The sequence below is a fragment of the Pelobates fuscus genome, chromosome 4 (genome assembly GCF_036172605.1).
Source record: "Pelobates fuscus isolate aPelFus1 chromosome 4, aPelFus1.pri, whole genome shotgun sequence".
NCBI lineage: Eukaryota > Metazoa > Chordata > Amphibia > Anura > Pelobatidae > Pelobates > Pelobates fuscus.
This window is the reverse complement of record NC_086320.1, coordinates 14961487-15033575: the sequence shown is the minus strand read 5'-3', so window position 1 is coordinate 15033575 and position 72089 is coordinate 14961487. Positions and strand designations below refer to the sequence as shown.

Here is a 72089-nt window from a genome sequence, read left to right as displayed (position 1 = left end):
AATGGCTAGTCAGTCAGTGCATGAAATTGTATACTATACACCATGCACATGACGAAAATCAGCCAATAAGAACCAAGGCAATTCCCAATGGAGAAGGAATCCTGAGGGAAATAGGAGATATGGAAACAGAAACAACCAATCTGCTTCCAATAACTCCCAACAGTCTCAGCCATCCCAGCCAAATTCTAATGGGCAAAGACAAAACGGCAATGGGGGAAATAATTTGAGTCGTCAGGTTGGTCAATTGACAGACCAGATGGGCAAATTAATGGAGGAAATAACAAAGATTAACCAAGTCTTTGCCAATAATCCTTTTTTAGGGACAGCTCCAATTGCAGAGCCACCTGTGCAACTGCAGCAGCAACAACAAGTGCCGGAGCAAATATAGCTACAGTGACTAAACAGGCTAGTTTATCAATAGATGTAATACCTAATCCTGTTTCCTTTCCAGGTACTAACAGTCAAATAAACGATAGTTGTGTTAGGAAACCTATTGCCTATCCCGTCACTTCACTTCCGGGTGAAGGAGGCGCAACGTGTTTGTTACGGTTGCCTCCAGGCTGGCTGGAAGTTGGACCGTAGAAATGATGCTCCTAGCGCTTACCAAAGGACCATCAGCACCGTAGCCACCATAAGCACTGCGAACTCCACGAACCACCGCTGCTGGGCTGGTATCTCGCCGTCTGCTCTGCGCCCTGGACCTACGACCAGGCTCCAGGTTCCAATAGGTGAACCTCTCCCTTCTGTAGAGCGAAGCAGGATCAGGAACAAGAGCTCTTACAAGAGCTCCGTAGCTAAGGGAGTATGAAGAGCATAGCAATCCCTGTAGTGATTATAGCTGTCCCCTACAGACATGAGTCACGGCTACAAGTTAGAGGGTCAGAAGAGGTCTGAGATGCTGGAACACCCAGCCTGGCTTTTATTGAGGTTACATGCAAATAGGACACTCCCAGGGCGAGGCATAAAATCACCAATCACACATCTGGTGCAGCCCACACATTCCCTCCCCTCAGATAAACAGTTAAACCAATTATTACATACAATAAAAATACAGTTTTTACACACACACTGTAACTTTAAAACCATACATTAAATTTCAATAAAATTTGCATATTCCGACTCAGCATACATCAAACATAAACACTTCCAAAAATCAGCCAAATCCCTCCAGTGGATCAAAAGTTAGCTGGAAGTCCTTTATGACCGAAAAACGACTAAGTCCCATTTCGAACGGGACTTAGTCTCTGGAGCTGCAAGTTCAGTATGGGAGAAGGTAAGGGTCAGCGGTGTTCGGCAAAATGTGTAGCCGATTTTAGTTCCACGGAATCTTTAGCATACACCGCTGACCGCATTCGAATGACTAAAATGGCCGCCGCCACGTGTTCGGCTGCCGAATGGCGGCCACCCAGCGCTCGGCAATTAACCTGCAGTAACCTCACAGCCTGGGAGGTAAATTGCCTGCACACTTTAACTTCTGGGTGGTCCGCCTGTGTGGTACTTGGTTCAGTAAGCCCTATTTACTGAACCAAGTGGGAGAAAGCCAGGGGCAAGTTATTTTACAGGTCTGGGGACATAGTCTTAAAGGGGCATTGTTCAGCAAAGTCACAATATGTCCCCAGACGGTTCTTAAAGGGCCATACACACCCAATAAAAGTTAATATATTTTCAGGGGCACAATCTTCCAGGGGCCATAGTCATGAGGCAGGAGGCTGGCAAATAGGCTTCTCCACAATCCAGGGAAGCAGGGCAATTTTCCATTTAAAGGGCCAGTTACAAATGGCCATTTGTAACAGTGTTCCTCTGTTTTTTCATTTCAGCCAAAGGCTAAAATAGCCCCAGCAGCCACTAGTTTCCAGAATCCAGACCTGAAAGGGTTAACTAATGAGATGCCGACCACTAGTTCCCGCTTGACAGTTCAAGATAATCCTAAAAAGGATGGGCCTGTGGGTAAGACTGAGCATTCCTTAGTACAGGTAGAAACTACTGCTGTGACCGGCAATGTATGGAAAATGAGTAATATGTCGACACATTCTAAATTCTTATGTGAATTAGAAGAACATGAAGGAAGGTACTACATGTCTGTAGAAATACAGGATTCGCTACCCCAGCCTTTCAAAGGGTTAATAGATACTGGTTCACAAGCTACTTATCTTATCCAATACCTACTTCCAGCAGGTAATGGACTTAGCAACGGATAAGCCGAAGCTAAGAGATTTCCCCAATGCTCTGTTGAGTGTAGGAGGAAATGCACTTCATGTTATTGGCAATACCTGGTTAAAGTTTAAAATAGGTAACAAAACCTTTAGACACCCGGTGATAGTGGTAGATCTCACCTATAACCGACTGATTCTGGGTATAGACATACTCAGAAGACTTAACACAATTATTGACTGTGTGAATGGAATTGTATGGTCACAAGCTAAGGTTCCTATAACCTATGAGAAATCACATGTACAATCTGATCGTAACTGCCATGTGATAGAAGAAATACCTGACTCGATAGAGGTACATTTTAGGAATAGTCAGTCACCTGACATGACTATCCTGCAGGTGAATGATGCAATCACACCTGCAGATGAGCATTCCGTAAGAATTGCTCCAGAGAGGATCCAGAATGTCTCTCTGGAAGGTGATGTTTTAACCATTTCTCTCCACAGGGACTATGTTGAATCTGTAGATCTGGCAGGTCATGCTCAATTCTTTGCCAGAATTGAAAGGGTTAATGACAACTTATTATTTCCTATTCAGATAAATGACTTAGGAAGAAGTAGGAATGCAAAGCTGGACTTAAAGAGTGAGAACAGCATATTAGCAGAAGTCTGTTAAAGCAGATCGCTAATCCTAAAATGCTCAGGTACGCTTCCCCACATGACAGGTGTCCTAGATGGCGAATCAGAGAGTCACAATGTGATAGCAAAATGTTTACTATCTATTTCCATCGGAAATAAGACAGTTAAACATTTATTCCTAGTGATAGACGAACCTCGCTATCAGGTTTACGTTGGCAATGATGTCATACATCGCTTTGCCATACACCTTGACCTGATTAATTGCAACTTGTGGACAACTACACAAGGAAAACGCCCTGAAATCAGGACAAATACTCCCATATGCGGTAAGTATCCAAGTACCTGATGACATAACCATTCCACAAGGGACAAGTAACTTTCTTTTACCCCTACAGGTCAAGGAGGGTCAGAGATTAGAAAACTCTGATGCCCTAATCTGTTTATCCAACAGGATACAACAATTAGGGATGGTGGTAACGCATACACCAATGGTAAGTATTGGTAAGACTCCCACCTGTATAATGGTCAACAATGTTACACCCAATAGTGTTACTTTACCAAAAGGAACATTATTAGGTCTAGCATTGGATGCTGAGTACTATACATTTGGTTTCCAAAACCAAATAATAGGCCTCATCCCTGAAGAATACTTAACTGAGGACGAAATTGTCGATCAAATATTCCATTCCTCCCCAGAAGGATTATTCACTATCCTATCTGTATATCCCTTCAACGTCGAAGAAGACTTGTGTAAAATCGAAGAAGCATCAATCACCTTCGATCATCTGCTCAATGAGCAGCAATCACAAGAGTATCTCGACCAAAGAGAAAAGGTAAGTCAACACCGAACTGACCTAACTTCTAGGCTTGAAGAAGCTTATGAGATAGGCCAGCCTGAAATCTTTCCAGGATTTCAGGAAAGGCTAGAAGAGCAAATATCTTTAGCTGACGGTTGCTCTAACGATGCTGAGCGACAACAGCTAAAGGAAATCCTTTTGGAATTCCAAGATATTTTTGCCAAAGATTCCTACGACTGTGGGTTGACTAACCTCCACGTAGCCAGAATACAAACTGATCCAAATTTACCACCTGTATTTATCAAACAATATAGACTCCCATTAGCATCATATGATGGTCTACAAGACATCATTCAGAAATTAAAGGAAAGGGGCATTATACGTCCGGTGCACAGTTCGTATAATAATCCGATCTTGGGGATTCTGAAACCTAATGGACAATGGCGTTTATGCGCTGACTTACGACAGCTAAATAAACGCGTCTATATGTCTGGTTGGCCAGTGCCATACATAGACCAATGTTTGGTACAAATGCAGGGATCCAAAATATTCACTGCCATTGACTGTGCGCAGGGATATTGGACTGTACCAGTCCATGATGAAGACCAGTACAAATTGGCCTTCACATTTGGAAAGCAGCAGTATACCTGGACCCGTATGCACTTCGGTTACATAAACTCTGGTCATGAATTCGCTGTGTTCATGCATAAAGCTATGCCTGACACACTCAAGAGCGGAACGTTATCATATGTCGACGATGTCTTGCTGAATAGCACTTCCTTTGATACGCCTATCATAGAGATTAGACATGTTCTCACTCAGAGAGGCAGGGATAAAACTGTCTTTACAGAAGGCGCAATGGTGTCGCACCCATGTCAATTTCCTCGGACATGAGGTAACTTCTGAAGGATTAAATCCCCAGAGGAAGAAGGTTGAAGCTGTAATTAAGGCTAAAACACCTTCAAACATCAGGGAATTAAGATCCTTCCTTGGTATGACTAACTACTCCCGTAAGTTTATAAATAACTATGCAGAAATAACGAAACCACTCTTACACCTGCTTAAAAAGGAAACTACCTGGAACTGGGGGGAGCCTCAGGACCAAGCGGTAAGTGAACTGAGGAGGAAGCTCACTCAGGCACCCTGTTTAGCATACCCAGAGGCAGGGGCGTATTAGCCGCGAGGCAAACAAGGCATTTGCCTTGGGCGGCATTTTCCAGGGGGCGGCAAAAAAGCCACCCCCCAAATGCCCAAGGCAAATGTCTTGTTAGCCTTGCGGCTAACAGACATGCTGGGCGGTCGGGCGGCGCTGGTGGGCGGCTGGCGAGGGAGCACTTCCTCTGAGCTGTCTGCTCAGCTCCCTCGCGCGCCGCACAGTGAGTCTGGGAGCCGGAATATGACGTCATATTCCGGCTCCGCCTCCCAGCCTCACTGTGCGGCGCGCGAGGGAGCTGAGCAGACAGCTCAGAGGAAGTGCTCCCTCGCCAGCCGCCCACCAGCGCCGCCCGACCGCCCAGCAGCCACTGGACCACCAGGGAAAAAAGATGACCCCCCCCCCAGCATTCCCAAAGGTAAGGAGGCTGGGGAGGTTAAAGTAAAAAAAAAAAAGTGTTAATGTGAGTGAGTGAGTGTGAGTGTCTGTTAGTGAGTGTGAGTGTGTGTGTCTGTTAGTGAGTGTGAGTGTGTGTGTCTGTTAGTGTGAGTGTGTGTCTGTTAGTGTGAGTGTGTGTCTGTTAGTGAGTGAGTGTGTGTCTGTTAGTGAGTGTGAGGGAGTGTGTGTCTGTTAGTGAGTGTGAGTGTGTGTCTGTTAGTGAGTGTATGTGTGTGTGTGTGTCTGTTAGTGAGTGTGAGTGTGTGTGTCTGTTAGTGAGTGTGAGTGTGTGTGTCTGTTAGTGAGTGTGTCTGTTAGTGTGTTTGCCTGTGAGTGTGTGTGTGTGTGTGTGTGTATGTTAGTGAGTGTGTGTGTCTGCTAGTTTGTGTCTGCTAGTGACTGAGTGTGTGTCTGTTAGTGTGTGTCTGTTAGTGAGTGTGTTTGTCTGTTACTGAGTGTGAGTGTGTCTGTTAGTGTGTGTGTTTCTGTTAGCGAGTGTGTGTTTCTGTTAGCTAGTGTATGCGTATCTGTCAGTGAATGTGTGTGTGTGTATTTATAATGCGGGGCGGGGTAAAGGTTGGGTGGGGGTGGCGCGGGGGGGGGTGGGGCACCTGAGTTTTGTCCTGCCTAGGGCAGCACAAAACCAGGATACACCACTGCCCAGAGGGGGGTAAACCCTTCTATCTGGAGACAGGATATACCGATTTAAGCATAAGTGCTGTTCTGTATCAGAAGCAGGACAGTTTAAACAAAGTTATTGCATATGCTAGCAAGACTTTGTCACCTGTTGAAGTTAAATTTAACACGTGTGAGAAGGCGTTATTGTCGACTGTCTGGGCACTACACATTTTCGTAGCTATATCCAAAGTGAGAAAATAATTGTAGAAACAGCTCACCAACCTCTACAGTATCTGCAGAGTGAAAGAATTAGAGACGGTAATCTCTCTAACAGTCGGATTACTGCATGGACTCTATCCTTACAGGGATGGCCGTTAGAAGTCCGTTATAAACACAATAAGAGAAGCCCAGTTGCCCAAGGTTTAGCAGAATTACATGACTGTACTGCTCCATCTCTGGATGATAATGACACCGGAGATGACTTCCTAGAAGAGCAATTGCTATCCCCTTATAAAGTTTATGACGAGGAATACTGTCAACCACTACCATGTGTATACATTGATGGTTGTTCATATCACCACGTCGCTGATGCTGAACGAAAGTTAGTTGCAGGTATCGGAATCGCCTGGATAGGTGATTATCCCAATGTATCTATAGGATATAATATTGGTCCCAAAAGCAGTCAGATAGCCGAACTCTGTGCAGTATATAAGACTATCCAAATGGCAATAGAATATGGTATCAAATAATTTGTTATCATAACTGATTCCAACTATGTTCGCAACAGTTTTGTCGAATATCTGCCTAGCTGGAAACGTAACCAAATGCTGAAAAGCAATAACAAACCTGTTAAACATGGGAAATTGTTTTGTAAAATCGATGAGTTGGTTAAGGAAAATGGTTTAACCATATATTGGAAGAAAACCAAAGGCCATTCTAAGATAGAAGGTATTGACAAGGATGGTAATGACTTAGCCGATTCACTGGCAAAACAAGCAGCCATCAATGGTGAAACCCTAAACATTGATGATCTTATGGGTTCAATTCACGTTGAAGCCATAACTAGATGACAGGCTAGAGATAATGCCGACTTAAATGTCGTGCAATGGAGTCAAGAAGCTCCTAGTGAGGACCTGATTACTAGTCAGAAGAACGATCCCGTCATAGGCATATTCTATAAACATATAGAAGACCCTACTGCCAATCCCATCACAGGTGAGGATTGCAAAGATAATGAAGATTTACGAATCTTGATGAGATATAAAGTCCAATTTAGTATCATGGATGGGTTGCTGGTCAGAACTTCTAAACATGGTATTCAACAATGGATAGTCCCAACTGTATACCGAGGGTTAATGCTCCAACACGCACATGATGCACCTACATCTGGGCATTGTGGTGATAAGATCACATATGAGATATTGCGTGATTATGCATATTGGCCACACATGTTAAGAGATGTGAAGACATACTGTCAGGGATGCCTGATTTGTCCGCAATATCAACTCCATGGTCCAACCCATTGAACACCACTTCAGAAGAGGGGGGTGTCATTATCCTGGTCTGATATTCAAATTGACTTTATAGGTCCTGTAACAAGATCTTCAAGAGGTAACAAATACATGTTAACCGTTACATGTATGTACACAAAGTGGATAGAGTGTTTGCCTTGAAAAGAGAACACGAGTACCGTGTGCGCCACTTTGTTGATTAACCATGTCTTTTCAAGGTTCGGTCTGCCTCAAAGAATTGAGTCAGACAAAGGTAGTCACTTTACCAGCGAAGTAATGGCTAAGATGTGGAAAATTCTAGGTGTTAAACGAAAGCTACATATTGCATACCGTGCTGCGTCTACAGGGGGGGTAGAGCGATATAACCAGTCTATCGTTATAATTCTGAAGAAGTATGCTAAGGAGTCTGGTAAAGACTGGGACATTAAATTGCCCCTAGTTTTAATGGAGATTAGAGCTACACCTAGCACTGCTACCAAATTGTCACCTTTTGAACTGATGACAGCAGTGGCGTACACACAACCCATGGGGCCCCGGTGCGAAAACTGATCCGTGGGCCCCCCCCCGCGCGCGCCTACTCTGCGCGGGCTGGGGCCGCAACACACATGGCGGCGGGCACCGGGTCGCAGGGCTGCGACCTGTGTGACCGTGGTATGTACGCCAGTGCATGCATAAACACATGCACTTAAAGGACCACTACAGACACCCAGATCACATCAGCTCAATGAAGTGGTCTGGGTGCCAGGTCTCTAGTTTTAACCCTGCAGCTGAAAACATAGCAGTTTCAGAGAAACTGCTATGTTTCACTGAGGGTTAATCCAGCCTCTAGTGGCTGTCTCATTGATAGCCGCTAGAGGATTTTCTGTGATTCTCACTGTGAAAATCACAGTGAGAAGACGCTGAACGTCCATAGGAAAGCATTGAGTAATGCTTTCCTATGGGCGGTTTGAATGCGCGCGTGGCTCTTGCCACGCATGCGCATTCGGAGCTGAGAGGCGGATCGGGGCGGAGAGATTCCCAGCGCCAAGGGAGTCCGGCGCTGGAGAAAGGTAAGTGCTTAAGACACACACACACACTCTCATGAACAGACACACACATTTACTGACAGACACACACTCAGTGACAGACATACATACACACTCACTAACAGATGCACACAAACATACTCAGTAACAGACACACACACTAACACACACACACACACTCACACATTAACACACACTAACACACACACACTCACACACACTAACATACACTCACACTCACAAACACACACTAACACACACACTCTAACACTAACACACACTCACACACACTAACATACACTCACACTCACAAACACACTAACATACACTAACACACACTCACACTCTAACTCACACTCACACACACTAACATACACTCACACACACTCACACACTAACATACACTCACACACTCTCACACACTCTCACACACTCTCACACACTCACACACACACTCACACACACTAACATACACTCACTAACATACACTCACTAACATACACTCACTAACACACACTCACACACACTCTAACACACACTCTAACACACTCACACACACTCTAACACACACTCTAACACACACTCTAACACACACTCTAACACACACACACTCTAACACACACACTCTAACACACACACTCTAACACCCACACTCTAACACACACTCACACACAGACTCACACACACACACTCACACACACTAACATACACTCACACTCACAAACACACACTAACACACTCACTAACACACACTCACACACACTAACATACACACTCACACTCACAAACACACACACTCTAACACTAACACACACTCACACACACTAACATACACTCACACTCACAAACACAAACTAACATACACTAACACACACTCACACTCTAACTCACACTCACACACACTAACATACACTCACACACACACTAACATACACTCACTAACACACACTCACTCTAACACACTCACACACACTCACACACTCTAACACACACTCTAACACACACTCTAACACACACACACTCTAACACACACTCACACGCACTAACATACACTCACACTAACAAACACACTAACATACTCACTAACACACACTCACACACACTAACATACACACTCACACTCACAAACACACACTCACACACACTCTAACACACATTCACACACACTCTCACACACACACACACACACACTAACATACACTCACACACACTAACATACACACACTAACATACACACTCACACTCACAAACACACACACACTCACACTCTAACACACACTCACAATCTAACACACACTCACACTCACACACTAACACACACTCACACACACTAACATACACTCACACTCACAAACACACACTCTAACACACACATACACTCACACTCTAACTCACACTCACAAACACTAACATACACTCACACACACTAACACTCTAACACACACTCACACTCTAAATCACACTCTAACTCACACTCACTCACACACACTAACATACACTCACACTCACAAACACACACTAACATACACTCACACACTCACAAACACTAACATACACTCACACTCACACACTAACATACACTCACACACTAACATACACTCACACACACAAACACTTTTTTTTTAAATCCCCCAGCCTCCTTACCTGTGGGCTGAGGGGATTCCCTGGGGTCCAGTGGTGTTGCTGGCCCTGCTGTCACCCGGCTGGCCGGTCCTGCGGGCGCGCGAGGGAGCACTGTCTCCTGAGTGCTTCCTCTTCAGCTCCCTCGCGCGCCGCGTACTGATGCCGGAGCCGGAAGATGACGTCATCTTCCGGTTCCGGTATCAGTGCGGTGCGCGAGGGAGCTGAAGAGGAAGCACCCAGGAGACAGTGCTCCCTCGCGCGCCCGCAGGACCGGCCAGCCGGGTGACAGCAGGGCCAGCCTCGGGGGGCCCGGAGGTGGCCGGCTCCTGGGCCTCCCAGGAGAAGAGGGTGACCCAGTGACATACATACCTGGGTCGCAGGGCGACCGGGCCCCCTGGTGGGCCGGGCCCGGTCGAAGCCGCGACCCCTGCGACCCCGGTATGTACGCCACTGGATGACAGGAAGAAAGATGGTTTTACAACAGCATTTACTATATCGTACTTCGATAACTTGATCAATGCTGCCATTACGCATCAGTATATTGAAGATTTGCGCAAGCATTTACAGCATGCGTTTTCTTTTGCCCAAAAGAATCTAGAAAAAGCAGCAACAGAGGTTAAGACCTATTACGATTTAAAAACCACAAAAAAGGAATATGAGATCACAGATCAAGTCTATCTGTATAACTTTGCGCGAAATCAAGTCAAGGAAAATAAATTTTTACCTTCTTGGAAAGGGCCATATGTCATCATTGACAAAATTTCCCCAGTAGCGTACAAAATAAAAATTCCTAAGGATGTTGATTTTATTGAAAAGTGGGTTCACATTAACTAGTTGCGTGCTTGTCATCCTAAATCTCAATTAAGGATTATAGGTGTGGATTCGGATGCAGAAGGGTGAATGACTAACCTGGATGAATGCTTGATTCACGTGGTATTGTATGATGTGAAATGTTGTGATGTGCCATGATCTCATGTACGTTCATGTCATTAACCATTTCCTTGCCATCCAATAACTAAATTTTCTAAGCAGATTACTAGCTTGTTTAACTGCTATAGGCATATTGCTGAGGAGTCAGTAATAAATGTAGTGAGGGATGAAGTTATAAAAATAGAATTAGAGAGAATACATATGTTGATGAATCGTAATAATGTGTTGTCCTAGGCCAAGTGATGACCTTGAATCATTAGTAGATAAGTCGGAAACGAGTTCCTGATCTGTGACTGTCGAAAGATGTCCAAGAAGGATGTGGCGTGTTTCTGGATCGTACTGCTCCTGTGCCAAGAGCCACCGGCCGACCCGATCGCAGAGATGGGACCATCCTCTGGCATCCTGATTCAAGAGACACCAGGGTTCATCTTGACAGAGAAGAGGATCCTGACCCGACGTGTGTTCGTCAGCTTGGACCCCAAGATTTCCATCATGAAGGCATACAACATTTCATAGATGCAGCTCCTGAGTTACAGACTTGGTACCAGATGCACCTCCAAAGAGCAGAGGACCGTGTGCGAAACATCTTGGAGCAAGCCCGGAAACCATTTGTATCCAGTTCTATTTCGATGAGCAACCGACCTAAAAGGTTCCTCACCGCTATAATTGTTGCATTAGTTTGTGCCACTGTCAGTGCAGTTGTCGCAACTGGAATGTCTGCAGCCAACTCTATTATCCACCAGGAAAAGTTAACTCTTTCCTGGATAGGAATGTTTAGTGGGACGAGACTGCCCTCTATAGACCAAATACTTAAATTGCTATCTGGAAGGTAACCACACCTCCAGTTTTTCTATTGGTCTATCACCTAGTGAATTTTTCCCTTTAAAAGTTAAGACAAAGGGAAGAGAGAGAAAGGCAGAGGAAGCAAAGGAGTGAGCAGTCGGGGAAAAAGTCAAAGAGTCAGAAGCAGGCTAAGAAAGAAAAGCAGAGTCATGTGGGGATATTTATGGGATAATAATAATAGTAAACAGTTGAGAATTACCCACTATTTTAATTCTCAGATCCCAACGATCGTTATCATTATAAGTGAAATGTATTCCATATAAAGAAATCACAATTTGTTATGAAAATAGATACAGTTTATTTTTATATTCAAATAATAATAATAAGTAACATGCGTGATAATAATCAATGGAAATTCAGTATAACATGAGTATGCAATACAATATGGTGATATAAAAACCTCTCCTAATGGTTAACGTAGTTTAGAATCTACACCATTAGCCGTCAAGACAAGATTTACGACTGTCTTCACAGAGAAAGAATGTGAAAGTTTCACAGAGAGAACAGAAAGCGTAAGGTCGTAAAAACTTAGCTGACAGAATAACCCTTTCAATGCTGGCTAGACCTCTTCTAGGCATTTAAGATCTATTCTTATGTAATTTTTAAAAAAATAACATTTAAACCATTCATTAACCATTTCCTGGATCCATCCAATGAGAAATCTACATGTTTTATAAGCAGAATTTTATTAATTTGCCTAAACAGATATTTAATCTTATTTTTATAGCAAATCAATACAGCTGGATAAATGTCACGATATGCTAACATGTGATATGTCACATTAATACATACTTATCCTAATTCCATCTGCAGCGTGGAATGGTTATAAATATATATTTCTTAGTTAATTAAGATTTCTGAATATCGAAATCTGATCGTGATTTATCCAGTCATATATCATGCTATTAGAAAATTTTAATTAATTTAAATTAATTAAATTAAGCCAGTATATTTACCAGTTAAATAGATATTCTCACCAGATGTTCTCAGGTAGCTAAGTGTCAAGGAATGTTTCTCTGTCTTTTCTTTCTTAGCCTGCTTCCGACTCTTTTGATTTCTGCATACCTCCTTGCATCTGCCTTGATCTCTGATTAATGATTAATGCCTCTCTCTTCCCTTTGTCTTAACTTTTAAAGGAACAGATTCTCTGTTCGTCAGTAGTTTATGAACCAATAGGAACACTGGGGTGTGGTTCCCTTCTAGATAACCATTTTAGTATTTGGACTATAGATGGCAGTCTCATCCCACTAAACATACCTATCCAGGAAAGATTTAACTTTTCCTGGTGGCTATTTTGACGTCATTTTCGTTATCTTTATAGTTGCTATAACTTAAGTTTACTCGTCAGATCAAACGGTTTCTTTAAGTTTTGTACAGACTATGTGTCTCCAAATTCAGCTGTAATTTCTAATATGACAGTTCTTAATACTAAAAATGACCCCTTCAATACAATGGGAATCTGTTAGATATAGAAAGTAAAATTAAATTATTTAATCTTCTCTGTCACCTATGTCTGGGTTTAGAATTTATTCTATTCCATTAGCAATTTAGACAGTCTCTTATCACTTGGTTTGTTTATACTATACATTCCTTTTAGCTCTGGCAAAGGTTTAGAGAAAGGATAGAAATGTTGTGTCTCTTTATTAACTTGAAAATAACAAAATGGATTCTGGTCTGTTCAGAGTGACTCCAGAATATACACTTTTAATTTCTATCATAGCACAAAATGTCTGCCGATATAAATACCCTGACAGTCAGAGCGAGAAAGACACTTGACACTTAGCTACCTGAGAATATCTGATGAGAATGTCTACTCAACTGGTAATTATACTGGTTTCATTTAATTAATCTTAATTAAAATTTTTCTAATAGCATGATATATGACTGGATAAATCACGATCAGATTTCGATATTAGAAATCTTAGTTACTAAAGAATATATAATTAAGCATTCTATTCTGCAGATAGAAAGGAATAATTATATATATTTATGTGATTTATCACATGTTAGCATATCGTGATATTTATCCAGGTGTATTGATTTGCTCTAAAATAAGATAAAATATCTGTTTAGGCAAGTTAAAATTCTGGTTATAGAACATGGTAGATTACTCTTATTGGATGGTTCCAGGAAATGACTAATGAGCTGGTTTAAATTTTATTTTATTTAGAATTACATGAGAATAGATATTAATTACCTAGGGTTATTCTAACTGTCAGCTAAAGTTTTATGGCCTTAAGCTGCAAGCTCTGTGTCTGTGTGTAAGTTTCACTTTCGTTTCACTGTGAAATACTATCATAAATCATTATTAGCCATTGGAGTGTATTGCCATTAATTGCATACCATGTTATACTGAATATTCATTGATTATTGTCACGCATGTTACTTATTATTATTATTATTTAAATTGTCACAATAAATTGTATCTATTTTTATAACAAATTGAAATAGTGGGCAATTCTCAACTGTTTACTATTATTATCCCATAAATATCCCCACACGGTACTCAACTCATTGAAGTCATCCACTTGGGGGATTAGCGCAAATGGAAGAGCGCTCTCTTAGCATGTGAAAAGTAGCAGGATCTCTTCTTTTTCTTTGAGCTAGTTGCTATAGCAATGCTGAGAAAATCTAATATGAACAACAAAGCTGACAATCTAGCACTTTGGCCCTTTTCTTTTTCCCCTCTGGTTATGCCACCGAGGTTGCAAAAACTGCATTCTCGCACTTAGACTTTTTCAAGGCATTTTTTCCCACTCTCTGGTTATATGCGCCCGAGGTGGCAAAAACTGCATAAAATGAGGGGCGTGGCCTAGACACGGTGGAAAATGGCAGCATAGAAGAGAAGCTCTGTCCCACTCAGCTAATCTTAGCATTAAAAGAGCGCAGAAAGGCATGATAATAAATGCCCTGAAGGCTCCCAGACCCCCAGGGGCCACCCCAGCAGCTCACAAGCTGGACCCATGGATGGCTTCCTTACCCCGTCGACGGGACCGCATCACGAGGCTGCGGGTACTAACATGGCGACTCACTCGCTCACCTCGGAGGCCGGCGGGCCCTCGCTAGCCGACATCAGCGCTGATATCAGAGCCCTGACTGCAGCAATGGTGCCAAGGAAGACCTCAGGACCCTCTCTGAGAACCTACACTCAGCAATCCGCGGAGGAAGTCACCGAGATCAAGGCAGACATTACAGCACACTCTGGCAGGTTACAGGCGGTTGAAACGTCCTCCCAGGCCCTGACAGCACTCAGTTTGGCGTCTTATAGCAAGTAGCATGTTACCTTGCCTGGCAAATCTCGCCATTGCTATCTCGCTACTTGCTATAAGACGCCAAACTGAGGACCTGGACAATAGGGAACGTAGGTCCAATAGAAGGGTGCGGGGCCTACCAGAGCCAGATAGGGATGAGAATGTGGAAGCCACACTGCTAGCACTGTTCCAGGAAATATTGGGGGCTGATGCACCGACGACCATAGAATTCGACAGAGCACACAGGGCCAATAGAGCTCGGGCGTTGGATAATTCACCTCGAGACATAATTTGCTGCCTACACACTTACAAGCTAAAAGAACAAATAATGAATAAAGCACGCTCGAGACCACCATGGAGATTCCGTGACGTAGAGGTGGCACTATATCAAGATTTATCCCCTCTAACTGTGGAAGCCCGCAGGGCCCTGTGACCCGTCACATCACTTCTTAGAGAAAGGGGTATCCCGTACAAATGGGGCTTCCCCTAATGCTACTAGCCAGGCAACACAACGAATGAACCCCCTTACGCTGGCCAGAAGAGGTACCTAGATTTCTACAGAGACTCGGCTTACCACCAACAGAGGTTGTCAATTGGATACTAGGCCCCGTCGATCAAAGACAGGGCCCACAGACACCGGGACAACAGAGGAGACGCAGAGGCGCCTGCAGATCCGCAGACAGCTCGCACAGATGGTTTGCTCACCCTACCGGACAAGAGCAAACCATCTGTGATCTGCACGCACCGACCCTGAGGAAGAACCAATTGAGAGACCAGAGTTTTCCGTCCTACAGGACTACCCAGATAAGTGCTGCTTACATTACACGAACAGGAAAGGGCACTGACCTGGGCACCCACACGAGGCTTCGGGGCACCCCTGTGGTGTAGCATGAGGTCAGACTGGACACGCTACCCTGATTTGGAAGGGGGTCCAGGTGGGTGGGGAGACCATCACAGATCATCATGTCCACAGCAAGACTGGGGAATAACACCAACACGACCAGGCGGGACACAATGCTTGGACACTGAACTCAACTGTGGCACACCTACGCATAGAGATATAGGCAGGGGGGTAAAAAATACTTTTGGAATAAGGGGACACGGATCCCGGGGGTGTACAATATCATAGCACACACAACTTGTCACATGGTGCATTGTCTTGGTCTCAGGTGGGGGGGAGGGGAACGGGGAGGTGGGAGAAGGGAGCCAGACACCAAAGCAATATTACATTGACGTAAAGGGCAACACAGATGGAACCAAAATACGAGACAGGGAACACTGGGGCCGGCAGGGGGATGGGAAGTCCGCGGAAGTGGGGCAGGAGACGAAGAGGGGAGGGGAGTGTATAATGGTGGGACAAGGCCGAACATAGACCAGTAGAAGGGGGCGATGTAGAGGAGGCTGCAAGGGCACCTTCTAGTTGAGAAAAGAGAGCAGAGAAATAACGAGGACAGCTAAAAATTTGATAGGTGCCCACACTGCACGTATCCTAGACACCGAGACCACGCATACTAAACATGGGGCACGCACACTGAGGTGAGGACTCAACATAGACATCTCCCGGAACACACAGTGCACTATACAGTAGATTCAGAGGAGGGCCAATCAAACCCTGATCGACCACACCCATAAGACGACAACTAGGCCCCACTGGGCGACATCCCCCCCACCCGTGGCCCCCGGTCCACCACGCCGCCCTGACATGTCCCAATAGATGACAAACTTATCAAAGAAATGACCACTGACCCATAGGTTTAATGTATGACGATAGCCCACCCCGATAGCGGAAGCACAGAGAACACAGCGTGACCTTCCAATAGCACCATAATAGCAACTAACAACAGAGATCAGCTCAGACAAAAGTGGGGTACGGGAATCCCACTAGGACTGCCAAACACAACATCACAAACACTAAACTCTATTCCCCTGCGACCTAGCAGGCAAAAGAAGAGTACACCGATTGTACTACCCCCCCCCCCCAGACCGGACCTGTGTATACCCGTCACTCCCGTGGCTGCCCTAGTTACTATTGGGAAGCGGTACGGGCCTGAACTCCACCCAGTTACACAGGACTCCCTCAAATTGAGGGACGCAACACCCAGGGAGCACACCTGGGAGTTCAGATAGCGGGAGACCTCTCGGGCCGGGCTAACACCAGACACAGCTTAAAACGCAAGCTCATCAGCCGCAACATCCATTGTAATAGGGAGCCACCACCTCCTAACACTACAACAAATGCACTACATTGTTCATCACCCCCCCATCCCCTTCTTCCTCCCCTCCTCCCCCCCTCACCCTTCCTCACCCAACCCCAGAGCACACCTGGGTACCGGGGGGAAAAGCACTTAAGAACAGGAAACCACCTGGACACTGCCAGAACACCCACGGTCCCAACATGGCATACACAACAGCACCCTTTCGTATTACAACACAGAACTGCAGAGGACTGAACACGCCAGAGAAACGCTCTCACCTCCTACGGGACCTTAAACACGGTCGGGTCTCCGTAGTCATGCTCCAAGAGACACACCTCAAAATGACAGGAAGCTACCCGACCAGCTTCCACAGCACACACCCCACTGCATGCAAAGTAGGAGTAGCGATACTCAGCTAACAGCGTCCAATTCACCCTAACAGACCAACTAGCCGACCCGAAAGGCAGATACCTCTTCATCAAGGGTACGATATCGCAGAAGACATACACATTTGCCACTTTATATGCCCCTAACGCGAAACAGTCGATGTTCCTTCGCAAGACGATCTCGAAACTTGATAACTTTACAGAAGGAGCGCTGGTCCTGGGTGGGGACTTTAATGCCCCCCTGGACCCTTTGTCCGACTCCTCAACGTGACATAACAGTATCCCCCATTCCGCAATAAGGATGATATGGAAGACCTTGAGAGACCTGAGACTGGTAGATACCTGGAGGACCTTGCATCCCTCCGATAGAGACTACATGCACTACTCGGCCATGTACTCGCACATAGACTACCTCCTGATCCAACAAGAGGGTCTTCAACGGCTGCAGAAGGTCAGAGATTGTCCCGTCACCATGGTCGGATCACAGCGCAGTACACATGTTTCTGGACTCTCCCCTTTATAGGCCCACACGAACGGCATGGTGGCTGAACGAATCGCTACTATCGGACCCAGACTTGAGAACACAACTGACAGAACATCTGCACAATTATTTCGCCAAAAACAATACGGAAGATACATCGAAGATGACACTTTGGGAAGCCCATAAAAGTGTACTCCTGGGACATTTCATAAGAATAGCATCACGCAAAAAGAAGGAAGAGCAATGAAACATAAAGGATCTCACTGACAAAATAGCGACACTAGAAACACTTCATAAGCAAACACAATTAGAGGCACAATACCGCACTCTACTAGACACCAGACGACAACTCATGGAACTGGTAGCCAGAAAACACCACAGAGACACCCAGAGATCCAAAGCCTTCTTCTACATACACGCCAACAAGGGAGGGAGACTGCTGACACGCATGATCAGAAACCAACAAGCTAGGGCTCAGGTACATGAACTGCGAACGACCAAGGGCACCCTCACACAACACCCAGAGGCAATAGCCAACGAATTCCGTGCATACTATCAAAAATTGTACAACATCGCTCCAGCAAACTCTGACATACATCGGGATGAACTCGCAGAGGCTACGACGCAATATCTACAAGGCTTCAGTCCCGACGCCCTATCGCCAGAGGAGGCAAACATGCTAGAGACCCCAATAAATGTAGATGAAATCCAAGCAGCGATCAAATCAGCAAAAAGGGGAAAAGAACCAGGACCAGATGGTCTACCTACAGGGTACTATAAAGAATTCAAAGAGATCCTAATCCCACATCTAATGACGGCCTTAAATCAACTCGAGGAAGGGAACAAATTTCATCAGGAAACTATAGCGGCCACTATCACGGTGATACCCAAACCAGGGAAAAACACGAAAGCTGTGGAAACTATAGGCCCATATCCCTCCTCAACACTGATGTGAAGCTCTTCTCTAAAATCCTAGCGACGAGAATACAACGATATATCCCACGGCTGGTCCACCCAGACCAAAGAGGCTTCATCCCAGGCAGGGAGGCCAGAGACAGTACCCTACAAGCATTCACCATTCAGGGACTGGCTCTCAAGGAGAAAACGGATCTACTCATGCTCTCCACGGACGCCGAAAAGGCGTTCGATAGGGTGACGTGGAGATTCATGATGACAACACTGACCAGGGTCGTCCTGGGGAGAGGCATGCTCTCGTGGATCAAGGCATTATACACTAACCCAAGGGCCAGAGTGAGGGTAAACGGTGCACTCACTGACAGCTTCCCCATACACAACGGCACCAGGCAAGGTTGTCCGCTATCGCCACTCCTATTCGTCCTGACACTAGAACCGTTCCTGGACAAGATACTAAGAACACCAGAAATCAGGGGTTATAGATAGTGATGTCGCGAACATGAAATTTGCCGTTGGCGAACGCGAACTTCCGCAAATGTTCGCGAACCCGGCGAACCGCCATAGACTTCAATAGGCAGGTGAATTTTAAAACCCAAAGGGACTCTTTCTCGCCACAATAGTGATGGGCACCCACCCACCTGAGCAGTGGGTGGGGGCCCTAAACAAGAATAAGGGGGGGGATCTAATGTCCTCCCCCTGGCCCCCACCCCGAGCGGTGCATGGGGGCCCTAAACAAGAATAAGGGGGGGACCTATTGTCCTCCCCCCGGCCCCCACCCCTGAGCGGCGGGTGGGGGCCCTGTGTCATTTTACACAGCGTGGGAAAGTTCTGTGGAATTTTCCCACGCTGTGCAATTTGACTCATAACTCTCTGATTGGTTACTTAATCCACCAATCAGAGTGTTATCAGTCAAATTACACAGCGTGGGAAAATTCCACAGAACTTTCCCACACTGTGTAAAATGACACAGAGCACTCTGATTGGCTTAAACCAACCAATCAGAGTGTTCTAAGCCTAATTGCAGGGCGTGGCAAGGCTTTATAAGCCTTGACCCGCCCTGCGGAGCTCAGTACGTGGCGTGCCCTCGAAGGGTAAACAAGGATTAATTTTTTTTGCGCTCGTTTTTTTTTAATTATTTTTTTCAAAGTGCGACGGTTATAATGGCTTTTTACTTGCCCTTTTTGGGTGCTGAAGAAAGAAGATTTTAGAAAAAAAAAGACATCTAATGGTAAGTTTATTTTTATTTATTTACAGGTTTTTAGCTTTATTGACTCCCCCCTCATTATTTTTAGGGTGAGGGGGGTAGGTAGGGGGACCATTTTTTTGGGGGGAGGAGGGGGTGACTAGGGGTTTGGGGACCCCTAGTCACCTGGGGGGCGGGGACATTTTTTTTAGGGCCCTCACCCGCCGCTCAGGGGTGGGGGCTGGGGGGGGGAGGACAATAGGTCCCCCTATTGGTATTTAGGGCCCCCACCCGCTGCTCAGGGGTGGGGGCCGGGGGGAGGACAATAGGTCCCTCCGCTATTGGTATTTAGGGCCCCCACCGCCGCTCAGGGTTGGGGGCTGGGGGAGGACAATAGGTCCCCCCCTACTGGTATTTAGGGCCCCCTCCCACCACTGAGGGGTGGGGGCCGGGGAGGAGGACAATAGGTCCCCCTATTGGTATTTAGGGCCCCCACCCACCGGGCCCCCACCCACCGCTCAGGGGTGGGGGACTTTTTACTTTAGGTCCCCCACCCGCTTAGGGAGGGGGACCCTTTTTTTTTTTTTCTAACAGTGTTTAATAGACATGCCCCTACTCACGGTATTGCGAGTAGGGGCACAATTTACTAATACTAAGTAATTTTTACTTAGTATTAGTAAATTTGGCTGAAAGACCACAAAAAAAATAGGGGGCGGACCGAGCGCTATGTTCGCCAGGAACTATTCGCCAGCGAACCGTTCGGGACATCACTAGTTATAGACACAGGGACCAGGAACACAAGGTGGCTGCATATGCAGACGACATGCTCTTCTTTGTAGACAACCCTCTACGCTCCCTACCAGCACTACTAGAGGAATTTGCAACATACGGACGAATCTCAGGACTGAAGCTGAATCTCACAAAATGGGAAATCCTAAACGTGGCATCCCCTCTACCAGTGAGAGATCGCATCAAGAATGACTTTCCCTTCCATTGGTGCACGGACCAAATGTTTTACTTGGGAATATGGATCCCATCTAAACCGGCAGAGCTATACACCAGAAACTACAACCCCCTCCTACGCGCAATTCTGGCGGACCTGAAGACATGGAACTACGACCACATCTCGTGGCAAGGACGCATTGCAGTGGTCAAGATGAACATCCTACCATGACTACTATATTGCTTCAGCGCCATATCATGGCATATACCCTCAGAATTCTTAACTACACTCAAATCAGCAATAACCGGATATATCTGGAGAATGGAGAGGGCCCGACTCAGCTATGAAAAGATATGTCTCCCCAAAGCGTGGGAGGACTGGCCCTGCCGGACATACGCAAGTACTACCAAGCGACAGTGCTCCAACGGATTAGGGACTGGCAGATGGCCCCAGCAAACAAACTATGGGCAGACCTAGACAGAGCGAGCACGCACCAGGCCCTCCGCGGGTATATCTGGCAAGTAGCAAAAGACGCCACGCAAACTCTAGGCAGCGAATCACCCATCACACAGACTCTGAAAACATGGACAAGCTTGAGAAGGAACCAACTTATATCACCTTCACCTAGCCCCCTGATCCCACTAACGTTCAACAAAGCGATTGGAGGGGGATTACCGCCATCCGCATGGCCGATAGACGGGGACGCAGACTACATCCCTCTGAGTACGGTTCTAAACAACACGGGGCTGCAGAGTCTACAGGACTGTTCAAACGTAGAAAGGCAGACACTTATGCACAGATTCCACTATGCAAACCTGAGGCACTTCTACCACAACATGCTAAACAGAGAAGGAGTCCACAGGGAGACGACATGGTTCGAGCAACTTTGCCTGACAGACTCCAATGAAGTTGGCAGAGTATCAGACATCTACCAGAGACTGATCATGGGAAATCTCACTAGGAAAAATGCATTCAAAAGGCAATGGGAGGAACTAACTGACAGAACATACACAGAGGACCAATGGGAACAGATCCTTATCCTTCAACACAAAAGTTCCATAAGTAAATTTCAAGCTACTATCTCATTGGTACAGGACCCCTGCCTTGCTCCATAGAATATTCCGGGGGATGCCGGATACCCACTGGAGATGGGAAGCACAGGCAGGTACACTGCGTAACATTTGGTGGGACTGCACACTGATCCAGGCATACTGGGCAGAAGTAAAACAGGAAATAGCGACAATCCTGGGTGACATACCCAAACTCACCATAGAAGCGGCGCTCCTACACTTCACCGGAAGCACAATATCCCAATATAAGAGATCAATATTACGACACCTGCTCAACGCGGCTAAGGCACTAATACCAGCCAGGTGGAAGCAGATGCAACCGCCCACCAAAGCAGAATGGCAACAGAGAGTCGAGGAGATCCACACAGCGGAGGCAAGATACGCAGAACTGATAGGGAAAAGCAAGAAACACATGGATCTCTGGAGACCATGGTACACTTATATTTCACAAAACAGGATGTAGAAAGATGCAGCACCCAGGGGTGCTGCGACGTACCTCGCCCCCCCTCTCTTTTTTCCTTTTTTTCTTTTTTTTCTTTCCTTCCCCTCATCTCATACACTCCTTGCGGGCCATTGCCAATGTCATCAAACCGAGCAACCACATAAACGCTGATGAAGCAACAATAGACAAGGGATATGGAGTTCTACACACCAAGACACCATCCATACGGAGAAGGAGAGATGACAGAGGCACAGTCAGACTACCACAGGCAAACCATAAATAATTAGACTTATGTAACACACGCTAGGAAATAAAAAGACACACAAAGACAAGCAAAACCAAAACAAAATTGCCTGAGTGAATCTGATCTGATTCAACCCTAGAAGGAAGCTTACTTCCCACATTGGACAGCGATGTATACCCAACCGCAAATAGTAACAACCCGAGACGCAACGTACGCTTAGGCGCAGCAATCGGAAACACACCAAACATAGGGAAAGGGAACGGGGACAAGCTCGACACGAGACACATCCCAGTAACCCTAAAGCATACAGACCCCAGCCAACCAAAGAAGCTAGCCAGCTCCACATAACACAAACCCACGCACGACTCCATAGATGAGCCAGGTTACTTCCACGGGTGGGGACAAAGGATAGACTGCAGGGCAGAGTACGAATACTGAGGGCACCAACCTCAAGCATACACACGCACGACACAAAGTACTAATGCGTTCCACGCTCACAAGCACCAAAAACACTAGAACACACAATACTAGCAAAACGGGGAACGGTCCGTTACATAAATAAATAGCGAAACTCATCTCCCAGGAGAAATGTCTTCACAAAAGTTAACTTACAATACTCGTGTCCGTTAACTTTGTGGGCCTGTGAGCCCGTATGAAAGTTTGCATTAACTAAAAACTACTCCTGCACAGGTGATACGAGAGGTATGGGAGAAATTAAGCTTCAATATAAATGAGAGACTTGAAGCTGCTCATCCCTGACAAAGGGTGCACACGCTAAATGCATATGTGGCAGTTATAAATGTTACATGAACTTTGTGAATCAGATTAATCAGAGGTCCTGCAAGCTTGGACAAATACTCAATGTTGCTTAACTTTGTCTCCGCACAGGCTGTGCATATTATATGACATATGTTACGCTGATGGGGACCTGCGAGTCCCATAGTCATGGCTCAACCTTGTTACCACAAATAAAAATCATATTTACAAAAAAAAAACTGCATAAAACATGATACTCCAGAACATTCCTACTTCGATATAAGGTGAATAGGCACATTCCCTTCGATAGCTCAGCTGGTAACGTGGAGGACTGTAGCATGTATGTGATAGCAATCTTTAGGTCGCTGGCTCGAAGGACAGGGTGTTGTTTTTTGTGGTTGTTGTGTTTTCTGTATTTCATTAATTAAACCACTCCTTCTCTTATTTCCCCTAAATAGCGTTCCTTACATTGCTGATTCAGTTCTTCCTGAAGGATACCTTTCCTCATTTTCTTTGCTTCTTATTCTTTTTCTTCAGGGGAAAGGAGGTCCTTGCATTGCTTCTTCCTGCTTATATCTTGTTCTTTTAATTGCATTTTAATTTCTTGTCTTTATCCCCTCTGTATCATTCTCTATATTCTGCCGGTACTCAACTCACTGAAATCATCCATTTGGGGGACTAGCGCAAATGGAAGAGCGCTCGCATAGCATGTGAAAAGTAGCAGGATCTCTTCTTTTTTTTTGAGCTAGTTGCTATAGCAATGCTGAGAAAATCTAATATGAACAACAAAGCGGACAATCTAGCACTTTGGCCTTTTTCGTTTTTTCCCCTCTGGTTATGCCTCTTCTTGGCTTCTTCGAGGCTTTTTTTTTCACTCCCTCTGATTATGCCTCCGAGGTTGCAAACACTGCATTCTAGCACTTAGTCGTTTTCAAGACATTTTCCCCACCTCTGGTTATGCCTCCAAGATTGCAAGCTATATGCTACGGCACTCACTATCTGGAGGATTATCTCAAATAAAAGAGCCCTCTCTTTGCATGTTTCAGGTAGGATCAATATCCGCAAAAGTTTGAACTTTTTGTTACCTTGATGTCATGGCAACAGCTGCATGTGGCAACCTCATTAACTGATTTCAATTACATTTTCATTTCTTGTGTTCATCCCCTCTGTATCATTCTCTATATACTGCCGCTACTCAACACCTTGAAGCCAGGCACATGGGGAATTAGCTCAAATGCTAGAGCGCTTGCTTAGTATGTGAGAGGTAGCGGGATCGATGCCTAGTTGCTATAGCAATGCTGGCAAAAATCTAACATGAACAAAAAGCTGACATTCTATAACTTTGGCTTATTCAAGTTGTTTTCTTTTTTTTCCCCTCTTGTTATGCCTCCGAGGTTGCAAAAACTGCATTCTTGCACATTGTTTTTTTCAAGGCATTTTCTTTTTTCCCCCTCTGATTATGCCTCCGAGGTTGCAAAAACTGCGTTCTAGACTTTTTCAAGGCATTTTTTTCCCACTCTCTTGTTATGCCTCCAAGGTGGCAAAAACATGATACTCCAGAACATTCCTACTTCGATATCGGGTTAATTTGCACATTCCCTTTGATAACTCAGCTGGTAGACCAGATGACTGTAGTAGGTATGTGTTAGCAATCCTTAGGTTGCTGGTTCAATTCCGGCTTGAACGACAGGGTGTTGTTTTTTGTTTTTGTTTTTGTTGTTGTTGTTGTGTTTTCTGTGTACACTCTCGTATGTCATTAATTAAACCACTCCTTCTCCTATTTCCCCTAAATAGCATTCCTTATATGGCTGATTCAGTTCTTCCTGTAGGATCCTTTTCCTCATTGTAGTGGAGCTGCAATATTAAATCCCAATATCTCCACTGGTATAGAAGGTAATCCAAATAAAGCGCTGGAAATGAAGGCAATATCCCAAATCCCCCAGTAACCGGACTAAACACATTTCTGGGAGTCAACTGACGATTTTATTCACAGCTCCAGTATTTATGTGGTTTCCCATGCAAGGGGTTTCCTTAGTCTCTTTACAGGGGTATTACAGTAGAGGACTACATGGGGAACTGAATATACAGGACATTTCTCCCACCATGCACTGCTGTACGAGAGGTATACTCCCACTAGAATATCCTATTAAGTTGATTATCCCTCCGTACAGCAGAACCAGATTTTAACATAAAAATTTATAACTTCAACATTATTCGTTGGATTATAATAAATGACGTTTGGTAGATAGCTGGGGTCTGAGCGCATACTTAGTGAAAGTACCGCTCAGATCCCAGCATAAATAGCTGAACGCAGCACTAAACACACTTTATATCACATTCTCCTAAAAAGTACCGAATACCTATTGGGGAACAAAATACCTGAAAGACCGGTGTTCCCGAATGGCCTGGAAGTCCAGCAGTGTTTGCGCCGTCGAGTAGCCGATTTTAGTTCCAGGCGCTCGACGGCCAAACACCACTGGGCTAACAAAGGATCCAAGATGGGCGACCGCCGCGTGGTCGGTAGCCGAACGACGGCCAACCAGGAAAGCAATTAACCTCCGATTGCTACAATGTTGCAATCGGTTAATGGGAGCCACACGACCCTCTGTGTGTGGGCTCCCATTCGGTACTTTATTCGTTTCACGAACAGTGTGTAAAGTCACTGTTCGTGAAACTACCATATGAATGCTAGCGGCTTTCAGCCGTTAGCATACGAATGCTCTATATTACAAAATTACATGAATACATTTATACACAGAATTACAGCGGCTTTTACAGACAACCTTCAAATGTAAAGCAGTATGACCTAAAGTGGCTAGGTTTGCCACACTCATTTTCTTTGCTTCTTATTCTTTTTCTTCAGGGAGCAAGGAGGTCCTTGAGTAGAGACCTTGCATTGCTTCTTCCTGCTTATATCTTGTTCTTTTAATTTCATTTTCATTTCTTGTCTTCATCCCCTCTGTATCATTCTCTAGATTTTGCTGGTACTCAACTCACTGAAGTTATCCATTTGGGGGATTAGCGCAAATGGAAGAGCGCTCATTTAACATGTGAAAAGTAGCAGGATCTCTTATTTTTCTTTGAGCTAGTTGCTAATGCAATGCTGATTAAATCTAATATGAACAACAAAGCAGACAATCTAGCACTTTGGCCTTTTTCGTTTTTTCCCCTCTTGTTATGCCTCTGAGGTTGCAAAAACTGCATTCTTGCACATTGGCTTCTTCAAGGCTTTTTTTTCCACTCCCTCTGATTATTCCTCCAAGGTTGCAAACACTGCATAAAACATGATACTCCAGAACATTCCTACTTCGATATAGCATGTTAGAGGTAGCTGGATCGATGCCTGCATTCTCCATATCTTCTTTTTCTTTGAGCTAGTTGCTATAGCCATAGGCGTGCGCAGCCTATTGCATTAGGGTGTGCACCCTAAAGCACAAGCACACGCCGTGCATATATATATATGTATGTATATATACACATATATACACACACACATACACTTCTGTGTGTGTGTGCTGTGTGAGGGTGCTGTTAGTGTGATGTGTGTGTGAGGGTGCGGGTAGTGTGCTATATGGGTGAGGGTATTTGTGTGTGTGTGTGTGTGTGTGTGTATGTGTGTGTGCGCTTGTGAGGGTGCTGTTAATGTACTGTGTGTGAGGGTGCTGTTTGTGTGTGAGGGTGCTGTTTGTGTGTGTGTGTGTGTGTGCACTTGTGAGGGTGCTGTTAATGTACTGTGTGTGAGGGTACTGGTAGTGTTCTGTGTGTGTGTTTGTTAGGGTCCTGTTTGTGAGGGTACTGTTAGTGTGCTGTGTGTGTGCTGTGTGTTTGTAAGGGTGCTGTTTGTGTGCTGTGTGTGAGGGTGCTGTTTGTGTGCTGTGTTTGAGGGTGCTGTGTGTGTTTGTGAGGGTGCTGTTTGTGAGGGTGCTGTGTGTGTGGGTGCTGTATGTGTGTTAGTGCTGTGTATGTGTGTGGGTGCTGTGTATGTGTGAAGGTGCTGTGTATGTGTGTAGGTGCTGTGTATGTGGGTGCTGTGTGTGTGGGTGCTGTGTGTGGGTGCTGTGTGTGGGTGCTGTGTGTGTGGGTGCTGTGTGTGTGGGTGCTGTGTGTGTGGGTGCTGTGTGTGGGTGCTGTGTGTGGGTGCTGTATGTCTGTTGGTGCTGTATGTCTGTTGGTGCTGTGTGTGGGTGCTGTATGTGTGTGGGTGCTGTATGTGTGTGGGTGCTGTATGTGTGTAGGTGCTGTGTATGTCTGTGGGTGCTGTATGTATGTAGGTGCTGTGTATGTCTGTGGGTGCTGTATGTGTGTGTGTGTGTGCTGTATGTATGTGGGTGCTGTATGTATGTGGGTGCTGTATGTATGTGGGTGCTGTATGTGTGTAGGTGCTGTATGTGTGTTGGTGTTGTGTATGTGTGTGGGTGCTGTATGTGTGTGGGTGCTGTATGTGTGTTGGTACTGTGTATGTGCGTGGGTGCTGTATGTGTGTGGGTGCTGTATGTGTGTGGGTGCTGTGTATGTCTGTGGGTGCTGTATGTGTGTAGCTGCTGTGTATGTCTGTGGGTGCTGTATGTGTCTGTGGGTGCTGTATGTGTGTGTGGGTGCTGTATGTGTGTGTGTGTGTGTGTGCGCTGTATGTGTGTGTGTGTGCTGTATGTCTGTGTGTGCTGTATGTCTGTGGGTGCTGTATGTGTGTTGGTGCTGTGTATGTGTGTGCTGTATGTGTGTAGGTACTGTATGTGTGTTGGTGCTGTGTATGTGTGTGGGTGCTGTATGTGTGTGTGGGTGCTGTATGTCTGTGCGTGCTGTATGTGTGTGGGTGCTGTATGTGTGTTGTTGCTGTGTATGTGTGTGGGTGCTGTATGTGTGTAGGTGCTGTGTATGTGTGTGGGTGCTGTATGTGTGTTGGTGCTGTGTATGTCTGTGGGTGCTGTATGTGTCTGTGGGTGCTGTATGTGTGTGTGTGTGTGTGCTGTATGTCTGTGGGTGCTGTATGTGTGTTGGTGCTGTGTATGTGTGTGGGTGCTGTGTATGTGTTGGTGCTGTGTATTTGTGTGGGTGCTGTATGTGTGTAGGTGCTGTGTATGTCTGTGGGTGCTGTATGTGTGTAGGGGCTGTATGTGTGTTGGTGCTGTGTATGTGTGTGGGTGCTGTATGTGTGTTGGTGCTGTGTATGTGTGTGCTGTATGTGTGTAGGTGCTGTATGTGTGTTGGTGCTGTGTATGTGTGTGGGTGCTGTATGTGTGTGGGTGCTGTGTATGTCTGTGGGTGCTGTATGTGTGTAGGGGCTGTATGTGTGTTGGTGCTGTGTATGTGTGTGGGTGCTGTATGTGTATTGGTGCTGTGTATGTGTGTGCTGTATGTGTGTAGGTGCTGTATGTGTGTTGGTGCTGTGTATGTATGTGGGTGCTGTATGTGTGTGGGTGCTGTGTATGTCTGTGGGTGCTGTATGTGTGTGTGGGTGCTGTATGTGTGTGTGGGTGCTGTATGTGTGTGTGGGTGCTGTATGTCTGTGGGTGCTGTATGTGTGTGGGTGCTGTATGTGTGTTGTTGCTGTGTATGTGTGTGGGTTCTGTATGTGTGTAGGTGCTGTGTATGTGTGTGGGTGCTGTATGTGTGTTGGTGCTGTGTATGTCTGTGGGTGCTGTATGTGTCTGTGGGTGCTGTATGTGTGTGTGTGTGTGTGTGTGCTGTATGTCTGTGGGTGCTGTATGTGTGTTGGTGCTGTGTATGTGTGTGGGTGCTGTGTATGTGTTGGTGCTGTGTATTTGTGTGGGTGCTGTATGTGTGTAGGTGCTGTGTATGTTTGTGGGTGCTGTATGTGTGTAGGGGCTGTATGTGTGTTGGTGCTGTGTATGTGTGTGGGTGCTGTATGTGTGTTGGTGCTGTGTATGTGTGTTGGTGCTGTGTATGTGTGTGGGTGCTGTGTGTGTGGGTGCTGTATGTGTGTTGGTTCTGTGTATGTGTGTTGGTTCTGTGTATGTGTGTAGGTGCTGTGTGTGTGTGTGTGTATGTGTGTGGGTTATTGTGGGTGGTGGAGGTGGGGGTACATTACTTAATATCCCCCCTCCATTCTTACTTTATGTAGGGAGGGGGGATTCTTGTCCCTTGCAACATTCCCTGGTGGTCCAGTGGAGGCTGGGCACATTGCTTAATATCCCCCCTCCCTTATTACCTTTTGTAGGGAGGGGAGATCCTTTCTGCCTTCCCTGGTGGTCCAGTGGTGAGTGAACTCTAGCCTGTGGGGCTAGAGTTCACTCACGCGAGATCTGAGCGTTGCCGATCTCGCGAAAGGAACCCGGCGGAGCTGCTGGCAAGAGCTCCCCAGGTCCTCTCCTGCCTCCCTCCCTGCCTGTGGGTCGGTGGGGAGGGAGGCTGAGAGCAGAGCCGGCGCTCGGACAGCACCGGCTCTGCATGAGCTGACAGGGGGGGAGATCTCCCCTGCCGTTCTCACTCCATAGGCGTGCCGCGGGGTTAGGGTGTGCCCAGGCACACCTGGCACACCCCATGCGCACGCCTATGGCTATAGCAATGCTGGCAAAAATCTAACATGAACAACAAAGCTGACATTCTAGAACTTCAGCTTATTCAAGGCGTTTTCTTTTTTTCCCCTCTGGTTATGCCTCCGAGGTTGCAAAAACTGCCTTCTCGCACATTGTTTTTTTCAAGGCATTTTCTTTTTTTCCCCTCTGATTATGCCTCCGAGGTTGCAAAAACTGCATTCTAGCACTTAGACTTTTTCAAGGCATTTTTTCCCACTCTCTGATTATGCCTCCAAGGTGGCAAAAGCTGCATAAAACATGATACTCCAGAACATTCCTTCTTCGATCTCAGGTGCATTGGCACATTCCCTTCGATAGCTTATGTCTCAAATGCTAAGCGAACGATCTACCATTTGAGTTAATCCCCCAAGTGCCTGCCGTCAAGGTGTTGAGAACCGGCAGTATATAGAGAATGGTACAGAGGGGATGAACATACGCATTTTCTTTCTTTCCCCTTTGGTCGCTGGTTCAATTCCAACTCAAAGGACATGTTGTTTTTTTGTTCCGGTCGCTTGGTACATTCCCTTATTTCACTCATCCCACTACTTTTTCTCCCATTTCCCTCAAATAGCGTTTCTTGGATTGCTGCTTCAGTTCTGCCCTGAAGGATTCTTTGCCTCATTTTCATTGTTTATTTTTCTTAAGGGAAGAGGAGGTCCTTGCGTAGAGATCTGGCATTGCTTGTTCCTGCTGTTACATTTTTCTTTCAATTGCCTTTTGTTTTTTTTGGTCTTCATCCACTCATTATCCTGCTCTATATTCTATCGATGTGCAAAGTTTAAGAGCTTGGCAGGCTTAAAATCTGCATTCTAGCGCTTTGACTTTTCAAGGCATTTCCTTTTTTTGTCTCTGGTTCTGCCTCTGGGGTCACAAGCTATACAGCATGAGAGCAGAAAAGTGGGGGATTAGCTCAAATGGTAGAGCGCTCGCTTTGCATGTGAGTAGTAGCGGGATTGATGCCCACATTCTCCAGTGGCTGATTCTTCTTTTAAAGGAAGGGTGCTTAGTTTGAACTTTTTGTTTACCTGGATGTCATTGCCACAGCAGCATGTTGCAAACTGTTTAACTGCTTACCTGATACTTCAAAAATGTCCTACTTTGACATTGAGTTAATTCACAAATTACCTTCGATAGCTCAGCTGGTAGAGCGGAGGACTGTAGTAAGTATACGGTAGCAATCCTTAGGTCGATGGTTCAATTCCGGCTTGAAGGACATGTGCTTTTTTTTCTTGTAGAGCGGAGGACTGTATTTGGTATACGGTAGCAATCCTTAGGTCGCTGGTTCAATTCCGGCTCGAAGGACATGTGCTTTTTTTTCTTGTAGAGCGGAGGACTATAGTTGGTATACGGTAGCAATCCTTAGGTCGCTGGTTCAATTCCGGCTCGAAGGACATGTGCTTTTTTTTCTTGTAGAGCGGAGGACTGTAGTTGGTATACGATAGCAATCCTTACGTTGCTGGTTCATTTCCGGCTTGAAGGACATGTGCTTTTTTCTTGTTGCTGTTAATTGGTGCACTTTTCCCAAGTAGAATTCCTTAGGTTGTTTGTTCAGTTCTACTCTGAAGGATGCTTTCCCTAATTTTCTTTGCTTCTTTTTCTTCAGGGGAGAGGAGGTCCTGGCATAAAGACCTGGCATTGCTTGTTCTTGCTTTGGCTATTTTCTTACAGTTGCCTTTTTGGTTTTTGCCTTCATCCGTCTTGTATTATGTTCTATATTCTACCGGTACACAGTGCTGATATGACACACATGTGGTGGATTAGCTCAAATGGTAGAGAGATCGCTTAGTATGTGAGAGGTAGCGGGATCGATGCTGGCATCCTCCAATTAGTCTTTTTTTCCAAAGCGTTTGCTTGAACTAGTTGCTATAGCAATGCTGGAAAAAAAATCTAACATGAACAACAAGCTTACATCAATTGTCCATCTCCATCTCGTTATTTGCATACTTCCACATTTGACAAAAACAACATGCACGATTCAAGAGGAATTCTTAGACACAACTAGAAATGTAAAAAGTTGAACTCAATGAGAAATTTTATTGGCCTTTGCTTGCCTTACCTTGGCAACCACAAAAACTGCATTCTAGCACTTTGCCTTTTCATGGTATTTTCTTTCTTTCCCCTTTGGTCGCTGGTTCAATTCCAACTCAAAGGACATGTTGTTTTTTTTGTTCTGGTGGCTTGGTAAATTCCCATATTTCACTCATCCCACTACTTCTTCTCCCATTTCCCTCAAATAGCGTTTCTTGGATTGCTGCTTCAGTTCTGCCCTGAAGGATTCTTTGCCTCATTTTCATTGTTTATTTTTCTTAAGGGGAGAGGAGGTCCTTGCGTAGAGATCTGGCATTGCTTGTTCCTGCTGTTACATTTTTCTTTCAATTGCCTTTTGTTTTTTTGGTCTTCATCCACTCAGTATCATGCTCTATATTCTATGGGTACGCAAAGTTTAAGAGCTTGGCAGGCTTAAAATCTGCATTCTAGCGCTTTGACTTTTCAAGGCATTTCCTTTTTTTGTCTCTGGTTCTGCCTCTGGGGTCACAAGTTATACGGCATAAGAGCGGAAAAGTGGGGGATTAGCTCAAATGGTAGATGGTAGAGCGCTCGCCTTGCATGTGAGAGGCAGCGGGATCGATGCCCGCATTCTCCAGTGGCTGATTCTTCTTTTAAAGGAAGGGTGCTTAGTTTGAACTTTTTGTTTACCTGGATGTCATTGCCACAGCAGCATGTTGCAAACTGTTTAACTGCTTACCTGATTCTTCAAAAATGTCCTACTTTGACATTGAGTGAATTCACAAATTACCTTCGATAGCTCAGCTGGTAGAGCGGAAGTCTGTAGTTGGTATACGGTAGCAATCCTTAGGTCGCTGGTTCAATTCCGGCTCGAAGGACATGTGTTTTTTTTTCTTGTAGAGCGGAGGACTGTAGTTGGTATTCGATAGCAATCCTTAGGTTGCTGGTTCATTTCCGGCTCGAAGGACATGTGTTTTTTTCTTGTTGCTGTTAATTGGTGCACTTTTCCCAAGTAGAATTCCTTAGGTTGTTTGTTCAGTTCATCTCTGGAGGATGCTTTCCCTCATTTTCTTTGCTTCTTTTTCTTCAAGGGAGAGGAGGTCCTGGCATAAAGACCTGGCATTGCTTGTTCTTGCTTTGGCTATTTTCTTACAGTTGCCTTTTTGGTTTTTGCCTTCATCCGTCTTGTATTATGTTCTATATTCTACCGGTACACAGTGCTGACATGACACACATGTGGGGGATTAGCTCAAATGGTAGAGCGCTCGCTTAGCATGTGAGAGGTAGCGGGATCGATGCCCGCATCCTCCAATTAGTCTTTTTTTCAAAGCGTTTGCTTGAACTAGTTGCTATAGGAATGCTGGAAAAAAATCTAATAGTGTTGTCGCGAACCCGAAATTTTCGGTTCGCGAACGACGAACGCGAACTTCCGCAAAATTTCGTGAACCGGCGAACCGCCATTGACTTCAATGGGCAGGCGAATTTTAAAAACAACAGGGACTCTTTCTGGCCACAATAGTGATGGAAAAGTTGTTTCAAGGGGACTAACACCTGGACTGTGGCATGCCAGAGGGGGATCATGGCAAAACTCCCATGGAAAATTGCACAGTTGATGCAGAGTCTGCTTTTAATCCATAAAGGGCAGAAATCACCTAACATTGACACCTGTCCTCAAAGCCCAGCCCTGATACACACTGACACAGAGCAGAATAGAGACTGTTCCCCCTACATAGGGTCACTTGGCAGATATGGATTGACACCTGTCCACAAAACCCCTGATACACACTGACACAGAGCAGAATAGGGACTGTTCCCCCTACATAGGGTCACTTGGCAGATATGGATTGACACCTGTCCTCAAAACCCCTGATACACACTGACACAGAGCAGAATAGAGACTGTTCCCTGTCCACAGAGACCATGATACACACTGACACAGAGCAGAATAGGGACTGTTACCCCTACATAGGGTCACTTGGCAGATATGGATTGACACCTGTCCTCAAAACCCCTGATACACACTGACACAGAGCAGAATAGGGACTGTTCCCCCTACATAGGGTCACTTGGCAGATATGGATTGACACCTGTCCTCAAAACCCCTGATACACACTGACACAGAGCAGAATAGAGACTGTTCCCTGTCCACAGAGACCATGATAAAAACTGACACAGAGCAGAATAGGGACTGTTCCCCCTACATAGGGTCACTTGGCAGATATGGATTGACACCTGTCCTCAAAACCCCTGATACACACTGACACAGAGCAGAATAGGGACTGTTCCCCCTACATAGGGTCACTTGGCAGATATGGATTGACACCTGTCCTCAAAACCCCTGATACACACTGACACAGAGCAGAATAGGGACTGTTCCCTGTCCACAGAGTCCATGATACACACTGACACAGAGCAGAATAGAGACTGTTCCCCGTCCACAGAGACCATGATACACACTGACACAGAGCAGAATAGGGACTGTTCCCTGTCCACAGAGACCATGATACACACTGACACAGAGCAGAATAGAGACTGTTCCCCGTCCACAGAGACCATGATACACACTGACACAGAGCAGAATAGAGACTGTTCCCGCTACATAGGGTCACTTGGCAGGTATGGATTGACACCTGTCCTCAAAGCCCATGATACACTCTGGGGTGAGCTACTGTCCTCCCCAACCCCTGCGCGGTGGGTGGGGGCCATAAATCACAATGGGGTGACCTACTGTCAATCTCACACACCCTTCCTTCTTGTCAACTTATGATTGAGAACTTTATCTATCCTACAAAAAGATTGCAAACGTGCGCGGTGGGTGGGGGGCATAAATCACAATGGGGGGGCCTACTTTCCTCCCCCCCGGCCCCCATCCCTGCGCGGTGGGTTGGGGGCATAAATCACAATGGGACGGACCTACTGATAGGAGTGGAGTATTGTTCATATCAGTTTAATACCTTCCGCGTCTCCTATCAGTGGACGTGTAAATGGCAGAGATTTTTAATTGTTGAATCACCTCCCCTTTTTAGGCCAAGGTGGGAAGATGCTTAGACCACTGGTATATTGGTGCCATCTTGGAGGATTTTAATTTTTGGTTTGGTTTTTGAAGCCACAGTGCTGCACCAGTGGGCCTAAAAATTAGGCATGTACACATGCCTGAAAAATTTGGTATTGTTGCAGCCGCTGCTGTAGCAGCGGCCAGAAAAATTGATGTTTGTTTCACAGGCAGAAAGTGCCCTAAAACATGGCGGCTTGAACCCTAGTTGGTGGCGGATAAGTCACGAAAGTCAAACGTCAAACGTGGACCATTTTTAGCCCAAGGCAGCTCATCTCATCAGGCCTTTTTTAATCGAATGTATCGCCCAGTGTCAGTCCCTTCGGGATCCATCCCTCATTCATCTTAATAAAGGTGAGGTAATCTAGACTTTTTTGACCTAGGCGACTTCTCTTCTCAGTGACAATACCTCCTGCTGCACTGAAGGTCCTTTCTGACAGGACACTTGAAGCGGGGCAGGCCAGAAGTTCTATCGCAAATTGGGATAGCTCAGGCCACAGGTCAAGCCTGCACACCCAGTAGTCAAGGGGTTCATCGCTCCTCAGAGTGTCGATATCTGCAGTTAAGGCGAGGTAGTCTGCTACCTGTCGGTCGAGTCGCTCTCTGAGGGTGGATCCCGAAGGGCTGTGGCGATGCATAGGACTTAAAAAGGTCTGCATGTCCTCCATCAACAACACGTCTGTAAAGCGTCCTGTCCTTGTCGGCGTGGTCGTGGGAGGAGGAGGAGGAGGATGACTTCCACCTCTCCCCCTGTTAGATTCCCGTTGTGCTGTGACATCACCCTTATACGCTGTGTAAAGCATACTTTTTAATTTATTTTGCAAATGCTGCATCCTTTCCGACTTGTTGTAATTCGGTAACATTTCCGCCACTTTCTGCTTATACCGGGGGTCTAGTAGCGTGGACACCCAGTACAGGTCGTTCTCCTTCAGCCTTTTTATACGAGGGTCCCTCAACAGGCAGGACAGCATGAAAGACCCCATTTGCACAAGGTTGGATGCTGAGCTACTCATTTCCCGTTCCTCCTCCTCACTGATGTCATTGAAGGTATGTTCTTCCCCCCAGCCACGTACAACACCACGGGTACCAGATAGGTGACAACGAGCACCCTGGGATGCCTGTTGTGTTTGGTCTTGCTCCTCCTCCTCTCCTCAAAGCTACAATCCTCATCTGACTCCTCTTCCTCACAATCCTCTTCCAGCGTTGCCGCAGGTCCAGCAAGCGATGCTGATAAGGCTGTGTCTGGTGGTGATGGTGACCACAACTCTTCTTCTTCCTCTTCACGCTCATCTACAGCCTGATCCAGCACTCTTCGCAGGGCACGCTCCATGAAGAAAACAAATGGTATGATGTCGCTGATGGTGCCTTCGTTGCGACTGACTAGGTTTGTCACCTCCTCAAAAGGACGCATGAGCCTACAGGCATTGCGCATGAGCGTCCAGTAACGTGGCAAAAAAATTCCCAGCTCACCAGAGGCTGTCCTAGCACCCCGGTCATACAAATATTCATTAACAGCTTTTTCTTGTTGGAGCAGGCGGTCGAACATTAGGAGTGTTGAATTCCAACGTGTAGGGCTGTCGCAAATCAAGCGCCTCACTGGCATGTTGTTTCGCCGCTGGATATCGGCAAAGTGAGCCATGGCCGTGTAGGAACGCCTGAAATGGCCACACACCTTCCTGGCCTGCTTCAGGACGTCCTGTAAGCCTGTGTACTTATGCACAAAGCGTTGTACGATCAGATTACACACATATGCCATAAACGGCACATGTGTCAACTTGCCCAACTTCAATGCCGCTATCAAATTTTTTCCGTTGTCACACACCACTTTGCCGATATCCAGTTGCTGCGGAGTCAGCCACTTTTCCACCTGTGCGTTCAGGGCGGACAGGAGTGCTTGTCCGGTGTGACTCTCTGCTTTCAAGCAAGTCAAACCCAAGACGGCGTGACACTGCCGTATCCGGGATGTGGAATAGTACCTGGGGAGCTGGGGGGGTGCAGTTGATGTGGAGCAAGAAGCAGCGGCACAAGAGGACTCAGCCGAGGAGGTTATGGAAGAGGATGGAGTAGGAGGAGTAGAGGAGGTGGCAGCAGGACTGCCTGCAATTCGTGGCGGTGTCACCAACTCCTCTGCAATGCCACGCATTCCTTGCTTGTCAGCCGTCAGCAGGTTTACCCAATGCGCAGTGTAGGTGATATACCTGCCCTGACCATGCTTTGCAGACCAGGTATCAGTGGTCAGATGGACCCTTGCCCCAACACTGTGTGCCAGACATGCCATGACTTCCTTTTGCACAATTGAGTACAAGTTGGGGATTGCCTTTTGTGAAAAGAAATTCCGGCCGGGTACCTTCCACTGCGGTGTCCCAATAGCTACAAATTTTTTGAACGCCTCAGACTCAACCAGATTGTATGGTAAAAGCTGGCGGGCTAATAGTTTGGACAAGCCAGCTGTCAGACGCTGGGCAAGGGGGTGACTTGGTGACATTGGCTTCTTACGCTCAAACATGTCCTTGACAGACACATGACTGTGGGCAGATGAGCGGGAACTGCTCAAGGCGGGAGACGGAGTGGCGGATGGTTGAGAGGGGGCAAGAAGGACAGCAGTGGTTGACGTGGCTGAAGATGCTGGACCAGGAGGAGGATGGCGGCTTAGAGTAGGCGTGCTGCTTGTACTCATGTGTTGATCCCATAGGCGTTTGTGATGTGAGATCATGTGCCTACGCAAAGCAGTTGTACCTAGGTGGGTGTTGGACCTCCCACAACTCAGTTTCCTTTGGCACAAGTTGCAAATGGCATCGCTGTTGTCAGAGGCAGACACACAAAAAAAATGCCACACTGCTGAGCTCTGCAATGACGGCATTCTGGTGGTGGACACAGCATGCGTTGATTGGCGTGCTGTCGGGCTGACCCCGGGTGCCGATGCATGCTGTCTGACTGTGCCACTAGCTCCTTGCGACGACCCCTCCCCTGCTTCCAACTCGTCTCCTCCTCCTCTCTGTCTCCCCATCTGAACTTTCGCCCTGTTCTTCTTCTTGCCGAGTTGGCACCCACGTGACATCCATGGACGCATCGTCATCATCAACCGCTTCGCTTGTATCTGACAACTCAGAAAAGGAAGCAGCAGCGGGTACAACATCATCATCATCACACCGTACCTCCATGTGTTTAATGCTGCCTGCCTGAGACATATCCCTGTTATCTACATCCTCTAGCAATAATGGTTGCGCATCACTCATTTCTTCAAACGGGTGTGTGAATAACTCCTCTGACATACCAAGTAAAGCGGCTGTGGTGCTAGTTTTGGTGGTGGCGGCAGGCGGGTGAGTGGTATCTTGAGAGGTGCCTGAAGCTAAGCTGGAGGAGGATGGTGTGTCAAGGTTCCGAGCGGAGGCTGTACAAGATTGGGTGTCCTGTGTTAGCCAGTCAACTATGTCCTCAGAACTTTTCAAGTTCAGGGTACGTGGCTTCTGAAAACTGGGCATTATTCTAGGGCAAAAGGGAATCACAGCACCACGACCACGACGGCCCCTGCGGGGTGGCCTGCCTCTGCCTGTCATTTTTTTTGGGATTAGTGGTACTATGCGTGCAAGCTACTGTGAGACCAGATATGATTGGCAATGTGAACTGTAACAGTTCTGCAGAGCACACACTGTAGGCCTGAGACACCCGCTTGAAGACAAGTAACTGCTATTCAATCTATAACAGTGAAAAATAAATTTTGGTTTTAAAAGCACGCTATAGAGACACCAAATATGATTGGCAACTGTCAAAGCACGCTGGAACAGGTCTACAGAGCACACGCTGAAGTAGGCCTGACACCCAGACGCTTGCAGACAACTAACTGCTCTTCTATTACAGTGAAAAAAAAATATTTATTTTAAATGTAAAGCTTAACCAATTGTTAAAACAGATATGAGTGGTGGCACTGGGCAAGTAGGCACAGTATCCAATGTGAACCTCACACAGAAGCTGGCAGGCAGGCAACTGCTCTTCTATTACAGTGAAAAAAAATATTTATTTTAAATGTAAAGCTTAACTAATTGTTAAAACAGATATGAGTGGTGGCACTGGGCAAGTAGGCACAGTATCCAATGTGAACCTCACACAGAAGCTGGCAGGCAGGCAACTGCTCTTCTATTACAGTGAAAAAAAAATATTTATTTTAAATGTAAAGCTTAACCAATTGTTAAAACAGATATGAGTGGTGGCACTGGGCAAGTAGGCACAGTATCCAATGTGAACCTCACACAGAAGCTGGCAGGCAGGCAACTGCTCTTCTATTACAGTGGAAACAAAATTTTGGTTGTAAAAGCACGCTATAGAGACACCAGATATGAGTGGCAACTGTCAAAGTACGCTGGCAGGGTTGTGCAGGGCACACGCTGAAGGAAGGCCTGACAGAGCCGCTTGAAGGACACTGACTGTCTGCTATTAGCTTACACTGGAAACCTTTTTTCTTTGTAAAAGCACGCTAACGAGACACCAGATATGATTGGCAACTGTCAAAGCACGCTGGCACAGGTCTGCAGAGCACACGCTGAAGTAGGCCTGACACCCAGACGCTTGCAGACAACTAACTGATCTTCTATTACAGTGAAAAAAAAATATTTATTTTAAATGTAAAGCTTAACCAATTGTTAAAACAGATATGAGTGGTGGCACTGGGCAAGTAGGCACAGTATCCAATGTGAACCTCACACAGAAGCTGGCAGGCAGGCAACTGCTCTTCTATTACAGTGAAAAAAAAATATTTATTTTAAATGTAAAGCTTAACCAATTGTTAAAACAGATATGAGTGGTGGCACTGGGCAAGTAGGCACAGTATCCAATGTGAACCTCACACAGAAGCTGGCAGGCAGGCAACTGCTCTTCTATTACAGTGAAAAAAAAATATTTATTTTAAATGTAAAGCTTAACCTATTGTTAAAACAGATATGAGTGGTGGCACTGGGCAAGTAGGCACAGTATCCAATGTGAACCTCACACAGAAGCTGGCAGGCAGGCACCTGCAATTACATTACACAGGAAAAAAAAAAAAAAAAGCAGCCTGATGTTATAGCCCTAAAAAGGGCTTTTTGGGGTGCTGTCCTTACAGCAGAGATCAGATGAGTCCTTCAGGATTGTAGTGGACACTGAATACCCTAGCCTAGCTATCAATTTCCCTATCTAATCAGCAGCAGCTAAACTTTCCCTCCTCTCACTAAGCATGCATCTTCCGAATGAATCGAAAATGGATGCTGGGAGGGAGGTTGGAGGGTGTGGAAGGGAGGGAGTGCTGCTGATTGGCTGGAATGTGTCTGCTGACCGAGAGGCACAGGGTCAAAGTTTGCCCAATGATGATGAATCGGGGGCGGATCGAACTGCGCATGTGTCCGCCCGCCGCAGGGAACACGCTAATTTCGCCGGGAACTGTTCGCCGGCGGACAGTTCGGTACATCACTAAAATCTAACATGAACAACAAGCTTACATCGATTGTCCATCTCCATCTCGTTATTTGCATACTTCCACATTTGACAAAAACAACATGCAAGATTCAAGAGGAATTCTTAGACACAACTATAAATGTAAAAAGTTGAACTCAATGAGAAATGTTATTGGCCTTTGCTTGCCTTACCTTGGCAACCACAAAAACTGCATTCTAGCACTTTGCCTTTTCATGGTATTTTCTTTCTTTCCCCTTTGGTCGCTGGTTCAATTCCAACTCAAAGGACATGTTTTTTGTTCTGGTGGCTTGGTAAATTCCCATATTTCACTCATCCCACTACTTCTTCTCCCATTTCCCTCAAATAGCGTTTCTCGGATTGCTGCACCAGTTCTGCCCTGAAAGATTCTTTGCCTCATTTTCATTGTTTATTTTTCTTAAGGGGAGAGGAGGTCCTTGCGTAGAGATCTGGCATTGCTTGTTCCTGCTGTTACATTTTTCTTTCAATTGCCTTTTGTTTTTTTGGTCTTCATCCACTCAGTATCATGCTCTATATTCTATCGGTACGCAAAGTTTAAGAGCTTGGCAGGCTTAAAATCTGCATTCTAGCGCTTTGACTTTTCAAGGCATTTCCTTTTTTTGGAAAGAGAAAAGTTAATAGGCGCTCACTATAGTGATCAGGCAGCAGTATACAGAACAAGGATTCCCCAAGCTTGTGAGTGAATAACAGAGAAAGAGAAAAGGCGTATACCGTGCCTTTTAGTTTATATATGCAAAAAATACATACATGTATCCTTGGATTTTCCAATTAATTGTAACCTCAAAAAAAGGAAATTAAGAAAAAATAATAGTGCAATACAGTAATTTTAAAAAAGTAGGTGGTTAATAACTATGTACAGTCCACTCACATGGAGATGAGCTATAACAGAGCTCTGCTGTGAAGCGCTTGGACGGTACAATCCCCGTCTTTGGATTTGCAGTAGTTGTCACAGGTGTTCTCAGGGTGCAATGTACGTAGTTGGTATGAAAAAGAAATAGCAGCAATATGGTGAAGTAAGTACTAATAATATAATAGATAATAAGTAGTATTGTACTTACAATTTCCAGAGCATGTGACCTGCTCTAGTGTAAACAGCTTAGGTGGTATAATCCCCACCAAGGATGTACAGGATACCAGGAAAAAAAAAAAAAAATAGTAGATATAAAAAGTAACTTTAAAAAGTATACTTTAATATAAACAAACAAAATATTAGATAATAAAATATGAGATATAAAATATAAAATATTGTCCCACTTAACGCGTTTCGCCTGATAGGCTTCTTCAGAAGTGTAATGAGGAGTCCAATAAAGTCCGTTTATATATCCTCATTGATGAAACAATAATGTCCTGGTGTGATTACTTCCTGGTTCCGGCTTGATGCTGACACGCTCGCGTCAAACCGGAAATGCTCGCGGCTTTATAATTAGAGAAAAGTGTGATATTCTGGCGCCGTGGAACGCACGCATTACCAGTGAGTGGTGTGCGTAGCGTTCCGAGCGTCACCCGCCCCAATATCCAATAGAGCAGAGTATGGGCTGATCGTGATGTAAATATGGCGCGGCGGCCATTTTGGATGAGGGCAACAGTCCGTTTAAGAAATAGATAAAGCATATTAATAAAATATATTCGAAATGGCAATAAAGATTCTGCAAATAATGTGTACAAGAAAAAGGGGAGCTGCATTAGTAGACTATACATAACTCTAATGTAAAACAAAGATAATAAAAAGATTATATTTATACAGAAGTTAATCTTAAAATAGTCAGCAGCCTGTGTAACTGTGTACAAGTAAATATGTGCAAAGAAAAAGATAATTTTAACAGCGGATTTTAGCAGTACTATGGTAACCTATCTAGATTTGAATATATATATTGAACATAATCAAATACAAACAAAAACACATTTTAAAGAGGTGAATGTAAATAATTATATAAGCACTGAGAGTTGCCATAATAAAATATGGTTAGAAAGCATACCTAAAAGCCAAATGATGCGTTTAAAGAGAAATTGTTCAGATAAGTCTGTGTTTTTAGAGCAAGCAAATACATTAAAGAAAAGTTTCATACAAAAAGGCTATAATGCAAATCACATTGATTTCACTATCAATCAAACTGTTACAACGAATAGGAATCAACTTATACATAAGGTTAAAACTCCAGTGAATCAGAGCAATCGTGATTTCACTCTACCAATTGTATTAGACTACAACAACAAAAATAGACATTTGAAGAAAATCCTAACTAGACATTGGCACTTATTGAAGGAGGACGAAATTTTGGGTAAATTAATCCCTGATAAACCAAAAATAATATTCAGAGGAGCCCCTAATCTTAAAATGCATTTAACAAAAAATTTTACAAAAAATAGTCCCAATAAAATTAATAATTTTATGGACAAAAAAGGTTTCTATAAATGTAATTGCTGTATGGCATGTAAGAAAACAAAAACCACTAAAAGAACTATTACTGATTTTAAATCAAATACCACCAATAAAATATATAATATAAAAGAGGTCATTACATGCAATAGCAAAAATGTAATCTATCTATTGGAATGTTCGTGCGGCCTCCAATACGTAGGTAGAACGATTAGACCACTAAAAACCAGAATTGCAGAGCATTGCAGAAATATAGAAAAAGGTTTACAGAATCACTCAATACCAGCGCACTTCTGCATGCATAATAATGACCCTAAACACCTTACGTTTATTGGGATCAAAATAGTTAAGAACCACTGGAGAGGGGGAGATGTTATAAGAAAGATTGGACAAACTGAATTGCAGTGGGTTTATCAATTAGATACCCTACACCCCAAGGGGTTGAATGTCGATTTTGATTTATTTAATTTTTTATAAATTTCTTATAATTTTTAAAAATCATATATTTTTTTTTCCATTTTTATATATATATATTTTTAGGTTATTTTTAACATATACATACCGTATATACTCGAGTATAAGCCGACCCGAATATAAGCCGAGGCCCCTAATTTTATCCCAAAAAACTGGGAAAACTTATTGACTCGAGTATAAGACTAGGGTGGGAAATGCAGCAGCTACTGGTAAATTTCTAAATAAAATTAGATCCTAAAAAAAATATATTAATTGAATATTTATTTACAGTGTGTGTATAATGAATGCAGTGTGTGTGTGTGTGTGTATGAGTGCAGCGTGTGTGTATGAGTGCAGCGTGTGTGTATGAGTGCAGTGTGTGTATGAGTGCAGTGTGTGTGCGAGTGCAGTGTGTGTGTGCATGAATGCCGTGTGTGTGTGTATGAATGCAGTGTGTGAATGCAGTGTGTGCAAGGATATTTGCCGCCGTAGGCAAAAAACATTTTGCCGCCCCCTCCCCCCCCATATGTCCTGACTTCCCCTCCTCCTCCCTCAGTGGTCCTTACCTCCCCACCCCCGTGTTCCTTCACCCCCCCCCCAGTGGTCCTGACTCACCCCTCCCCTAGTGGTCCTTACCCTCCCCTCCCCTAGTGGTCCTTATCCCACCCCCTCCCTCTCATAGTGGTCCTTATCCCCCCCCATCCCTCCCATAGTGGTCCATATCCCCCCCATCCCTCCCATAGTGGTCCATATACCCCCCCCTCCCTCCCATAGTGGTCCTTATACCCCCCTCCCTCCCATAGTGGTCCTTATCCCCCCCTCTCCCTCCCATAGTGGTCCTTATACCCCCCCTCCCTCCCATAGTGGTCCTTATCCCCCCCCTCCCTCCCATAGTGGTCCTTATACCCCCCTCCCTCCCATAGTGGTCCTTATCCCCCCCCTCCCTCCCATAGTGGTCCTTATACCCCCCCTCCCTCCCATAGTGGTCCTTATCCCACCCCCTCCCTCCCATAGTGGTCCTTATCCCCCCCTCCCTCCCATAGTGGTCCTTATCCCCCCCCCTCCCATAGTGGTCCTTACCCCCCCCCCTCCCATAGTGGTCCTTATACCCCCCTCCCTCCCATAGTGGTCCTTATCCCCCCCCCCTCCCCTAGTGGTCCTTATCCCACCCCTCCCTCTCATAGTGGTCCTTATCCCCCCCCATCCCTCCCATAGTGGTCCATATCCCCCCCATCCCTCCCATAGTGGTCCATATACCCCCCCCTCCCTCCCATAGTGGTCCTTATACCCCCCTCCCTCCCATAGTGGTCCTTATCCCCCCCTCTCCCTCCCATAGTGGTCCTTATACCCCCCCTCCCTCCCATAGTGGTCCTTATCCCCCCCTCCCTCCCATAGTGGTCCTTATACCCCCCTCCCTCCCATAGTGGTCCTTATCCCCCCCCTCCCTCCCATAGTGGTCCTTATACCCCCCCTCCCTCCCATAGTGGTCCTTATCCCACCCCCTCCCTCCCATAGTGGTCCTTATCCCCCCCTCCCTCCCATAGTGGTCCTTATCCCCCCCCCCTCCCATAGTGGTCCTTACCCCCCCCCCTCCCATAGTGGTCCTTATACCCCCCTCCCTCCCATAGTGGTCCTTATACCCCCCCCCCATCCCATAGTGGTCCTTATCCCCCCCCCCTCCCATAGTGGTCCTTATCCCCCCCCCCTCCCATAGTGGTCCTTATACCCCCCTCCCTCCCATAGTGGTCCTTATCCCCCCTCCCTCCCATAATGGTCCTTATACCCCCCTCCCTCCCATAGTGGTCCTTATACCCCCCCTCCCTCCCATAGCGGTCCTTATACCCCCCTCCCTCCCATAGTGGTCCTTAACCCACCCCCTCCCTCCCATAGTGGTCCTTATACCCCCCCCCCTCCCATAGTGGTCCTAATACCCCTTTTTTTTTATTATTAATTTTTTTTTTTTATTATTTTTTTTCTTATTTTATTTATATATTTTTTTTTTCGTCCCCCCTCCCTGCTTGATATATGGCAGGGAGGGGGGCTCTCCTTTCCTGGTGGTCCAGTGGCAGTTCAGTGGGGGGGAGAGGGGTGCTGGCAGAGCTGTACTTACCTTTCCTGCAGCTCCTGTCAGCTCTCTCCTCCTCTGCGCCGTCCGTTCTGCTCTTCTGTCAGCTCACAGTGTAAGTCTCGCGAGAGCCGCGGCTCTCGCGAGACTTACACTGGGAGCTGACCGAGGTGCTGAACGGACGGCGCGGAGGAGGAGAGAGCTGACAGGAGCTGCAGGAAAGGTAAGTACAGCTCTGCCAGCCCCCCTCTCCCCCCAGTCTGTATTATGGCAATGCAAATTGCCATAATACAGACTATTGACTCGAGTATAAGCCGAGTTGGGGTTTTTCAGCCCAAAAAATGGGCTGAAAAACTCGGCTTATACTCGAGTATATACGGTATGTATATATATATATATATATATATATATATATATATATATATATATATATATATATATTTTCTTTTTTATATATATATTTTTTTACTTAAGTTTTTATGCTTTTTTCCAACATTCCTGTCCATCTCTCTCATAAAATGCCCCAATATGTACACACATTATTTGGGTTTATCTATTTTCTGATATTTTTAATATTTTTAATTTTTTAATGCATATGCCCTAATACTGCTAGTTACTCCGATTATTATGCCTAATGACTTTTATGTGCCATTTTTTATTGACATATCACTGGAATATTTGTCCCATAGTGGGGCTGTCTCTTTTTCTTTGCACATATTTACTTGTACACAGTTACACAGGCTGCTGACTATTTTAAGATTAACTTCTGTATAAATATAATCTTTTTATTATCTTTGTTTTACATTAGAGTTATGTATAGTCTACTAATGCAGCTCCCCTTTTTCTTGTACACATTATTTGCAGAATCTTTATTGCCATTTCGAATATATTTTATTAATATGCTTTATCTATTTCATAAACGGACTGTTGCCCTCATCCAAAATGGCCGCCGCGCCATATTTACATCACGATCAGCCCATACTCTGCTCTATTGGATATTGGGGCGGGTGACGCTCGGAACGCTACGCACACCGCTCACTGGTAATGCGTGCGTTCCAAGGCGCCAGAATATCACACTTTTCTCCAATTATAAAGCCGCGAGCATTTCCGGTTTGACACGAGCATCGCGTCACTTCCGGTATGACGTGGATGCCGCGTCATTTCCGGTATGACGCGTGCGTGTCAACATCAAGCCGGAACCAGGAAGTAATCACACCAGGACATTATTGTTTCATCAATGAGGATATATAAACAGACTTTATTGGACTCCTCATTACACTTCTGAAGAAGCCTATCAGGCGAAACGCGTTAAGTGGGACAATATTTTATATTTTATATCTCATATTTTATTATCTAATATTTTGTTTGTTTATATTAAAGTATACTTTTTATATCTACTATTTTTTTTTTTCCTGGTATCCTGTACATCCTTGGTGGGGATTATACCACCTAAGCTGTTTACATGCTGGTCACATGCTCTGGAAATTGTAAGTACAATACTACTTATTATCTATTATATTATTAGTACTTACTTCACCATATTGCTGCTATTTCTTTTTCATACCAACTACGTACATTGCACCCTGAGAACACCTGTGACAACTACTGCAAATCCAAAGACGGGGATTGTACCGTCCAAGCGCTTCACAGCAGAGCTCTGTTATAGCTCATCTCCATGTGAGTGGACTGTACATAGTTATTAACCACCTACTTTTTTAAAATTACTGTATTGCACTATTATTTTTTCTTAATTTCCTTTTTTTGAGGTTACAATTAATTGGAAAATCCAAGGATACATGTATGTATTTTTTGCATATATAAACTAAAAGGCGCGGTATACGCCCTTTCTCTTTCTCTGTTATTTCCTTTTTTTGTCTCTGGTTCTGCCTCTGGGGTCAAAGCTATACGGCATGAGAGCGTAAAAGTGGGGGATTAGCTCAAATGGTAGAGCGCTCGCTTTGCATGTGAGAGGTAGCGGGATTGATGCCCGCATTCTCCAGTGGATGATTCTTCTTTTAAAGGAAGGGTGCTTAGTTTGAACTTTTTGTTTACCTGGATGTCATTGCCACAGCAGCATGTTGCAAACTGTTTAACTGCTTACCTGATTCTTCAAAAATTTCCTACTTTGACATTGAGTGAGCTCACAAATTACCTTCAATCGCTCAGCTGGTAGAGCGGAGGACTGTAGTTGGTATACGGTAGCAATCCTTAGGTTGCTGGTTCAATTCCGGCTCGAAGGACTAGAGAAAATTTATTGATACTTACCATAATTTTCTTTTCCTGGCTATTATTCATGGCAGCATTTAACATATGGGTTTAGCTCCTTCCTCTAACCCTCAGGACAGGAAACACAAACAATCAAACAATTAAGCCTACCTTCCCCTAGTATATAAGGTACCCCAGTATCCTCCACACCTCAGTCCAGTAACAAGACAAATAAAACAAGATAGGGTGGGAGACCAAATGCTGCCATGAATAATAGCCAGGAAAAGAAAATTACGGTAAGTATCAATAAATTTCTCTATTCCTGGCTAATCATGGCAGCATTTAACATATGGGATTCCCAAAGCAATAACCACTCAGGGAGGGTAAGTCATGCTACAAAAATTGTTTAATATCCCCTTAAGGCTTAAAAGAGTTCAAGACCGACAGGCCAAACTCTGAATCTGAATGAGAAGAGACATCCACTCTGTAGTGACGTACAAAGGTCCTCAACGATGACCAATTGGCAGCTTTACAGATGCTCTCTGCAGGAACTCCTGACTCTGCAGCCCATGAAGTAGCAATGGACCTTGTGGAATGTGCCTTGATGTCCTTGGGAACTGGAACCTGTTTTGTTCTGTAAGCTCTAGAAATAGCCTGAACCGTCCAGGAACGAAGGGTAGCTACAGAGGCTGCTTCCCCTTTACGAGAACCCCAAGGTATCACAAACAATTGGGGAGACTTCCTCCAATTAGCGGAGCGATCAATATATGTGGAAAGACACCTCCTCAGGTCTAGCGTATGGCATCTTTCTTCTTCAGGAGAAGATGGCTCCTGAAAATACCCTGGCAGGACAATCTCTTGATTCAGGTGGAAGGATGTAACAACCTTAGGAAGGAACTCAGGTCTAGGCCATAGCACAACTCTATCATCGAAGAAGGTAGTGAACGGTTCCTCAGATGACAGTGCTCTAATATCTGACATTCTCCTAGCAGATACCAAGGCCAGCAACAACAGGGTCTTCAGAGAAAGAACCTGCATAGGGACCTCATCAATAGGTTCGAAGGGATGTTCCGTCAAGGCCTGCAGAACCAGAGGCAGATTCCAAGGAGCCGAGAATCCCTTGATAGGAGGTCTAATCCTAATGACTGCTTTGAAGAATCGAATCACCATAGGATTTAATGCCCAACAAACACCAGAAAGAGCTGAAAGAGCCGAGCAGTGCACTTTAAGCGTGTTAAGTTGAAGGCCTCTCTCCAGGCCTGCTTGTAGGAAACCCAAAACCTGAGATATGGAAGGGGAACTTAAATCTTGAACCGTGGAATTACCCCATCGTGCAAAGGCTTCCCATACTTTATGGTACGTAGAAGAAGTAGAAGGATTCCTGGAACGTAACAGGGTTGAGATAACCTGGTCCGAAAGGCCATGTTCAACTAGCCATGCATGGAGCCTGAATTTGTGAGGCTCCAGATGAAACACTGGCCCCTGAAACAGCAGGTCTTCTGAGACTGGAAGTTCCCAAGGCAGGTCCATCGATAACCTCTGTAACAGGGGAAACCAAGGGCGACGAGGCCAGAAGGGAAGGACAGATATCACCTTGCAATGTTCCTTGGAGATCTTTCTCAGAACAGCGTGTATGAGGGGAATCGGAGGAAAGACATAAGCCAGATTGAACAGCCAATTGATGGATAGAGCATCTTGAGCAACCGCCTTTGGATGGTATCTCCTCGACACAAAGCATGGTACCTGCGCATTCCGAATGGTTGCCATGAGGTCCACTTGGGGAAGACCCCACTTCTGGACCAATTGGGTGAAGATCCTCCTGGAAAGTTGCCATTCTGAAGCTTCTATCAGGTGTCTGCTGAGGAAATCCGCTAATACATTCTCCTTCCCTGGAAGATAGGTGGCACACAGGCCCTCCACATGATTCTGAGCCCAGGTCATAATGGGAACGATTTCTCTCATCAGGGCTACACTCCTTGTTCCGCCTTGATGGTTTATGTAGGCAGCAGCTGCTTTGTTGTCCACTCTCAACTTGACCCAGCAATGCCTGATGACATGTTGAAAATGAAGAAGGGAGATATTTTCCCACGACATCCACCAAAGGAGCTTCTGTTTCAGAACCAAAGGAATGCGAATCAGCATCTCCCAATCTCTTGAGCTGGTCCTGAAATTTTCCAGAAAAAATTGCTGAAGAGGGCGAAGGTTCCACTGAGCCCACCTGACAAGCTCTATTGTGGAGGAAAGAGTCCCCAGGAGCCTCATAAACTCTCTTGCTGAGGCTGAAGTCTTCAGTCTGAAGTCCCTTATCCGATCTTGCAGTATGATCTTTCTGTCGTGTGCGAGGGATACAATCGCTGTGTCTGTATTGAAATTTGCTCCCAGGAATATCAGTTCTCTTGAAGGATGCAAGTGACTCTTCTCGTAATTGATGAGCCAGACGAAATGAGAGAGAGTGTCGAGGACTAGTCGTCTGTGTTGAAATATTAATCCTCGGTCCGGGGCCACTACCAGGATGTCGTCCAGGTAGTGGAACACCGCTACACCTTCTTTTCTGAGCAAGGCAATGATGGTGACCAGAACCTTCGAGAAGGTCCTTGGGGCCGTACTTATACCAAACGGAAGGGCCTGAAATTTAAAGTGTTCTTTCCGGACACAAAATCTGAGAAACTTTTGATGGGCGGTCGTGATTGGGACATGAAAATAGGCATCCCTGAGATCTATAGATATCATCCAATCTTGGTGATGAACATGTCAGGGTACCTGTTGTCTCTACCTCTGAGGAGGTGAGACACTTAGACATTCATCCTTCCAGAGGCCCTGATTCACTCGTTCCTCGCAGTTCTCTCGGCCGTTTACACGCCGGCCGCGAGGGATCCGCTTCCTTTTATGACACGGCGCTCAGTAGCCGACGTCATGACGATAATCCGTTCCGACCTGCCAATCAAGTCCCGAGCACGAATCAGGACTCGTCGGAGGTGTGATTATCTATCTAGAACCAGGGTAAAAAGTAGGGCTTTGTGCTTTGGATCATTGCCCTGTCGTGGTTCTAGCTTGTCTAGCTTGTCTAGTCACTCAGTGCTCTGGTTTTCTATTTGTCTCTTTGGTTCTGACCCGGCTTGTTTGTTCTACCCTGCTTATCTCTATTACCCTTTGTCTCGGCTTGTCTCTCGCTTACCTGCTCTCTCGTTCCCTCGACCTCGGCTTGTCTCTAGACCATTCTTTGCTTACTCCTTACGTTAGTCCGGCCATTCTAAGGTCCGGTATACGTACCTACCACCTGTTTGTACTCTGCGTGTTGGATCCCTGTCCCGATCCTGACATTACGACAGGGCCAATGGATCCTGCAGGTACAAACAGTCAGGTTGGTTCTTCCGACTCTAGATTTGACGCCATGGATCATAGAATGGACCAAATGGCTCTAGCGCTGCAGGCTTTATTATCTCGTTCTAGTAATCAACCAGAAGAGATGCGTACTACGTCCATCTCCCCTGTAAGTTCAGGTCTAGAGGTAGCCACAGTAGGTGCTTCTTCCCGTATTACTCCTCCTGTACGTTATGGTGGCTCTCCGGATAAGTGTCGTGGTTTTTTAAACCAAATAGGTATCCATTTCGAATTACAACCCCGCTCCTATCCTACAGATAGGGCGAAGGTTGGATTCATTATCACACTACTCATTGATAAAGCTCTGAGATGGGCCAATCCATTGTGGGAGAATGATAACCCGTTAGTCTATAATTATAATGCCTTTATCGCTGCTTTTAGAAGAACTTTTGACCCTCCAGGTAGAAAGGTCAATGCAGCTAGATTAATGTTGCGCCTTAGACAGGACAACCGAACCCTTGTGGATTATGCACTAGAGTTCAGGTCTTTGGCGGCAGAAGTTAAGTGGAATGAACAGGCTTATATAGACGTATTTTTAAACGGATTATCAGATGAAATTCTAGACGAGGTTGCTACAAGAGAGCTTCCTGAAAAATTGGAGGATTTAATTTCTTTTATTTCTCGTATTGATGAACGTTTAAGAGAGAGGCAGAACACTCGAGATAGAACCCGTAGACCTTCCTTTAAACTAGCTCCCTCATTTCAAAGTCCAGAATCCACAACCTCAGTTTTTCCAGAGCCTATGCAGATAGGCAATACTCGCCTCTCAGAAGAAGAGAGACAGTACAGGAGAAGGGAGGGGTTGTGTATGCATTGTGGAGTAAGAGGTCACCTACGCCTAAATTGTCCTAATCGCCCGGGAAACACTCGCACCTAAGTTTCTCTAGAGGACAGGCCTTGGGTGTTTCTATTTTGTCCTCTATACATAATTATAAAGATCACAGGCTTCTGCTACCTGTTTCTTTAGCTTGGGAGAAGGGAGTACTAAAAACTATGGCGTTGATAGATTCCGGAGCTGCTGAGAGCTTTATCGACCAAGTTTTTGTTACTAAACACTCTATTCCATCCCAGCTAAGGGACACTCCCTTGGCCGTTGAGGCCATAGATGGTAGACCATTAGCTGAACCTGTTATTTTTCGTGAGACCATACCTGTTAACTTAATTGTTGGTATCTTACACGAGGAAGGTGTAAGCTCTTATGCTTATTTCGTCTCCTTCTGTTCCTATAGTCCTGGGGTATCCATGGTTAAAGAAACATAACCCTATTATTGATTGGGAACTAGGGGAGATAGTCTCATGGGGTCAGGGTTGTCAGAACAGGTGCTTACAGAAAGTCTCACCGCTTTGCGTAGTTAACGCACCGGTTAATTCTACCCAGTCTACAGACGTACAAATACCGCCTCTGTACCTGGATTTAAAGGCAGTCTTTGACAAGAAGAATGCTGATACTTTACCCCCACACAGGTCCTTTGATTGTAAGATTAATCTCCTACCTGGTACTATGCCTCCGAGGGGCAATGTATATCCTTTATCCACTAAGGAGAACTTAGTCTTAGAGGAGTATATTCGTGAGAACCTAGACAAAGGATTCATTAGGAGATCCTCCTCTCCTGCCGGGGCCGTTTTTTTTTTTGTGAATAAGAAGGATGGTACGTTAAGGCCTTGCATTGATTACCGAGGCTTGAATAAAATAACTATTAGAAATGCCTACCCGATTCCTTTGATTACTGAGCTCTTTGATCGTCTAAAAGGCTCCAAGATTTTCACCAAGTTAGATCTCAGAGGGGCGTATAACTTGGTGAGAATTCAGCAGGGAGACGAGTGGAAAACAGCGTTCAATACCCGTTAAGGGCACTATGAGTACACGGTAATGCCTTTTGGGCTCTGTAATGCACCGGCAGTATTTCAGGACCTGATCAATGAAGTTCTTAGGGAATTTCAACATGATTGCGTTATTGTATATCTGGATGATATACTAATACACTCTAGAGAAATTGAGACCCACCACAGACAAGTCAGAAGGGTATTGCGCAAACTTCTACAACATGGGTTGTACTGCGAATTGGAGAAATGTAGTTTTGACCAATCTCAGATAAACTTTCTTGGTTACGTGATTTCTGGGGACGGGTTTAAGATGGATCCGGATAAACTCCAGTCTATTTTAGATTGGCCATTACCCAGGGGTCTCAAGGCCATTCAGAGGTTTATTGGATTCTCCAATTATTATAGGCGCTTCATTAAGGGATACTCTTCTATTATTGCTCCTATTACCAATATGACCAGACAGGGGGCTGACACTAAGACTTGGTCTACTGAAGCTCTCGTTGCTTTCAAAACACTCAAGGAACTTTTTGCTTCTGCACCGATTTTAGTTCACCCTGATACGACTCTGCCTTTCCTACTCGAGGTAGACGCCTCAGAGACAGGTATAGGCGCTATCTTGTCTCAAAGGTTAGGTGTGGATAAACCTTTACATCCATGTGTTTTTTTTTCCAAGAAATTATCTGGGCCTGAAAGCAGATATGACATTGGTGACAGGGAACTACTAGCGGTTATCATGGCTTTAAAGGAGTGGAGACATTTATTGGAAGGGACCTTGCCTCCTGTTACTATTTTGACGGATCACAAGAACTTGTCCTATATTGGGGAGGCCAAGCGCTTGTCCGCCAGGCAAGCTCGTTGGTCCTTGTTCCTCACTCATTTCAATTACGTGCTCACTTATAGACCTGGTTCTAAGAACTCTAAAGCCGATGCTTTGTCTCGCCAATATGAACCTTCTACTATATCTGAGGCGGTTTTGTCTTCTATAGTTCCCAAGTGCAATATTATCGCCAACACGAGTCTCAGGATTCATTCTCCATTGCTTGCCGAGATCATGAAGCTACAGCATCTGGCTCCTAGACAGGCTCCTGGGGCACGGTATTTCGTTCCTCCTGAACTCCAACTGGAACTGTTACAGTGCTTTCACAACAGTAAGGTGGCTGGGCATCCTGGCATTCGCAAGACGTGTTCCTTGATTTCTAAAGATTTCTGGTGGCCTTCATTACGTAAGGATATTAGGGATTTCGTCGGAGCATGTGAGGTCTGTATGAAGACTAAACAACCTCATACGCTCCCATGTGGTCTTTTACATCCCTTGGAAATTCCCGAGAGACCATGGTCCTGTTTGGCTATGGACTTCATTGTCGATTTGCCTGTTTCTAAAAAACAGACTGTTATTCTCACGGTGGTTGACAGGTTTACTAAGATGGCTCATTTCGTGCCCTTACCTAAACTTCCATCTTCTCCCGAATTGGCTGAGATATTCGCGAGAGAGATTTTTCGTTTACATGGGATACCCTCCGAAATTGTTTCTGATAGAGGTGCCCAATTTGTTTCCCGTTTTTGGAAATCCTTCTGTTCTCAACTGGGCATCAAATTGAATTTCTCTTCTGCCTATCATCCCCAGTCTAACGGAGCTGCTGAACGCACCAACCAAAAGATTGAACAATATTTGCGTTGTTTTGTTTCCGAACACCAGGACGATTGGGTCGGTCTGATTCCTTGGGCGGAGTTTGCACACAACAATCTCGTTTGTGATTCTACTCGTTCTAGCCCCTTTTTCATGAATTATGGCTTTCACCCTTCCATTCTTCCCTCGGTTTCTCCTTCCCAAGGGGTACCGTCGGTTGATGTTCATGTTGCCAATTTGAGGAAGTTGTGGGATCAAACTCGACAAATTCTCCTGCATAATTCCATGTTGTTCAAGAAACACGCTGATAAGCGTAGAAGGGCGGCTCCAGTTTTTGTTCCAGGTGATAGGGTATGGTTGAGTACAAGAAACATTCGCTTGAAGGTTCCTTCTATGAAATTCGCCCCTCGTTACATTGGTCCTTACAGGGTCCTGACTCGAATTAACCCAGTTGCGTATCGCCTGGCTCTTCCATCTGCCTTACGCATTCCTAACTCCTTTCATGTTTCCTTGTTGAAACCGCTAGTCTGTAACAAGTTTTCCTCCACTGTATCCTCTCCTCGCTCTGTTCAGGTTGAGGGTCAGGAGGAGTATGAGATCAACTCCATCATCGATTCTCGAATCTCTCGGGGGAAGTTACAATATCTGGTTGACTGGAAAGGATATGGTCCTGAGGAGAGGTCTTGGGTACCTCAGGAGGATGTGCATGCTCCTCGTCTCCGCAGGGCTTTTCACTCTCGTTTTCCATCTCGCCCCGGTTCCTTCCGCCCGGTGGGCGTTTCTGAGAGGGGGGGTACTGTCAGGGTACCTGTTGTCTCTACCTCTGAGGAGGTGAGACACTTAGACATTCATCCTTCCAGAGGCCCTGATTCACTCGTTCCTCGCAGTTCTCTCGGCCGTTTACACGCCGGCCGTGAGGGATCCGCTTCCTTTTATGACACGGCGCTCAGTAGCCGACGTCATGACGATAATCCGTTCCGACCTGCCAATCAAGTCCCGAGCACAGGATCTCGTCGGAGGTGTGATTATCTATCTAGAACCAGGGTATAAAGTAGGGCTTTGTGCTTTGGATCATTGCCCTGTCGTGGTTCTAGCTTGTCTAGTCACTCAGTGCTCTGGTTTTCTATTTGTCTCTTTGGTTCTGACCCGGCTTGTTTGTTCTACCCTGCTTATCTCTATTACCCTTTGTCTCGGCTTGTCTCTCGCTTACCTGCTCTCTCGTTCCCTCGACCTCGGCTTGTCTCTAGACCATTCTTTGCTTACTCCTTACGTTAGTCCGGCCATTCTAAGGTCCGGTATACGTACCTACCACCTGTTTGTACTCTGCGTGTTGGATCCCTGTCCCGATCCTGACAGAACAACAGGAATGATGGAGCGAATGGATTCCATGCGAAATCTTCTGACTCTTAGATAAAGGTTGAGCTGGTGGAGGTCTAGAATAGGTCTCCATTTTGCTTCCGGCTTCTTGACCAAAAACAGGGGAGAATAATAACCCTGGAATCTTTCTCTTATGGGTACTGGCACGATGGCTTTTTCCATAAGCAGATTGTAGACATAAAGTTTCAGAATCTCTCTTTTTTGGATGTTGGCAATAAACCTTGGTGCGAATAAACCTTGGTGGAGGCGAATATTCTTCGAATTCTAGATGATAACCTCCGCTGATGATGGATCTCACCCAAGCATCTGGAATGATTTCCCAGGCCCTCTGAAAGAATGAAAGACGTGCTCCCACTCAAGGAGCCTGGAGTAAGCCACCTTCAGAACTGCTTGTTGGGGCGAAAGGAAGAAGTCTGCGTCTTGCCCCTAGAGGATTTTACATTCTGGCCGCTCTTCCAATTGGAATGCCTCGAGAATTCTCTGCCCGGTCTGTAGGTCTTACTTTCCCTAAAGTAGCCTTGATCCCTAAAAGGTCTGCGGTCCAAATGAGGTCTCTTAGGACGTCTATCTTGTGGCAGCATAACCTGTTTAACCTCGGCCGCTTTTTTAATAGCTTCATCCAGCGGTTTTCCAAAAAGCACTTCTCCCATAAAGGGAAGTGAGCATAAATTATTCTTAGAGGAAAGGTCTGCCCCCCAGGACCTCAGCCAAAGCGCCCTTCTAGCGGTGACTGAATGAGCCATAACCTTAGAAAGAATTCTAATGAGGTCAGTGGAGGATTCCAAAAGCCAGTCACTGGCGAGTTTGATATCTCTTAAGGATTCAGCCATCTGACGTCTACTAACACCTTTATCGATGTCATCCTCCAAGTCAAGCAACCAGGAACGCATGGCTCTAGACAAAGCAGAAATGGATACAGCCGGATGGCAACCTAAACCTGCTGTCATGAATGCTTTAGATAAATCAGCGTCAATCCTTTTATCCATGGGCTCTTTAAGGGAAGCATTGCTATCAATCGGAAGCGTAGATCTTTTAGCAACCTTAATGATAGGAGCATCAACTTTAGGGACCGTAGTCCACATTCTGGAATCCTCCTCTTTGATCGGGTATAACTTCGAAAGCCTTCCTTGACTAGTAATCCTCTTGCTGGGAATTTTCCACTCGTTCTTCATCAGTTCTTTAATAGAGCTGTGAACTGGGAAGGAAGGTCCTTTCTTATGCAAATCACCAAAGTGTCTGTCAGAAGCTGAACATTCTTTGGCCTCTTCCGGCAAATCCAATGTTCTTCTAACAGCCATAATCAAATGCTCCATAGTTTTGGAGTCCAAGGAGCAAGGTTGTTCCATATACTCCTCTTCACTGGAAGAGATTTGCTCTAAATCCAGGTAAGCTGAAGGCTGTCTGTATTCATCTTCAGACTGATCTGAATCAATGCCGAAGGTCTCACCTCTTGATCTCTTATTCTTGTGAGATTCAGCAATTCCCTCCACCACCGCTTGTTTAATCCAGTAAGCCCTATCTTTGGCTGAGGAGGTAGAGGCTTGCGGTGACTTCTGGCGATCAGATTCTCCTGCGACCATGGCCAAGCATCTTCTGCAGAGCCTGCAGATATCCATAGGCCTTGCTCCACATCCAGGGCAGGCTGCCGGTTTCTCCCTTCTCCTCGATGGGGATCTGGGACAGGACCGGTCACGAGGGCTGTAAGATACAGAAGTCATAAGACTGTACCCTCTATGCACTCTTTTTAGTAACGTGAAGAAAAATTAAAAATAAAAATAAAAATGTTGCTCACCTATTGCAGATCTCGTTGATTTTGCGAAGGGGATGATGGATCCATACTGACTGTAGGGCTAAGAACATTAAAAAAAATATATAATGTATTCTCAGCCCAATATAATGAAGCTTTGAAAAAAAAGTAATTCACTTACCTGCAGAGCTTTAATAACAGCCTACTAGAGCACTGTATCTTTGAAGGGAACGAAAACGAGCGTTTTTTAGTCTAAATACCGCCATTTCAAATTTCACGCTCTGCCCCTTTAAAGGATCGCACATGCGCACTTGGTCGCGAGAACGCGAAACCGCCATTTTGGATATGGGCAAAATTCACTCTGAGTCCGGTCGGATGCATTGCGCATGCGCGAGCGTCTTACCTTCATGCTGATCGTCTGATCGAGGTCTGCATCACACACAGGACGCCAGAGGATTCCCACAGCCTGTGGAACTAACCACCCAGGCTCCCAGGGGTTCCCAACTCCGTGGAGAATGGGCTACATGTGCCTGGGCTTCCTGAGGAGGGAGGCTGACCTCCACAGGGACAAGACCATATCAAACATGGTCAGGTGAGCAAAAAAAAAAAATATCCAGACAAAACTGAAAAAAAAAAACAAAACTGTCCTAGGGCTAGGAGGACAGGAAAAGACTGAGGTGTGGAGGATACTGGGGTACCTTATATACTAGGGGAAGGTAGGCTTAATTGTTTGATTGTTTGTGTTTCCTGTCCTGAGGGTTAGAGGGAGGAGCTAAACACATATGTTAAATGCTGCCATGATTAGCCAGGAAAAGTGCTTTGTTTTCATGTAGAGCTGAGGACTGTAGTTGGTATACGGTAGCAATCGTTAGGTCGCTGGTTCAATTCCGGCTCGAAGGACATGTGCTTTTTTTTTCTTGTAGAGCGGAGGACTGTAGTTGGTATACGATAGCAATCCTTAGGTTGCTGGTTCATTTCCGGCTCGAAGGATATGTGTTTTTTTTCATGTTGCTGTTAATTGGTGCACTTTTCCCAAGTAGAATTCCTTAGGTTGTTTGTTCAGTTCTACTCTGAAGGATGCTTTCCCTCATTTTCTTTGCTTCTTTTTCTTCAGGGGAGAGGAGGTCCTGGCATAAAGACCTGGCATTGCTTGTTCTTGCTTTGGCTATTTTCTTACAGTTGCCTTTTTGGTTTTTCCCTTATCCGTCTTGTATTATGTTCTATATTCTACCGGTACACAGTGCTGACATGACACACATGTGGGGGGTCAGCTCAAATGGTAGAGCGCTCGCTTAGCATGTGAGAGGTAGCGGGATCGATGCCCGCATCCTCCAATTAGTCTTTTTTTCAAAGCGTTTGCTTGAACTAGTTGCTATAGCAATGCTGGAAAAAAATCTAACATGAACAACAAGCTTACATCCATTGTCCATCTCCATCTCGTTATTTGCATACTTCCACATTTGACAAAAACAACATGCACGATTCAAGAGGAATTCTCAGACACAACTAGAAATGTAAAAAGTTGAACTCAATGAGAAATTGTATTGGCCTTTGCTTGCCTTACCTTGGCAACCACAAAAACTGCATTCTAGCACTTTGCCTTTTCATGGCATTTTCTTTCTTTCCCCTTTGGTCGCTGGTTCAATTCCAACTCAAAGGACATGTTGTTATTTTGTTCTGGTGGCTTGGTAAATTCCCATATTTCACTCATCCCACTACTTCTTCTCCCATTTCCCTCAAATAGCGTTTCTTGGATTGCTGCTTCATTTCTGCCCTGAAGGATTCTTTGACTCATTTTCATTGTTTATTTTTCTTAAGGGGAGAGGAGGTCCTTGCGTAGAGATCTGGCATTGCTTGTTCCTGCTGTTACATTTTTCTTTCAATTGCCTTTTGTTTTTTTTTGGTCTTCATCCACTCAGTATCATGCTCTATATTCTATGGGTACGCAAAGTTTAAGAGCTTGGCAGGCTTAAAATCTGCATTCTAGCGCTTTGACTTTTCAAGGCATTTCCTTTTTTTGTCTCTGGTTCTGCCTCTGGGGTCACAAGTTATATGGCATGAGAGCAGAAAAGTGGGGGATTAGCTCAAATGGTAGAGCGCTCGCTTTGCATGTGAGAGGTAGCGGGATCGATGCCCGCATTCTCCAGTGGCTGATTCTTCTTTTAAAGGAAGGGTGCTTAGTTTGAACTTTTTGTTGACCTGGATGTCACTGCCACAGCAGCATGTTGCAAACTGTTTAACTGCTTACCTGATTCTTCAAAAATTTCCTACTTTGACATTGAGTAAATTCACAAATCACCTTTGATAGCTCAGCTGGTAGAGCGGAGGACTGTAGTTGGGATACGGTAGCAATCCTTAGGTCGTTGGTTTAATTCCGTTTCGAAGGACATGTGCTTTTTTTTCTTGTAGAGCGGAGGACTGTAGTTGGTATACGATAGCAATCCTTAGGTTGCTGGTTCATTTCCGGCTCGAAGGACATGTGTTTTTTTTCTTGTTGCTGTTAATTGAAGATTATGCTAGCGCTAGTGTACTTATAATCTTAATTTTAATAATGACAGGAGGCGAGTATTTTGCATTACTCTCTTTACTAAACTCCACAGCAGTAAAGAAAGTGAAATCATTTAAACCAATCAAAATGCAAAACAGTGAGCATATAGTCCCTGTGAACAGGCTCCTCCCCCTCTTTCGGAGCGACATCGGAACGGGGAAGAAGGTTGATGATAAAGTCTGTAATGAACATCAGTAGTAGTCTTTAACGGGAGTGATGAACTTCTTGGCTTGAGTAGAAAAAACAGGTACCAACAGGTGAAGTGTCCAATAGGGTCTTTGGTCTTTGACATATGAGCCGTAATCCTATGGATATGTGGTAGATGTTCCCAATCTTTGCGAAGTTAAACTGAAAGGAGAATATGAGAAGGTTAGGCACCGGTCTTAAAACTGTTTGTAGTCATGACAGTGATCCATCGGATAATATTGCATTAATAATAATAATTGCGAGTTCAGTGTGGAATCTACTATTAGTTTAATAGGCTGATGATAATAATGGATATGTTAAGCCAAACACATTAACATTAAGAAAAAATTAGACAACAGGAAAGGAAAGATGTAGACAAAAAATATATATAACTAGAGTAGTTCCCCTCCTCCGGGTGGGAAGGGTGGGAAAATACTCGCCTCCTGTCATTATTAAAATTAAGATTATAAGTACACTAGCGCTAGCATAATCTTCAATTTTATCACATGACAGGAGGCTTCCTATTTTGCATTTTTAACGCTGTAGGATAAGAGACATAGCCGCACCGGAGTTCGGTCGGAAATAGAAGGTGCGGAATGTAGATTCTCTAGACCAGTCTGCGGAGCGTAGGATATCCGATAGGGAAGCGCCCGCCATAAAGGCTGAGGATGCTGCTGCTCCGCGCACCGAGTGGGCTCCAAACGTAGTGTCAACGCCGGCTAGCGATAGTAGCCAGCGAACCCATCTTGCTAGAGTGGTGGTAGTGATGGGGACATGTGGTCTAACATATGACACTAGGAGTTGACCTGATGGTGAGGATCGGAGTGGTAGGGTAGCTTTCACGTATAGTTGTAGAGTGGAGACAACACAGAGTTGTGGATCTGTGGGGAAGAAAGGATAAAACACAGATGTGGAGTCCGTCTTAGTGCGACGAGATATCCGGAATGTAACTCCTTCAGGGGAGATTGAGAATGCGTCTATGTCCAGAGCTCGTATGTCTGAGACCCTGCGGAAGGAGACCAGGCAAAGCAAGACTGTGAGTTTTGCTGATAGCTGACGGAGGGAGAGTCTGTCGTTAGTTGGGCAATCTCTCAGGAATCGGAGGATAACGTCGACATCCCAGAATTGAGAATATTTCGGCCCTGGGGGGCGTTGTAATCGAATGCCTCTCATGAGTCGACATACGAGTGGGTCCTTTCCCACCGGGATCCCTTGAATGGGGACATGGGCCGCTGAAATAGCTGAACGGATTACGTTTAGTGATCTGTAGGATCGGCCCAATGAGAATAGGTGAGATAGGAAGTTCAAAATGGTTGAAATAGTGGCCGTAAATGGATCGAAGTTTCGTTCCAGACACCAAGTGGACCAGGAATTCCAGGTGGATAGGTAGCATCTTCTGGTTCCAGGGGCCCATGAGTCCCATAGTAGTTCCTTAGCAGCCTGCGATAGTTCGCCGACTTGCCAGGAGCCCCTGAAAGCGTCCAAGCCACCAGATGGAGACGATTGTCTAGGATGAGAGGATGCGGATTGCCTTTGGGATCTGTGAGAATGTACTGATGATGAGGTAGTAGGAGAGGATCGTTGCATGATAGAGCTAGGAGATCTGGGAACCATGGTTGTCCCCTCCATAGTGGAGTGATGAGTACCAGCGAGGTTTGCTGGTTCTTCAGGTAGTGTATGGTCCTCGCTATCATGGCGAAAGGAGGGAAGGCGTAGGCTCCCGTGATTGGCCATGGTTGTAGAAATGCGTCCACTGCTGCGCACTCCGGGTCCGGAAGCCAGCTGAAGTATGAGTTCATTTGTCTGTTGTTGCGGGACGCAAATAGATCTAGGTGGAGTGGTCCTAGGCGATCCGCGATGTGGTTGAAGATTTGTGGATCCAATTTCCAGTCGCTGGTGTCCCGCCAGTGGCGTGAGAACCAATCCGCTGTGAGGTTCGTCTCTCCTGGGAGGTATTCCGCCGTGAGGGAGATGTTGCGAGGTAGGCAGAAGTTGAAGATGTCTTTCGTTATTTCTGATAGGAGCCGGGAGCGGGCTCCGCCTAGGCGGTTGATGTAGCGGACTGCGGAGATGTTGTCCATCCGGAGGAGGATGCAGCAGTCCGACTTGTCCTTCGCTAGGCTTCGGATGGCGAAGGACCCCGCCAGAAGTTCTAGGCAGTTTATATGTAAGTTGAGGTCCTGGGATGTCCAGGCGCCTCCTGTCGATATATTTCCGCTCGTTGCGCCCCATCCCCAGAGGCTGGCGTCTGATTCTAATATCATGTCGGGAGCCTTTCCGAAGATGGCTCGGCCGTTCCACGCCTCCATGCTGTCCAGCCACCATCTGAGTTCGTCTCTGACTTCCTCTGTCATCGGGACCAGCTGGTCGTAAGAGGGGTTTTCCCTGAGGAAGGAAGCTTTGAGACGTTGCATCGCCCGGTAGTGAAGTGGACCCGGGAATATAGCTTGAATGGAAGCAGAGAGAAGTCCCACTATGCGTGCGAGGGCGCGGAGTGGAATGGTGTGGCAGCAGATGGCTCTGCGTAATTCCTTGCGGATGGCTGAGATTTTTGCTGTTGGCAGCCGTAGATGGAGATGGAATCTATCTCGAATCCCAGAAATTGTACCGTCTGTGACGGGGAAATAGCCGACTTCTGAAAGTTCACTATGAAGCCCAGAGATGACAGGAGATCCGTGGTATACCGTGTGTGACGTATCAGTCTGAGTCTGTCTGAGCAGAACAGTAGGAGGTCGTCTAGGTATATGATGCAGCGAATTCCTTGCGCTCGAATATGTGCGACCACGGGCTTCATCAGTTTGGTGAAACACCATGGGGCCGAGCTGAGGCCGAAGGGGAGGCACGTGAATTGCCAGGGAAGGCCTTGCCAGTGGAAACGAAGGTATTGTCTGCAGGATTGGTGGACGGGAACTGATAGGTAAGCGTCCTTGAGGTCTAATCTCGTGAACCAATCCTTGTCTTGTAGCAGGTCTCGTAGAAGATGTATGCCTTCCATCTTGAAGTGGTTGTAAGAAACAAATTCGTTGAGTAGTCGTAGGTTTATGACGGGCCGAAGATCTCCCGTTTTCTTCTTTACCAAGAAGATGTTGCTGAAAAAGCCTAGAGGGTCGGAGGCGGGTTCGATCGCGCCTTTCGAGTATAGGGTTTGAAGTTCGTCGTCGATGAGAGAGGTGTCTATCCTTGAGCTGTGGATGGGACGTGGTAGTTCCGTCTGTCGTGGTTCGTCTACGAAGTCTATGACGTAGCCTTGTACCGTCTGAAGGACCCATGCGTCCGTGGAGATGGAGGTCCATTCCTGAAAGAAAAGGGATATACGACCTGCTGTATGCATGGGGAGAGGAGAATGAGTGAAATGGTTGCTTACCTGAGGAAAAACGAGCTCTGCCTCGGGTGCGTGGTCCTCGACCCCTGTCTGCGCCTCGAGTGTAGGAGTATGGGCGATATCCCGCCTCTGGGTAAAAAGGTTGGGGTCCTGAAGGCCAAAAGCAGCTGGCAGCACGGCCCCTTTGGCGGCCAGCCCGTCCAAAAACACCCCTGGTAGGGTTTTGTCTGAAGACTCTACGCATAGAAGTCTGAGCCTTGTTTAAGGATGCGTAGACGTTTACATGTCTGCTTAGCTCTTTTAGGAAAGCTTCTCCAAAGAGCTTGCCCTGTGCCATAGGACCTAGTTCCTTGGTGCCCAACTCCACCAATTTCCCGTCAATGCGGAGAAGTGCTGCTTTGCGTCGCTCAGAAGATAAGGCGACATTGGCATTACCCACAAAACAGAAGCATCTTTGTGCCCATTCCCGCACATCATGCGCCCATTCTCGTACCATAGTAGCGTCAAATTGATCGGCTTTGGTTAGGGCGTCGTCAGCTAAAAACATAATTCTGGACAATGGTCCCACAGCATCCAGGAGTTTATCCTGTACCCCTCTGAACCCTTTCTCCACACCTTTGCGTGGGTCGCGGCCACCTCGCGACATAAAGGTGCTCATCACCTGATCAAATTCTGGAGTGTCCGCTACGCGGTCAGGTAAAAACGGTCGTGGGCATTCCGACCTTAAGCGGTTGCGGACTGTCTTGTCCATGGACTTCCGTAACCAGAGGTGCATGAACCTCGCTAAGTGGTCGGGCGGTGTCCAGTCGCTTGAGCGTGGGTGTCGTATTTTTCGTGGGTCAAACTGTTTTTGCCCCAACGGGTCTAATATAGTGTCTTCATCTTCTTGCGGGGTCTCCGCATTGTCTGGTTCATGGGGTTCTCCCGTGAACGTGTGTTGTGGGAAAAAGGATTGGGATCCTGAATCTGCATCCCAAGCGTCTTCGTTGGAATCTGAGTCATCCGCTTGCCATTCATCTATGATGGCCATGGGTTTAGTTTGCGATTCTTCTTCATCTGAAGAGTACTCATGTTGCGGGTTCGGGGTGGTGGCTATAGTGGGTTTAGCGCGTTTGGCGGGAATTTTGCCTTTAATAGGGTTTTGGAGACCCTTTTCGCCTTTCCAGTGGCGTTTGCCCGTGAAAGTTTCTGGGCTTTTGCGTGATTCTGGTTCGTCAGAATCTGAGTCATTGCGGGTTGTGTGGGTTTTTGATGGTTTCCTCTTGTCGGGACCAGAGGCCATCATTTTGGAGAGAACTTTCTCCATGGAGGTGGATACGGCCTCGTTTACCATATTTTGGAGCTCTGTTGTCTGAGAGGTCTCCATAATGCCTGAATATGTTTGGCACAGGGCGTATAATAGAGGTCAGTATGTTGTATAGTGACAGAAATAAGCTGTTGTGATATCTTTATGCGAGCCCCAGCAGGGTGTAATAATTTGTTTTCGTTGTACAGAGTACAAATTACCCCAGCAGGGTTCAATAAAAGGTAATGGTTTGAGAAAACCAAATAACCCCAGCAGGGTTGTAAATATATATAATACCCCAGCAGGGTATGTAGTGGTATGAAAGGGAAGGTTATACCCTCCGCGTTCTGTCCAAAGGCAGAGTATAATGCCAGAAATTATAGTAGTAATAGATAGTGCCAGTAAGGCAGGATGCAAACCACTGGTTGGGATTTTTTGTTCTGGGCCTCACCCAGGTTGTAGAGGTGGCCACAAAGCGACCTCTGTAGCAGCACAATTTAAGGGCAGCACCCCAAGTATGCACAGGTTAAAATACCTAAGTGCTTAAACAGCTTTAATCTTAACTGACCTCAGCGACAAGTATCGTACAAAAATCCGTGAAGGGAGCTCCTGTGTGTCCCTCGCGGCACTCGCGGCGCTCACAAAATGGCGTCCGTAATCTCGCGAGATGCAGGATTAAAGATGGCCGCCGCGAGTGTAGCCGCGGCTGGAGCCGAGCCGCGGGAACTGAGTGAGAAAGGCCGATAGCCGGTAAAGCTCTGGGGCCGCCCGAGGGCGGAATAGAATTGACGGAAAAGGGGAAAGAAACCGGGAGCGAAGTTGCTGGAAAGCAACCAGTCCCAGTAAGGAGCATAAGAATTAAGATAGTTAGAAATAGATAAATACAGATAATAGGAATAGGTAATAATAATAATATAATAATATAATAATAATAATAATAAGAAAAATATATAAAAGAATATAAGCGATAACAATGAAAAACGTATATGTTATGAGGTAATAGGGAAGAGCCAAAAACTCTGACCTGTCTGCGATGGAGCAGTAAAGAAAGAGGGGGAGGAGCCTGTTCACAGGGACTATATGCTCACTGTTTTGCATTTTGATTGGTTTAAATGATTTCACTTTCTTTACTGCTGTGGAGTTTAGTAAAGAGAGTAATGCAAAATAGGAAGCCTCCTGTCATGTGATAAAATTGGTGCACTTTTCCCAAGTAGAATTCCTTAGGTTGCTTGTTCAGTTCTACTCTGAAGGATGCTTTCCCTCATTTTCTTTGCTTCTTTTTCTTCAGGGGAGAGGAGGTCTTCATCCGTCTTGTATTATGTTCTATATTCTACCGGTACACAGAGCTGATGTGACACACATGTGGGGGATTAGCTCAAATAGTAGAGCGCTCGCTTAGCATGTGAGAGGTAGCGGATCGATGCACGCATTCTCCAATAAGTCTTTTTTCAAAGCGTTTGCTTGAACTAGTTGCTATAGCAATGCTGGAAAAAATCTAACATGAACAACAAGCTTACATCGATTGTCCATCTCCATCTCGTTATTTGCATACTTCCACATTTGACAAAAACAACATGCACGATTCAAGAGGAATTCTTAGACACAACTAGAAATGTAAAAAAGTTGAACTCAATGAGAAATTTTATTGGCCTTTGCTTGCCTTACCTTGGCAACCACAAAAACTGCATTCTAGCACTTTGCCTTTTCATGGTATTTTCTTTCTTTCCCCTTTGGTCACTGGTTCAATTCCAACTCAAAGGACATGTTGTTTTTTTTTGTTCTGGTGGCTTGGTAAATTCCCATATTTCACTCATCCCACTACTTCTTCTCCCATTTCCCTCAAATAGCGTTTCTCGGATTGCTGCTTCAGTTCTGCCCTGAAGGATTCTTTGCCTCATTTTCATTGTTTATTTTTCTTAAGGGGAGAGGAGGTCCTTGCGTAGAGATCTGGCATTGCTTGTTCCTGCTGTTACATTTTTCTTTCAATTGCCTTTTGTTTTTTTGGTCTTCATCCACTCAGTATCATGCTCTATATTCTATGGGTACGCAAAGTTTAAGAGCTTGGCAGGCTTAAAATCTGCATTCTAGCGCTTTGACTTTTCAAGGCATTTCCTTTTTTTGTCTCTGGTTCTGCCTCTGGGGTCACAAGTTATACGGGATAAAAGCGGAAAAGCGGGGGATTAGCTCAAATGGTAGAGCGCTTGCTTTGCATGTGAGAGGTAGCGGGATCGATGCCCGCATTCTCCAGTGGCTGATACTCATTTTAAAGGAAGGGTGCTTAGTTTGAACTTTTTGTTGACCTGGATGTCATTGCCACAGCAGCATGTTGTAAACTGTATAACTGCTTACCTGATTCTTCAAAAATTTCCTACTTTGACATTGAGGAAATTCACAAATTACCTTCGATAGCTCAGCTGGTAGAGCGGAGGACTGTAGTTGGTATACGGTAGCAATCCTTAGGTTGCTGATTCAATTCCCGCTCGAAGGACATGTGCTTTTTTTTTTCTTGTAGAGCGGAGGACTGTAGTTGGTATATGATAGCAATCCTTAGGTTGCTGGTTCATTTCCGGCTCGAAGGACATGTGTTTTTTTTCTTGTTGCTGTTAATTGGTGCACTTTTCCCAAGTAGAATTCCTTAGGTTGTTTGTTCAGTTCTACTCTGAATGATGCTTTCCCTTATTTTCTTTGCTTCTTTTTCTTCAGGGGAGAGGAGGTTCTGGCATAAAGACCTGGCATTGCTTGTTCTTGCTTTGTTTTTTTTCTTACAGTTGCCTTTTTGGTTTTTGCCTTCACCCGTCTTGTATTATGTTCTATATTCTACTGGTACACAGAGCTGATGTGACACACATGTGGGGGATTAGCTCAAATGGTAGAGCGCTCGCTTAGCATGTGAGAGGTAGCGGGATCGATGCCCGCATCCTCCAATTAGTCTTTTTTTCAAAGCGTTTGCTTGAACTAGTTGCTATAGCAATGCTGGAAAAAAATCTAACATGAACAACAAGCTTACATCGATTGTCCATCTCCATCTCGTTATTTGCATACTTCCACATTTGACAAAAACAACATGCACGATTCAAGAGGAATTCTTAGACACAACTAGAAATGTAAAAAAGTTGAACTCAATGAGAAATTTTATTGGCCTTTGCTTGCCTTACCTTGGCAACCACAAAAACTGCATTCTAGCACTTTGCCTTTTCATGGTATTTTCTTTCTTTCCCCTTTGGTCGCTGGTTCAATTCCAACTCAAAGGACATGTTGTTTTTTTTGTTCTGGTGGCTTGGTAAATTCCCATATTTCACTCATCCCACTACTTCTTCTCCCATTTCCCTCAAATAGCGTTTCTCGGATTGCTGCTTCAGTTCTACCCTGAAGGATTCTTTGCCTCATTTTCATTGTTTATTTTTTTTAAGGGGAGAGGAGGTCCTTGCGTAGAGATCTGGCATTGCTTGTTCCTGCTGTTACATTTTTCTTTCAATTGCCTTTTGTTTTTTTGGTCTTCATCCACTCAGTATCATGCTCTATATTCTATCGGTACGCAAAGTTTAAGAGCTTGGCAGGCTTAAAATCTGCATTTTAGCGCTTTGACTTTTCAAGGCATTTCCTTTTTTTGTCTCTGGTTCTGCCTCTGGGGTCACAAGTTATACGGGATAAAAGCGGAAAAGTGGGGGATTAGCTCATATGGTAGAGCGCTCGCTTTGCATGTGAGAGGTAGCGGGATCGATGCCCGCATTCTCCAGTGGCTGATTCATCTTTTAAAGGAAGGGTGCTTAGTTTGAACTTTTTGTTGACCTGGATGTCATTGCCACAGCAGCATGTTGCAAACTGTTTAACTGCTTACCTGATTCTTCAAAAATTTCCTACTTTGACATTGAGTAAATTCACAAATTACCTTCGCTAGCTCAGCTGGTAGAGCGGAGGACTGTAGTTGGTATACGGTAGCAATCCTTAGGTCGCTGGTTCAATTCCGGCTCGAAAGACATGTGCTTTTTTTTCTTGTAGAGCGGAGTACTGTAGTTGGTATACGATAGCAATCCTTAGGTTGCTGGTTCATTTCCGGCTCGAAGGACATGTGTTTTTTTTCTTTTTGCTGTTAATTGGTGCACTTTTCCCAAGTAGAATTCCTTAGGTTGCTTGTTCAGTTCTACTCTGAAGGATGCTTTCCCTCATTTTCTTTGCTTCTTTTTCTTCAGGGGAGAGGAGGTTCTGGCATAAAGACCTGGCATTGCTTGTTCTTGCTTTGGTTTTTTTCTTACAGTTGCCTTTTTGGTTTTTGCCTTCACCCGTCTTGTATTATGTTCTATATTCTACCGGTACACAGAGCTGATGTGATACACATGTGGGGGATTAGCTCAAATGGTAGAGTGCTTGCTTTGCATGTGAGAGGTAGTGGGATCGATGCCCGCATTCTCCAGTGGCTGATACTTCTTTTAAAGGAAGGGTGCTTAGTTTGAACTTTTTGTTGACCTGGATGTCATTGCCACAGCAGCATGTTGTAAACTGTATAACTGCTTACCTGATTCTTCAAAAATTTCCTACTTTGACATTGAGTAAATTCACAAATTACATTCGATAGCTCAGGTGGTAGAGTGGAGGACTGTAGTAGGTATACGGTAGCAATCCATATTTCACTCATCCCACTACTTCTTCTCCCATTTCCCTCAAATAGCGTTTCTTGGATTGCTGCTTCAGTTCTGCCCTGAAGGATTCTTTGCCTCATTTTCATTGTTTATTTTTCTTAAGGGGAGAGAAGGTTCTGGCATAAAGACCTGGCATTGCTTGTTCTTGCTTTGGTTTTTTTCTTACAGTTGCCTTTTTGGTTTTTGCCTTCATCCGTCTTGTATTATGTTCTATATTCTACCGGTACACAGAGCTGACGTGACACACATGTGGGGGATTAACTCAAATGGTAGAGCGCTCGCTTAGCATGTGAGAGGTAGCGGGATCGATGCCCGCATTCTCCAATAAGTCTTTTTTTCAAAGCGTTTGCTTGAACTAGTTGCTATAGCAATGCTGGAAAAAATCTAACATGAACAACAAGCTTACATCGATTGTCCATCTCCATCTCGTTATTTGCATACTTCCACATTTGACAAAAACAACATGCACGATTCAAGAGGAATTCTTAGACACAACTAGAAATGTAAAAAAGTTGAACTCAATGAGAAATTTCATTGGCCTTTGCTTGCCTTACCTTGGCAACCACAAAAACTGCATTCTAGCACTTTGCCTTTTCATGGTATTTTCTTTCTTTCCCCTTTGGTTGCTGGTTCAATTCCAACTCAAAGGACATGTTGTTTTTTTTTGTTCTGATGGCTTGGTAAATTCCCATATTTCACTCATCCCACTACTTCTTCTCCCATTTCCCTCAAATAGCGTTTCTCGGATTGCTGCTTCAGTTCTGCCCTGAAGGATTCTTTGCCTCATTTTCATTGTTTATTTTTCTTAAGGGGAGAGGAGGTCCTTGCGTAGAGATCTGGCATTGCTTGTTCCTGCTGTTACATTTTTCTTTCAATTGCCTTTAGTTTTTTTGGTCTTCATCCACTCAATATCATGCTCTATATTCTATCGGTACGCAAAGTTTAAGAGCTTGGCAGGCTTAAAATCTGCATTCTAGCGCTTTGACTTTTCAAGGCATTTCCTTTTTTTGTCTTTGGTTCTGCCTCTGGGGTCACAAGCTATACGGCATGAGAGCGGAAAAGTGGGGGATTAGCTCAAATGGTAGAGCGCTCGCTTTGCATGTGAGAGGTAGCGGGATCGATGCCCGCATTCTCCAGTGGCTGATTATTCTTTTAAAGGAAGGGTGCTTAGTTTGAACTTTTTGTTGACCTGGATGTCATTGCCACAGCAGCATGTTGCAAACGGTTTAACTGCTTACCTGATTCTTCAAAAATTTCCTACTTTGACATTGAGTAAATTCACAAATTACCTTCGATAGCTCAGCTGGTAGAGCGGAGGACTGTAGTTGGTATACGTTAGCAATCCTTAGGTCGCTGGTTCAATTCCGGCTCGAAGGACATGTGCTTTTTTTTCTTGTAGAGCGGAGTACTGTAGTTGGTATACGATAGCAATCCTTAGGTTGCTGGTTCATTTCCGGCTCGAAGGACATGTGTTTTTTTTCTTGTTGCTGTTAATTGGTGCACTTTTCCCAAGTAGAATTCCTTAGGTTGCTTGTTCAGTTCTACTCTGAAGCATGCTTTCCCTCATTTTCTTTGCTTCTTTTTCTTCAGGGGAGAGGAGGTTCTGGCCTAAAGATCTGGCATTGCTTGTTCTTGCTTTGGTTTTTTTCTTACAGTTGCCTTTTTGGTTTTTGCCTTCATCCGTCTTGTATTATGTTCTATATTCTACCGGTACACAGAGCTGATGTGACACACATGTGGGGGATTAGCTCAAATGGTAGAGCGCTCGCTTAGCATGTGAGAGGTAGCGGGATCGATGCCCGCATTCTCCAATAAGTCTTTTTTTTTCAAAGCGTTTGCTTGAACTAGTTGCTATAGCAATGCTGGAAAAAATCTAACATGAACAACAAGCTTACATCGATTGTCCATCTCCATCTCGTTATTTGCATACTTCCACATTTGACAAAAACAACATGCACGATTCAAGAGGAATTCTTAGACACAACTAGAAATGTAAAAAAGTTGAACTCAATGAGAAATTTCATTGGCCTTTGCTTGCCTTACCTTGGCAACCACAAAAACTGCATTCTAGCACTTTGCCTTTTCATGGCATTTTCTTTCTTTCCCCTTTGGTCGCTGGTTCAATTCCAACTCAAAGGACATGTTGTTGTTTTTTGTTCTGGTGGCTTGGTAAATTCCCATATTTCACTCATCCCACTACTTCTTCTCCCATTTCCCTCAAATAGCGTTTCTTGGATTGCTGCTTCAGTTCTGCCCTGAAGGATTCTTTGCCTCATTTTCATTGTTTATTTTTCTTAAGGGGAGAGGAGGTCCTTGCGTAGAGATCTGGCATTGCTTGTTCCTGCTGTTACATTTTTCTTTCAATTGCCTTTAGTTTTTTTGGTCTTCATCCACTCAGTATCAT

The 72089-nt window shown here is 45.3% G+C and overlaps 3 non-coding genes across 3 annotated transcripts; all 3 read left to right on the top strand.

Annotated features, from left to right (window-relative positions):
* The first annotated feature begins 33374 nt into the window (after positions 1–33374).
* TRNAA-AGC (transfer RNA alanine (anticodon AGC)) lies at positions 33375–33447 on the top strand. The gene has a single exon. It is a non-coding gene; the product is annotated as a tRNA-Ala (tRNA).
* Positions 33448–67899: 34452 nt separating this feature from the next.
* TRNAA-AGC (transfer RNA alanine (anticodon AGC)) lies at positions 67900–67972 on the top strand. The gene has a single exon. It is a non-coding gene; the product is annotated as a tRNA-Ala (tRNA).
* Positions 67973–70973: 3001 nt separating this feature from the next.
* TRNAY-GUA (transfer RNA tyrosine (anticodon GUA)) lies at positions 70974–71062 on the top strand. The gene is given in 2 exon segments: positions 70974–71010; positions 71027–71062. It is a non-coding gene; the product is annotated as a tRNA-Tyr (tRNA).
* Positions 71063–72089: the final 1027 nt, after the last annotated feature.